The sequence below is a fragment of the Ostrea edulis genome, chromosome 7, assembly GCF_947568905.1.
Source record: "Ostrea edulis chromosome 7, xbOstEdul1.1, whole genome shotgun sequence".
Lineage (NCBI taxonomy): Eukaryota > Metazoa > Mollusca > Bivalvia > Ostreida > Ostreidae > Ostrea > Ostrea edulis.
This window is the reverse complement of record NC_079170.1, coordinates 43,116,317-43,188,405: the sequence shown is the minus strand read 5'-3', so window position 1 is coordinate 43,188,405 and position 72,089 is coordinate 43,116,317. Positions and strand designations below refer to the sequence as shown.

Genomic DNA, 72,089 nt, shown 5'->3' with positions numbered 1-72,089 from the left:
CATTCCTCCCTCATTAAATGTCTTCACACTTGAAGACATCAAGCCAGGATCTTTATCCCCTGGCAGGTATTTTCACCTGTCAGTTCCCGGGCTTGGTCTACAGCATTAAATGTAACAGGAAGGGAGAAAATGCAACAGACCAGACCAGGATTCGAACCCAGGACCTCTGAATCTCCAGTCAGGTGCTCTACCATCTGAGCTATCTTGGCCACTGGCGATCGAACTAGGCTGACCATTACATTGGAAAATTGAATGATTTCTGGCTAAGTTTTCAAATTGCATTTCTCGGCGGCATCGTTGGCAAAGGAGGAGGTTATGTCATTTCATAAAATTTATTCACATTGCAACCATCATTTCTGTTTTGAAGATGTGACAAATATATTTCTCCATTACAATAAGATTAGATAAAATATGTCTGATGAAGTTGCTATAAATAGCACGGCAACTATTGTGGAGCATCTACATGCTGATAAAAATTAGCCATAAATCATTCAATTTTCTATCGATATGAACAAAATTTTGGGAATGTATGTATATACACTCTGTAAATATGACCTAGTAACACCATGTATATGTGTTTTAATGATTATTGGTGTTTTTGGCACTTTTGGGGGGTGTTTTCAGTAATTACATTGAGATTTCGGCGTTTCTGCAAATTCCATGGACCAGGGGAGGTGGTGTGACATGTTTCCATGATAATGTTTATTAATTTTAAGTTAATTCACAATGTGTTCACTGTGTGTATTTACCAGCATTAATTGCCCAATATGAAAGTATTTTTATTCTTTAACGTGATATGACCAGCATCATATATCAGAGACATATAACGTGAGACTAGCCACTCCTTCAGCAGTGTGTTTACCTCTTAATTTCATGGGCTCATCTATAAATTATCAATTTTTATATATTAACTGGTTTGATGAACTGATGTGAAGTGAAGTTTACTTCACTGTGTAATAAATAAATTGGAATCAGTCTTGGCAAATTTTGAAATGATTTGATGATTAAACAAAAGATAATTGTCAATGAGGCAAATCAAAAAAAAAAAAAACTTTTGCAAGCTGAAATCTTGCTGATTTGGCCAACTTTCAGGACATGTGTTGCCCTCTTGAGACCACACTTTAATTTTTCTGTTATAGAAATATATTTAAATGTTTTCTTGATAGGATTTGAACGATTTGAACTTAATTAATATCTTTTATTATCAAAATGGTGAAATGGAATTTTAAATCAGAGCATTTGTGCATTTTTATCAAAGTACCACAGGCCATGAGATAATGTGAGACTTTGGACAACTGTTATTTTTTGCTATGTGTCTCTGTTCAGGTTGATATTCCTGTGTTTCACTGTCTGGTATCCATTCTGATTGACCCTCTTGTTACATTGCAGGCCCTTCTCACAGGATTAGCAGTTATGTGTCCTGGAGATCCACTTCAGTTTATCCTCGATAAACTCAGATGCCTGAAAGAAAATGGAATTGATGAGCTTAATTGGTATTTGAATCCTATCAAGTTTGAAATTGTAGTACATCTTTAATAGTATTCAATAATATGAAGTTATCAGATCTGATGTTATTTAATTGTAATATAGGAAAGGAGAAAATTTTGGGCTGTACCAGGAATCAAACCTGGGACCTCTGCCTTACTAGTCAGGTGTTCTATGCACTGAGTATCCACATAGTCCATATAGCCTTAATTAGACGTACTACATTTTACTCCCTCTTTAATTGTTTTCACTCTCACAAACACACATTAACTCAGATTCTTTTGCCTCTGGCAGGACTTTCACCTGAAGTCCAGGGGTGGTCAACTGCACCAAATGTAATATATTTAGGAAGGGAGAAAATTTATGGCTGGGCCGGGAATCGAATCTGAGACCCCTACATCACTAATAAGGTGCTCAAACCAGTCACTGAGCTACCCAGGCCAATATCCGTGGTCCATATAACCCTATATCTGTTACAGATTTATAACACACATTAAAAGCAAACTATCAGTTCATTAGAAAGTATAGGGTCTATTGTATTTTATCTTATAGACTAGTTGTCTTTCTTTAAATGACTTTGGCTATGTGGATACTCCCGTTAGTTAGAGCATTGGTTGACAGTCCTCCACTCCTTACTACAGTTCATAAATATGTAGAAAAAATGTACTACAAAATGATTCAAAAGTAGAACAAAATGATTAGAAAGTTTTTGAATTAATATGTCATTAATAATATGAACTGACTTCCACTGAATTTCATGGTGTAAATCTGTAGGCATTATTCAGTAATTAATACATGTACTTTAAATATCAGTTGAATATCAAGAAAAGTCTGTGGAAGTTAAAGATGGCCGGGGTACTACAATGAGTTCTGTCATTTTGTAGGGATATGTTTGTTGAAGAACACATGAGGCCTCCAAATAAAATCATTACAGAGAGCAACTTAGATTTCATCTTCAACCTTGACGACGAGAGTATGATTGTAAGTTATCCATACTGTGGTTATCATGCCCATATTGAGAATTTTAGATATATGCTGAAGCATTTCCTCACATATTGCAGTCATGTTGTTTAAAATTTGCCTGTGTCACAAAACATATAGCTAGACATATGCAGGGCTTGAAGCTAACCTTTTATGTGACCAGTCCAGCCAGACTGATAGGGTATAATTTCAACCAGTCTGCAGAAAAAAATACCAGTCCAACAGAGTTTTCCAGAAATAATTAAACATATTTCGTTAATGTTATTAAAATGAAATTTAACTCAATATACCTCAGACAATATTGTAACACTTAAATATGGGATTAATTAATTTACGAATCAGATTCGTCTGATATCTACAGATCGAAGCATGCCAAATGTGTGTATAAAATTTCGTAAGTATATTTTCCAAAATGATGCTTTAGAAAATTAACCAGTCCCTTCGGACTGACTAAAACAAGTGTCATTCAGTTCGTCAGACTTTTAACCAGTCACAGACTGACGGACATATGTTAATTTCGAGCCCTGCATATGCATGAGAATAAATCTTGATATCAAACTGAAAATATGGCCAGGTAATTAAACACCAAAGTAATAGTTCTTGTAGATCTATTATACTTGATTTGATTTGAACAGTAATTTATTCATGTATATATGAACAATAAATACATATATACCTATATAGGATTAGGCAGCAGGAATAGGCAGCCATTTTTCTTGGTCACAGGTCATTTATAACAGAGCATGCATATATATATAGTCAGTGAAAAATAACAACAGATAGTGAAATGATTGGACAGAATGAATCTAAAAGAGGGGGGAAAGGGGGGAGGGGATATGAAGATATTATATTTATTCTAAAAGAAAGTCAGCCCGATACATAGAACATGTTTCATTTTAATTTTTTTTATTCGATTCATTGTTTGAATGAGATGTAATTTTAGTAGTTTTTCTTTAAAATGTAAATCCATCCAGTTATAGGTTTCCATTCATGTGCAATATGAATTTTCGAAATAGCAATAGAATGGTTTCAATACTTTCTCACGACAATGTAGTACATCAGTGCTGTCTTGGATAATGGTAATAAAATCATTTCCTGTGCTGCATTGTTCATGTTTACATGCTTTCTCTTTAAAGTCAATCCATATGTTTTTAATATGAAATATAATGTAGTTTAATTCATGTGAAACAAAATGATAAAAGCACACCCTATATGGGACTGGATTGTATTTTTATTAACAGTTATTATATTGATACATGTATAGTCTAAATTCATATTACCATACCCATATTATCATGTTCACCAACCAAACCCAAAATAACAATTGATATTCACTGAAATCCGTAATACCATATTCCCTATAGGGTCTACACAACACTATTGAGACTGATAAAAATTTGTGATATATATTTAGAAGTCTACCTTATTAAAATCTGTTCACTTTTAGCTTGAAATTATGAAACGATTTCCCGACTTTCCCATTCGCCTGTATTTTGTAAGTTTAGGATACAGAATTTTTCTGGTGATTTGGTTCACTAAGATAATTTTTTTTTTATCACATACAGGTGCAGAACTATATGGAATTATCTAGTACAATATTTATAGTTTTTGTTATTTTGAATTCTTGATGGATTGAAAATTTTCTCCTTTTGGTTTTATGCAATGTGGGAATTATGGCATTTTAACCAGTATAGTTAAAACATAATACCCATTAAATCCATTGTATACTGTTTTTTTCATATTATTTATTCATTTTCTAAGTTATTTACTTACTTGTACATATTCATTTTCCAGTTGAGAGTTTAAATTAAATCCTTCAATCCTGGTTATTTTTAAAATGTATGTTTCATCAGAATTGATGTAATTATGATTTTTCATTAGTGTATTGTTTGTTGAAATTTTTGCTTTTAATTTTTCCCAATTATTTTTCGCTCCTCCCTTGGAGACGGCCATACAATGCATTGATTACGTAGAAATTATACCCATAGGGCAGATAGCGAAGGAGGGTCCCATTGAGTTTAATATTCCGGGAAATACATATAATTATGTAGATTTGAAAAATTCCAGGTTGAGTTTGAAATTAGGATTAGTGCAGGAAAATAATTCTCCCATTAAAGCGGAGCATGAAGTTGGGCTAGTGAATAACTCCCTTCATAGTATTTTCTCTCAGTGTGAACTAATTCTCCAACAGCAAGACACGACCAAAGGAGTGTGCTCTAATTACCCTTACAAGGTCTATCTAGATGTGATCACGGCTTCTGATAGTAAATTAAGGGAAGAGTGTTTATCTAGTCAGCTCTTTTTCGAGGATTCGGCAGGATATATGGATGACGCAGACCCACACGAGGGGGCTAACACAGGGTTGTTTATCAGATCGCAATATACGAAGGGAGGGAATATAGCAGATTTAAAAGGTCCGCTTTATGTGGATCTCTGTCAACAAGATAGGCTGATCATCAACGGGGTTCAAATCGGATTAAAGTTGCGTCCGCACAGAGATAAGTTTTCTATATTGACCGTTGATAAAGTAAAATACAAGGTGGAAGTCAGGGAGGCCGTGTTCAAAGTGTGTTTTGTGAAAATTCATCCCAGCTTCATCCTGAGTCATAGCAGAATCTTGGCTGACCACCCGGTGATATACCCCATTCAAAGATCTGAGATTAAATGTTTCAGTATTTCTAAAGGAGAATATAACTTTAGTGCCGATAACTTTTTTAATGCGGTTCCCGATGTTCTGTACGTAGGATTAGTCGGCTCTGAAGCTTCCAATGGTACTTATGGTAGGAGCCCGTTTAATTTCCAACATTATGATTGTAATTTTGGGGCTTTTTACGTGGATGGAAAATCGATACCCTCTAAACCCTTTCAACCTCAATTCCAGGGGGTACCTACTGAGATGTGTATTCGGCTTTTATCGAGGAGGGGTCTTGTTTAGTATCCAGAAGTGACTTTTCCAAGGGTAACTGCATTTATGTTTTCAAAAAAAATACGAATCTCAGGGCTTGCAGCCTGTCTCGGAAAAAGGTCAACTGAGATTAGACTTGAAATTTGCCACTCCCCTACCGGAAAGTGTTACGGTTATTTGTTACGGGAAATTTTCTAGTGTGTTGACCATTGACAATACGAGGAACGTCAGTGTAATATGAATACCGTGCAACTCCTCACTGCTATGTATCAGGACTTGGGGATGAGTGCTAGAGCGGGTGGGGTATGGCCGGCTGATGCTTTATTGCATCTTCAGTGGGAGAGACATTTATGATAGTAAACACTTCTGAAAGTCTAGAAATGGGGAGACATTGGGTAGCGTTATACCTACCGGAAAGCGGACCGGCCGAATTTTTTTACCCCTTAGATCACCCTCCCGAACATGATCATTTTTATTTTAAGAGGTTTCTTTTAGAATATGGATATTTTTGGAATAAGGTGGCATACCAATCCCCCGAATCGGTGTTGTGTGGGGAGTATTGTTTATATTTTGGTTACCATCGCACTAGAGATCTGAGTATGGAGCGGGTATTAAGGGCAATACGATTAAGGGATGATGATCAAATGCATCAGTTTTATTCTCAAACCCTCGGTAGAAAAGTATAAATAGATGGTCTTTCGCGGTAAATTATCAGTCATGGAGGAAACAAGGTGTGAGAGACGGGCGAGGATTTTAAAAATCGTGTGGGGATTAGTCTTGTTCACTTTCATGTCGGCTATCCTGGGACTAAATGTAAATAAAAGACACTGTAATGAATATGACGATATTAGTGGCCATGTTTATAATGTTAGTGGCTGTACCCTAACTGCATCATACGACCTACCGGATCATTACCTCATCAGAGTATGTAAAAAGAAAGAATCGGTGACCCTGGACCTGCGGAAATATATAAATAGGAATTTTACATCGGAAGGATTGACATTGACCTTTAGCCAGTGGGATTATTTGTACAGAATACGTGATATTATTTCTAACAAGTCATTGGAAAAGATTGCTCATTTACATTCGTGATGTCGAAGGAATCGGATCGTTGTTATAGAATGCTTAGACAGCAATTAAACGGCTGCTTTATCTCCAAAGACAGACGTTTAGTGTATAGGAAAGGTGGGAAGAAGATATTGGATGAGATAATTGAGAAAACGGTTCAATTATTAAATAAGGCGAAAAAATTAAATAAGAGAGCAATCAAAGAGGGGTTTCCTTTACATCAAGACTGTTGGGGGGAGAAATCAAGAGGCCATGTTTTATTGTCCGAAATGTCTGAGTCATACCCGTAAAGTAAATATGCAGAAAAAACGAGAGAAAAATAGATTAATTAACCGTGTGTAGTGCGCATGCTCGGCATGAGGTATATAAAGAGTGTTGTAAAAGAAATGGTTCATAAATATGAAGGAACCCCAGATGGTAAGTTCCCACGATCGATTGAATACGTTTGTAGATTGGAAAGGAGCAAATGTCCTTCATATGGCTGCTAGCGGATTTTTCTTTAAGGGTCCGGGGGATTTAGTGCAATGTTATGAATGTGGTTTAAAATTAAAAAACTGGAAACAATTTCATTCCCCTTACTTTGAACATGATCAATGGTCTAAATATTGTCCGTGTGTAGGACAGTATCCTGAAAACAAATCATGGCAAGAATCCGAAACGATTGATCAGGACACGAAAGTGCTCCGAGCTGTATGGGCATGAACAGGAGTAGTGAGTCATAATAAAAATAGAATCCCTTGGGAACCTTCATTTGTGATTGGCTTTCAGGAAGTAGTTGCTAACAAGTGAATTGTTTAAGAGTTAACCCACGTGTTCTTTCTTCGGGAGGGGATTGGAGTATTTATTCTAATAAAAACAAGAAGAAAAAAAACAAAACAAAACAAAAAAAACAACAACAAAAACCAGAAGGTTGGGTCAGGCCGCCTTTTGAGGGGTCCCTGGCGCGGTCGTAGAGACTCGAAAACCCCTCGGGGCATGTCTTCCAAAAATGGTCCCTGGCGCGGTCGTAAAGACCCGTAAACCATGAGTTGGTCCCTGGCGCGGTCGTGAAAAACCCGTAAACCAACTTGAGGACGTTCCCCCTCGTATCGATGATCGGGCTATGAACGCTGATCCGGTCGCTACGAGAACTAGCTTTGTGCTGCTGTGTGCCTAGGTCTGACTAATTCTTCTCGTTAACAAAAAAAGTAGTAAACCCACCTGCCTTCCGGCAGCAGGTCCAAAGTCCTGGTAAGGGGTGATGGCTACTTTAGCGGAAGTGCCGCCATCTTGGTGAAGGGCTGACCGGAAGCGGAAATGCTTACCGGAAGCGGAAGAGCCGCCATCTTGGCGGAAGGGTCGCCATCTTGGTGGAAGCGGAAGGGCCGCCATCTTGGCGGAAGCGGAAGGGCCGCCATCTTGGCGGAAGCGGAAGGGCCGCCATCTTGGCGGAAGGGCCGCCATCTTGGCGCCGGTTCAAGGGGGTCGGTTTGTGCATACTATACTACTCCCACTTTCTAGCAGTGGTACATTCTTAGTGCTATACATGGCACTCAGAGCGTGCGGGGTTGAGGAAACCACTTTGCCCTTCAATTATTTAGAATACAAAGTAAACTTTTCTGCACCCCCACCCACTTTTATAGGTTTTCAATGCATCACTGTAACTCCCTTTCTTGGAAAAATATGGCTGGATACCGCTACTGATTATCATTCTTCATCTCAGTACACCTTTGGACTATTCAATTATAATGAGAATAAAACAAAAGAAACTGTTCAACAAATGAAAAGAAATATCCAAAAATTTGTTCCAATGAAAGACAGGGCGTATAATAAAGCCAGTGTTTTATGGGGGATTTCTAAATGCACCCGTATATGTATACCTGATAATTATGTATGGATACTCTGATATAGTCCTTATAAAAGTAATGGAGAGGCACAAGGATTTCGAACTACTTATCCACCGTTTGAATTTAACTATAAGTTTCTCATTAGATTAAGGTTTTTTTCTAAAATGTAAAATTGCAATCAAACATGGTATACACAATACTTTATTTTGAGTGTGTTTTATCCAACAATTTCCATCAACTTCAGTAGATAGCTAGAGCTTATGGCTACCATGTGAAAGGCCTTTGTTTTGAATCCTGTCAATGCCTTTGGATTTTAATTGGAAATTTATTAATTTTAAAAGCTCTTTATTGACAGAGGGGTATTGGAGGGATTTTGTACATAAAAATGATAAAATTGAACTCAACAGAACATCACTAATTAATTAACTAATACTCTCCATTCCAGAAGAATAATGTGGCACTCAAACAAAATAATGGATTTGAAGTTGAATCTAATATTTTTTCTTAGATTCTTCTTTTATTCTTTCATTGTTCAAGGCCATTTCCATTTCATAATGGTGACAGATGAACTTTAGGTGTCTAATAGAAATATAAAATTTGGAATACATCAAAGGAAATTTGTTAAGGGCAAAACTGTATTCAAGTGTATAATATATCAAATACCTCTACTGTAAAAAAAAAAAAAAAAAAACGAGGACAATTTACTTTGTATTTTAGGCTGACGCTGTCCACAAACTGACTTATGACACAGGAAGTGGATGTGATCCTTGTACCATGTATTACTACAGAAATCTTTTGAATGCGAGAAGTGTAAAAGGACATGTGGATAACTCGATAGATCTTCGTCATGTTTATTTTTACAGTATCTACATTCTTTGAGATCAAGTACTTCTCTGACAATCAACCATGTCAATGAAATACTTTTCATATACACATAATAACTGTATGTTATGATGTTTATATCTCATAAAATATATCTAAAAAGTGTATAGCCTCTTTTAAATCGATATCAAAAAAATGAAAATAAGGAATTTTCTGCATGTATATTTACTACATAACATGGATGAGTACAGGGATAGCTCTTATCAATTTTATCAAAATCTTTGAGACAGTACATGAGAAAGTCACTTCCAAATTTATTGGAATCGAACTTTCCAAAATGTTTTACATCAGAATCTGACTCTAGTTCATCCCTATGTTCGGATTCAATTTTCAAAGTTTTTTCTAATGGTAACAGCGGGCAATTACCACTTTTGGATTTTTTGTAAAACAAAGAAACAACTAATCAACAATCCATTTGCTCATGAATTTTATCTAGTTCAGAGTATATCAACAATGACTTCATGATGGAAAGTACTCTGCATCTGGTATCATGAATGACACTTTTAGTTTTACATCAAAATCAATGTCGCGTACATTGTATCGAATTGTGTAGCAATAATTATATTGCACATCATGGAATGCCATCCCTTCCAAAAAGACTATTCCTTGGCGGATGTCTCTTGTCATTTGTGGAGGTCCATACAAGCGAATGAAATCCCCGAATGTCCACTACCATGCCCAGAGCACATGTATCAATAATTATCCAGACATCGCAATCTGAATTTCCCAAAGCAGATATTATGTCCATCTAAGTCTTTGGTCTTGTTTGCAGATTCTGAATGAAACATTTCCACATAATGGATAGAATCAAGACATTCTGCTACAATGTATTGATATATAACTGAAGTATAATAGAATTGTGCATGTGGTATACTTAAAACTTTGGAAATCTTCTTATAGTGTTACAAGTTCATCAACTAGCCACAATGAAGCCATCTCAACAGAATTTGAAACTTTTTCACAATAAGTCTTACGCTTAATTTATTTCAAGGGTCATCCAAATTCAAAACTTTCATGATTTTCTAAGAGTCAAGTGTTGCACTGGGATAAATTCTCCTAAATGACCCATTTGTGTGTACCAGCCTATAAATGCTTCATTCCTGTTGTCTGGATGTAAACCCTGAAAAGAAATAGCACATTGTAGGTTTTGCTAGGGTATGAGTAAACTACTTTTTCCTAGGATTATGAATATGACTTTTAGAGGCCATATACATTATACAGAAGTTTATAAAAATTCAAATAGCACATGTTACTCTCACGTTAATTGAAAAATGTAGCATGTACTACATGTAGTAAGTGATTTATTTCAAATGTAGGTAGTATAAAATTACAACATAAGACCAAAAATATATATATGTTAGTTTCCACTTTCCTAACCAACCCTTACAATTTCTGCTGACCTTAACACATTTTCCCCCCATTCTCACAGATTTTGTGAATGTCATCACTACAACAAGAGTATATTTATTGACTTATTAAGTTATTTATCATGCACATACTTCCAAAAAACAGAAACAGTTTTCGTTTACAGTAGGGTGGAATATCTGTTTTGATTCATCATATAACTTTTATTTGATTACTAGATACTCACTATATTTTATGCATAGTAGAATACTGAATCATTAAAAAATAATTCAACCTATAAAATAAAATGTTTTCTTTTAAAAAACCATTATTTACGGACCCTTAAAATTTTTGAGATGAAAGTGGAAACCAACATATATATTTTGTTTTACCTAAATCTGTTTATACTAGTTTGAGTACATTGCTATAAAAAATATGCCACTCTTTATACAATCTTAAAACTATATGTAGTCTTAAAGGGGCATGGACATGATTTGAGCTGAAAATTTTCAAATTTTACTTTGCCAGTCCTATTAATGAACTAAAGTATACCGGTATCTAATGCCTAAATGGTCAGCAAAAATGTTAATGTCAGTTGTCGAGTTACCAGAGAGATACAGAGCCCACAATTCTTAAAGCTCTGTTATGTTGATTGATTGATTGATTGATTGGTGTTTTCCGCCACACTCAACAATTTTTCAGTTATCTGGTGGCGCCCAGTTTTTATTGCTGGAAGAGAGAACCCAGATACAATGTACCTGGGAAGAGACCACCGACCTTCCGCAACTAAACCCGAAAACTTTCTCACCGGTGCGAGCGGGATTCGAACCCGCACCGACCAGAGGTGAAAGGCTGTGTGATTTTGAGCGCGATGCTCTAGCCACTCAGACACGGAGGCCCGTTCTTGTTTACGTAGGTTAAATATACGTTTTAAAAAATTGTTTTAAGTTTATAGATTTTTCAATTACAAGTTAAATTGTGAAAATAGCTAAACAGTTTCCAGTGTTTGTCACATCTCATTTTGTTTTAAACATGATATTTTTTATTAAGCAATCTATATGTAAAGAAAAACATGGCATGAGCCTTATTTGCATAACGAAGAATTGTGATTGCTGTATCTCACTTGTAACTCAACAACTGGCATTCAAATTTTGCTGTCCATAAGAGATACCAATTATTTAAGCGATGCAAATATTTAAAATGTGGAAAAGAAAACTTCAGTTCAAATTGTGGCCATGCCTCTTTAGCACTAAAACTTTTGATTGATTTTATTTTCTAATTGAGGGAGAGGGTGATTACTGATTAGGTATGAATTTCACTCTTCTTTATAGTGAGGTGTTAACAGTTTAATAATTTGTTATCATTATTATATATTTAGTGTATTCTCTTATGGTAGAATGGTTGCTATAAATACATTTCCAGAGTTTTTCACTCCAATTTTAAAAGCTATTCAATACTCTGAAAATCATCAACATTTAAAATGAATTTTAGGATGTTTGAAAACTTTAATTTTAACATTAAATATAGAATTGGATCTTAAGTATATTGAACACATGTTAAAAGATGTAAAATATGTATAATTTTGAACAATTTCATTAATCATTTGATTTGCAATTCATACAACAACATGGGAATACAAATGAAATATTCAATGTCTAGATCATTAGATCAGACTTACAATATTTGTAGAATATTTTTTAAAAATCAGACCTCACAAGTCATTACATTTCTTAAGTTAACGGAGATATATGAATATATATAATTCTCGAAAAAGATTTTATCGAGGAAATTCAGACTATAGAAAAGCGATTTCCAAATTGTGGTTTAAGGAATAAAATCATGCTATGATATCGCTAAATATATTAGATATAGGGAACTTACAGACAATAGGACTACGCTAACGTTGTTTTTTCGATATATTAACTTCAATCACTCAATCTATAAGGCATTTATTAGGAACCATTTTTGAAATCCGGAAGCAATTCTTAAGCTATGTATGAAAAAATTGATTTATGATATCCTTTTGTGAGTAATACTTTTGTAGCCATCGTATAAATAACTGACGTGGGGCAATTTTCTTCCGTCTGGTCTTTCATCAAGCCTATCTACGAGGACGTGTACCCCTTCCGACTTATTCGTTTCAGAGCTGCATAAGTCTGGAATGGCTCATGCCTGGAATGACAAGGACTTTCCAAATCCAGTTGACAAGACATCATAGCAATCCTTCCGTTGTGTAACATTACTGCTTATTTCCTTTTCTTCCAATTTTAATGTGTTTACGTCAAAATCCTGTAATACATCTTCAATAACGTTTTCGATTATGGGCGCCGCCACTTTTTTATGCTTCCCAAGCAGTAGTTTAGAACCGATGATTTGATTGGCAAAGCTAAAAGAATTTGATTGGCTGCCAATTTCCCTGCATAGTTCAATCTGAGATGACCTCTAATGGGGAGTTGTTAGATCCTTGTGTAGCGATAGTAGATAAGCGGATCATAGGATCTAATTTTAATTAGATTGCATATACAACCTGAGTGTTTGCAATTTAGCTCTATCGGTTGAAACTGACGATACGATGGTTCAAAGTGCAGACTCCATATATATGTACTAGAGAAGTGAAGCATGTCCCCTTCTTGACCATAGATGAGCTCTGTTTTACAATGTAGATTTCTGTTATTTAACTTACTTAATGTGCTTTTCATATCTACTAATTTGGCTACCTGCTTTCTCTTTTTATTATTTGTTGACATTTGTTTCTAGGAGGAGGCATTTTCTGTAGTTCATTTCATGCAGCAATGTTCCGTGCGACACTTTATCGATAGCTATAGATGAGTCCAAACTTTTAATATTCATCTCTCTCTCTCTCTCTCTCTCTCTCTCTCTCTCTCTCTCTCTCTCTCTCTCTCAGCGGATGAAAGATGACGATAACTAAAAATGAATAATCTCATAACTCCTATAAGCAATACAAAATAGAGAGTTGGGCAAACACGAACCCCTGGACAAACCAGAGATGGGATCATGTGCATAGGGGGTGTAAGCATCCCCTGTTGACCGGTCACACCTGCATTGAGCCCTTTATCTTGACTAGGTAATCAGATGTCAGGCGGCGATGTCATTGAAAGCAAGTTTTATGCCTTGTCTAGATGGTCGAGTGGTCTAGCGACAACCTTCACATATACATGTTTAAAGTATTGTGTTTTCAGAGGTGTGAATGGGCGTGTGCTTGTGTGTAGAAATGGTGCAGATATCGTAAAATGAAGGAAAACATTTATAGATTTGTTTATTCTTTTCAACTCTATTGGTACAATACCATAAATCAAATCGCTTATATGACATTCATTGACGTTTTAGACGTTTTAGAAGAAATAATGATTCAGTTAATGGTAATTAGGGATATTCGTTATGCGTGAAAGTGACTCTTTAAAACTACATAGTATTTCTAAAGAAACGGATTTTAAAGATATTTTTCTTCTTGCAATTACCAAAGATAAAGCTTAGGACAGAATTATTCAGATTTCTTGTGATGTTTCAGGCAAAGCAAAGCCTTGATGAAACACCAAACGAGTTTTTTAATGATAAAATGAGAGTAATCTATGCCGTACATCTATATATTACATTTTCTACTGTATTAGCCGCTAATTATTTCGTTGCCGTGTAGAAAAGAAAACATATATAGAAACCTTGTAGATTCCTGTAGAAAGAAATTTAAGGATATTGTGCTGTTTCTCCACATCAAATTATTTCCCAAATAATTTTCACAGACAAAACATTACCCGCTGATCTGAGAAAAACATTATAATGTTTTTATCTACCGTCGCGTCTGTGAACATTTCATTTATTACTTTGCAATTTCTGTCGTTGCTAAGCATAGTTCGGAGTCTTAACTACTGTACTACAAGGATGCCCTTTGACCCTGTTCCAGGTGAAATGTACACGGGGACTGTATACGCTGTGGTATCCAACGTAGGTATTCAGCAATGCGTCTCGGAATGTATATCCAGGAAACCCCACTGTAAAGCCGTCAATTATTCGCGAAATCGACTATCCTGTGAAATCTGTTCCTCTACTGGACATTCCCTTCTGTCGGATGAATATACCAAAGTCAATTTGGAAAAGGTAATTTGTTTTCCTCTTACACACCAGCAAACTTCAGAGGGCACAAAACACAGCTGCAAGATTAATAACACGCTCAAAAAAATCCGACCATATTACTCCTGTTCTAATAGATCTTCACTGGCTCCCAGTTGAATACAGAATTCAATATAAGATACTTCTTCATACTTTCAAATACCTCAACAACCTATCTCCAGTTTACATAAAGGATATCCTTACAGTTTACAATCCCACACGATCCCTAAGATCCGAATCTCTGCATCTTCTCCAGGTACCTCGGACACTTACGAAAACATATGGAGATCGACGTTTGGACAAGGCTGCATCGAGTCTCTGGAATTCTCTGCCTTTTAAACTCAGACAATGTACTTCATTGTCTAATTTTAAAGTGGACCTCAAAACGCATCTCTTTAGATTAGCTTTTAATTTGTGATTACTTTTATATACTTAGTGCTCTTACATACAGCTCTTACAGTGTTGTTAACAAACAAAAAACAAAAAACTAACCTGCTATTTGTTATTATACCTATGTCCTTTTTATGTATATAATTATTCCTAAGGGTTGTTTTAAATTGTTTCATATGTTATTAGGGTAATCATATCATATCGCTATATATCAATAATAATATTTATGCATTTTAATTCTGACACTATGAATATTTTATTCACATGTATGTGCACATCGATTTTATATTATCTTTTCTTTCACATTTGTAAAGCGCTTTAGAGAACTAATGTTGATAGGGCGCTATATAAATCTTTTAATTACAATTACAATTACAAATTTAAACAACGGTGTTTAAGTAATTCTGGAAGTTAGGATTACGAATTGCATTTGCCAGAGAGAAAAAATTGTGAATGATGGCAGGGTATCTTACTCCCGTAAAATTCAAAATATTAAATTCTAAAGCTGTAGAAGAAGGTGAAACCTTCCTTAACTTTCCTTTATTTCATATACAAGGTCAAGTCTAATATAAATTCACGTACTTTCTCTCTGATATTTACAGTTATATATCTCCGATATTTACAGGAATGTCTCTCTGATATTTACAGTAATGTCTCTGTAATATCTACAGTGATTCTCTCTGATTTTGACAGTGAAATTTACAGTGATTTCTAACTGATATTTCCAGTGATTCCTATCTAATATTTACATTGATTTCTATCTGATACTAGTATTTACTGTGATTTCTATCTGATATTTACATTTATTTCTATCTAATATTTACAATAGTGTCTCATTGACATTTACAGTAATCTCTCCCTAATACTTTTGGTGATGTCTCTCTGAAATGTGCAGTAATGTTTCTCTGATATTTACAGTGATTTCTCTCTGATATTTACAGTGATTTCTCTGATATTTACAGTGATGTCTCTCTGATATTTACAGTGATTCTCTCTGATATTTACAGTGATTTCTCTCTGATATTTATAGTGATTCTCTCTGATATTTACAGTGATTTCTCTCTGATATTTACAGTGATGTCTCACTGCTATTTACATTGATTTCTCTCTGATATTTACAGTGATTTCTCTCTGATATTTACAGTGATTTCTCTCTGATATTTTCAGTGATTTCTCTCTGATATTTACGGTGATTTCGATCTGATATTTACAGTGATTTCTCTCTGATATTTACAGTGATTCTCTCTGATATTTACAGTGATTTCTCTCTGATATTTACAGTGATTTCTCACTGTTATTTACATTGATTTCTCTCTGATATTTACAGTGATTTCTCTCTGATATTTACAGTGATTTCTCTCTGATATTTACAGTGATTTCTCTCTGCTATTTACAGTGATTTCTCTCTGATATTTTCAGTGATTTCTCTCTGATATTTACAGTAATTATATCTAATATCCACAACAATTTCTCTCTGATGATTAGTACAGAGTATCAATTGTGACACAATATCACCCAACATCAGTTATACTGTGCATGATTTCCTTTTAGGAAACCTGGAGAACATCTTTAGACAAACAAAAACATTAAGATCAAATATATGTACATGTGTACTAAATATGAATTCGCGGTATGAATATGGAGTTTGTACAAGCCTGCTTTAGATGTTTTCCCAAAGTGGAACTTAGTGCAATATGGTTATTCTGTGTCAAAATTCCGGAAATGGCAGCAAATCCCCATGTTTTGATGTTATAATTTCGGGTCCACGTCATCTTGACCAAACTTAGAGTAACGAGGTAGTTGCAACAGGATTCATAAACGAAATACACATAATTTTTAAAAAGGACGAATGTTGATTTTGGTGGACAAATAGAAACCTTATAATACGGTTTTATATCAGTTAATCATAGATTCATCCATATTGTTTTAATACTGAAGGTCCTAATTAGGCATTCGAGTATTACAAAAGGTAGAAGATATCTTACAGCTAACACCAGGCATAAGATAGTATCTCTTAAATATTTTGGTGTCCACTATATACAATATCATGTATAGATAATATTCGCTTCCGTGAACATAAGAATGTACACTACCGTGGTATATTTTATAAAACAACAATAATTCTTAACAATTAAGATAGGAATATATTCATAAGTAAAAAAAAAAAAAATACATTGAAATAAACCATTGCATGTAATAACCTTTTGTAATCAATTTATGCTTTATAGAACAAACATGAATTTTCATGATTTCAATTGTAATAGGCAGAAAGAGACAAAAGCTGTCCTAAATGCTCAGATGGGGAGAAATGCGTACACATATCAAAGAACACTACCAGATGCATGGATGGTAATATTTTTCGTACAATCAATATAACTGATCTTCTCGTTACCGTAATCAATTCTGTAAATGGTGCTGTTGACATGCCTTCAACACCTTTACTTATCTTGTGTGGTATACAGGATGTATTTTGTTTTTACTTCTTGTCAAAGGAAAGTTAGAGATAACGAACACTGATCAATCTCATATGGAAGGCGAAGATAACAGTGATCAATCTCATAACTTCCATATAACGATCTAATTGGCCAATACAACCTATCATTGGGTCAAATGCTGTCTGACGTGTTTCATACCGATTGTTAGGTCGTTCTTGACACACTGATTTTGACTACGGATAACTCAGTTTACCTGATCAAGATATAGGCCTTACGGCGGGTGTGACCGGTCGACAGGGGATGCTTACTCCTCCTGCGCACCTGATCCCACCTCTGGGGTGTCCAGGGGTCCGTGTTTGTCCCAACTATATGTTTTGTATTGCTTATAGAAGTTATGAGATTGATCGCTGTTCGTTATCTTCGCCTTTCATAAGCAATACAAAATAGAGAATTGGACAAACACGAACCCTGGGTATAGCAGAGATGGGATCAGGTGCATATGAGAAGTAAGCATCACCAGTCAACTTGTTACACCCACCGTGAGCAAAATCAATGTGCCAAGAACGGCCTAACAATCGGTATAAACACGTCAGATAGCATTTGACCCAATGGTGGGTTGTATTGGGAAACTACATCATTATAACGACCATGGCATTTGCAAAATGCTGACTTTAAACGAGACTGTTGAAATCCCTGTAGCATCTCTCCTGGTAGGAGGCATGATGTTTCACAGTCTTCTCAGTATTGATATTTTATTTTCTTCATTTCAACAGATGGAGATTATATCACTGACTGTACTGTGTTGCATTGGAAAATACCTTCGTTGAACAGTGGGGAATATACCATCAAACCTCTACACAAGAAAAAAATCCGAGTGTTTTCTGAGATGAAGAAGGATGGGGGCGGATGGACGGTACAAAATAATTTTCTGTGAATCAGTAAATGCTCATTATCATAAAGAAATATATGCAATAAAATCTTTGGAAAGCGGAAGCTAACGCTAATTCAAGAGCAGATGCGTTAGTGCTTTCATTTCCAATCACCATAAACTTTATTTCACGTATATCAGACGTTGTTTATAAAAAGTGGTCCTATCTCATGCATTGCTCTAAAATCAATAGAAAAATGTAAGAGATTTGTATGAATATGAAGTTTAAAATAATTCTTATAAATTTCTGAGATATTTTAGGAATAACCTGCAGTTTTGATTTCCCTCATATTCTTTAAAAAATCCAGGTTTTCCAAAGACGAATGGATGGTTCAGTAAATTTCGCCCGTACTTGGAACGATTATAGATATGGATTTGGAAATTTATCAACTGAATTTTGGCTTGGTATTTATTATAGACTTACATATCCTGATAACTGTTCACTTTTATATCTTTTTAATTGAATAAATGAGCAATGCATTATATTTTTAGTTTTTAATTATACTGCGAATTTGTAGGGAACAAATACCTGTACAATATTCTACGTCAAGGAAATTACGAGCTTAGAATGGATATGAGAGACTTTGAAGGAAATTCAACATTTGTACAATATAAGAGCGTTAGTATCGGCGACAGAAGATCTGAATATAGAATGAATATATCTGGATACTCTGGAAATACAGGTATAATATTCGAGCACAATAATGACAACACACTGTAGCTAAAGCGAATTCTGAACTGCGCATATCATAGGAAAATCCAACGATTTTACTCAATGAAAGGTGAAGATAACGAATAGTGATGGATCTCATATTTCTTTTAAACAATACAAAATAGAGAGTTGGGAAAACATGGACCCCTGGATATACCAGAGGTGGTATCAGGTGCCCAAGAGGAGTAAGCATATGTCTTAATAAGGTAAATGGAGGAATTCGTAGTCAAAAGCAGTGTCAAAAACGGGTATACAACTGGTATAAAAGACGTCAGACAGCATTTGACCCAATGATAGGTTGTATTGGCAAACTACATGTAGATCGTTATAACGATCACAAAATTTGCGAAACGCTGACTTTAAACGAGACTGTTAAAACCACTGCACCATCAACTTCTTTGTCAATAGTCTGCCTCGATTGAAAACTGATCATACGTAGAACAGGCTCTTGCGTATCGAATCAGTCGAGATATATAAACTCCATGTGCATATATATAAACATTGATACTGTAATATATATAAACACTCATATCCTGTTATCAATAAATGAAGACTCTTAGCGTTGTTGTTTCTGTATGAGGATTTTATATTGTTCATCATTACATAATGGATAGAGAAATCCATATCTTTCTGTTCCAATATTGCCATGCTCAAAGTTTTCAGCATTTTATGTCACCTTAGACACAATGTGCATCTACTCAGTAGCTAGTATATACGTCATTACTATACACTAAATGAAGTTTTCTGCATGTAGGATACATGTAATCACAATTTTAACACATTTAATGTAAAAAGTGAAAGTTTTATTTCAGCGCATTTTAGCTTTATCTTGAGTGAAAGAATTCAAAACTGATTCAATAATTTTATTTCACTTATTCTTCTAAAGTAGCCAAAAATAAGACTTTGGACAAACTTACAACAGTACTAAAATGTGTCAAACGCATCTGGATGAAAATTTGTCTCTATGCAATAATTTCTAGTGATTATGCTCTTGTATATGCAGGAGATTGCTTAACCGCGGTAAACACAATCCACGATATGATGTTCTCAACATGGGATCAGGATAATGATCATCATCACGGAAACTATGCTGTACTATATAAAGGCGGATGGCGGTACAACCAATGTCATGCTTCTAATCCAAATGGACTGTATCTTCAAGGAAAAATTTTTCAGTTTGCACAGGGGATAACTTGTAGTGCATGGAGAGGTCAATATTACTCGCTCAAAGGAATCGAAATCATGGTCAGGAGAAGGAAATGACGTTAACAAAGTGGGGAAAGGTTAACTAAAAACCCTTTTTTGCATTTTTAAACATTAAGAAACCTTAAATTTTGCATATCAAAGTTTTTAAGTTTCCCCTACAGGCATAGTTGCTGACTGAAAAACAAGAAATATTTTTTAAAGATATATCCACTTACCCCGTGTGACAATATTGAATTTGATAAACTGTATCTTCAGACTGTATGAAGTCATATTGTAAAATATGGAGTATCTACGTGTCAGCGCCAACCATGGTAATACCTTTGATCGCTTGAGATACTGAAAAGACATTTCCAAATAAACAGTCATTGGAGTCATAACCTTTGATCTTATGCCTTGAAAACCAACCTTGTGTCCAGAGGAGTTTGACCATTAATCTTGTGGCCTCAAAATCATTAGGATTTATCCACTCCTTAGGATGTACCAATGCACCAAGTTTGTTGTTTGTAAAGCCAAGGGTTCCCAAATTATTAAACGTACAATATGTAAAACTTATACGGTACCAATTTTGATGCACCAGATGCGCATTTCGACAAATAATGTCTCTTCAGTGATCCTCAACCGAAATGTTTGAAATCCGAAATAACTATGAAGTTTTAGAGCTAAATATAGCCAAAACCAGCGTGCCAAAAAAGTGGAGCCAAATTCGTCCAAGGATAAGAGCTATGCATGAGGGAGATAATCCTTAATTTTGAAATGAATTTCTAAATTTTATAACAGCAATTAAATATACATCCATATTTTCAAGCTAGTAATGAAGTACTTAGCTACTGGGCTGTAGAGACCCACGGGGACTAACAGTCCACCAGCAGAGGCCTCGACCCAGGAGTCATAATGTAAAACTTATACGGTACCAATTTTGATCTAATGACAAGATTAGTTTACCATTGACCTTATGATCTCAAGATCGAAGTGGTTAACTTCTCCTTAGGATGTACTAGGGTACCAACCTTCATGTCTGTCAAGGTAATGGGTCTAAAATATTTAATGACCAGAATAGTTTCACCATTAACCTTCTGAACCCAAACTGGATTGTGGTTATATATCTCTTAGGATGTACCAGGGTACTAATCTTGATGTCTGTCAAGCAAAGGATTCTTGAAATTTTGAGCCAGACAGTATCTTATCTACAGGGTATTTTCACCCTTGATTTTGTACTTTGTGACCTCAAAATCAATAGGGGTAAAAGCAGTGTACCATGTTTTATATCTGTGGAGATAAGGGTTCTCAAGATATTCAACACTCAGTATTTTTACATGGCCAGTGTGGCCTTGAGACACCAAACTCAATATGTGATATCTACGGTACAGCTCACGAGTATGTTCCGAAAAATAAAGGGCCCAGTCGACCGAAAGTCCACGATTTAGCGTGGGCCTAGAAGACAGTTGGCGCGTTAGAAGTTGATGTTTCTGCGCCAACCTTGAAACTTAACCCCCACCCCGGGTAACACGGGGTGTCACGGTGTATCTTCACGGTGTCAGAATTAAATTGTATTTCGTTGATATAATGTACAATACATTTATTTTTGAAAATACAATTTTGAGTATATAAACTATAAAGATACATTCCATGAGAAGTTTAAATTGTTTGAATGAGGTGCTTTTGTGTTCCAACTTTTGAGGTTTTTTTTAATTTTTAAAGCATTTGTAATTTGTGGAGTAATTTTTCTTGATATCTAGTGCTGATGGTATTTATTGTGATTGGTTTGTTTGTTTATTTGGGAGTATCATTGGTGAAGTTTTAAAACCTCCTACCTACCAGGCGCATCGGCTACGAGTCTATGTAGGATGTTTTTGTAACGATCATCCCTGTACCGCGTGAAATTCGGTGTCTTTGATAAAAAAAAAAAAAACCTTTGAGGCCTCATCGTATAGTTTGAACTATGTCGGAAGGTTGGTCTTTGATACTGTACACATTTCGCATAGCGATGAGTCTCCTCTAGCAAAAGATAAAATTCGCTAGTCCTATATTAATTCATTATAAGTAAGTTGCGTGGAAATTTCAATTCCAAAGATAGACATGTATATACCTACATTGTACGTGTCCAGAATCGGTAAAGTAATCAATCAGCGATTCTAGTGTCAATTGTTCTGTGTTGGCCTAAAATTGCAGTGATTGAAGTGAAATTATTGTGTATCGCCACATTCAATGAAATTAGAATAGCCACATTCATTATACACTTAATAATAAAACTATGAAATATTTTTGTGTGAATTCAACAATAACTTCATCTCACTTTAGTATGGAAACAAACGGAGAAAAGGTCAGTCAGCTCAAAACTTTTCCAACCTTCCAGTTGTAAATTTTGATTAAATAATGAATCCTAAATATATACTTTATTATACATTTTTAAGAAAATCGATTATAGAAAAGTTTGAACATTTTATCACCCGCTATAGAATTTCATTTGTTTTTCGTATTTTTCCGTTAGGATCTGGCAAAGTTCTCAAGCTTCAAACATCGATGGAGAACGTGGACCTCGTGTGTAACGAATGGAATCAGAAAAATGATAGTGACTAAAATGTAATGTTTAGTTTTCCTTTGCTAAATATATAGATTGAACGATTTTTGTTTTGCCTTTTATAATAGCGAAATAACTTAATAATTTTCCATAACAGGCAATTCAGAAGAAAACTTGGAATGTTGGCGTCTCCATTTTTTTGACATGAAAACAAAACCAACAAGGAGGGCATTACTCGATGTTAAAAATCCTAATTCGTAGGGGGGTGTTGGAGTTTTAAACTGCCTCAAGAAAATCCCTGCATATCATTCCTAGTTCATGGGGAAGGGGGAATAGTGTGTTAATAGTGTCATCAACTACTCTAGTATAAGTGTCTCAATAAAAAATCCTTGCATCTTAATTTTCTTTATTTGTGTTGGGAGGGGGTTGGAGTCTTACTACTGTATTAAGAGTTTCGAGCTTACATACTTCTTATTCACTACTACTGTTAAAAATATAATTGTGTTGATCAAGATGATTGATCTGAAAAAGCCTTGTCGCTGCATGGCATTAACTTAGTACATTTTAACATACAAATTGAATTATTCATATGCACTGAATAGATAAAATTATACAACCAAATTTAAAATCATTGTCTGTTTTACCCCTCCCCTTCTCCCAACCTTGGCATATGAATGGTGAAGATAACGAACAGTGATCAATCTCAAAACTCCTATCAGCAATACAAAATAGAGAGTTGGGCAAACACGGACCCCCTGGATATACCAGAGGTGGGATCAGGTGCCTAAGAGGAGTAAGCATCCCCCTGTCGACCGGTCGCACCCACCGTCAGTCCTATATCTTGATCAGGTAAACGTAGTTATCCGTAATCAAAATCAGTGTGCCAAGAACGGCCTAGATATGGGTATGAAGCAAGTAAAACAGCATTTGACCCAATGATAGGTTGTATTGACAAACTAGATTGTTATAACGACAATATGATTTGCGAAATGCTGACTTTAAACGAGACTGTTGAAACCCCTGCACCATCAACTTGTTTGTCAGTAGTCTGCCTCGATTTCAAAACTGATCATACACAGAACAAGCTCTTGTGTATCGAATCAGTTGAGAGACTGACGATGGAGAAGATGAAATCATCCCATTTATCATAAAGTTGAGTTGTTAGTTTGCCGTTAATATCTATTTTCAATATAATATCTAAGTATGAAGCAGAAGTTGACGACTCTGTGGTGTCTTTCATTTCGAGTTCACGGGGATATATCGAATCGACATATGAATGAAAATTAGCATTGTTAATAGATAAAAAAAAATCGTCGATATATCTAAATATCGCTTTGAAGGCCACAGCAGGAGATTTTTTCTTCTCACGTAGAAGTTTTTGAATAAATTCTGCTTCGTATGAACAAAGGAGCGCAATTCGTGCCCACGGGAACTCAAACAGACCGTTCGAAGACCTGATCACCAAACACTCTGAAGACACCGCCAATGAGTAACTCCAGCATATTTCCATTTCCAACCTCAGAGCACCTGCGCGCGGAACCAGAGCGGTGTCCAACAAAGCAACGATACGAACACCTTCTTTTTTCACCCCTGCCGAAGAAGCAACTGTCCATCTCAAAAAGTCCATTCTTTAACCCACCGTGAGGAATGGTCGTGCAAAGTGTTGAAAAGTCACACGTTTGATGCTGTTCATTTGAGAGAAGCTTCGCAATCTCAAGTCTACCAAAAGCTCCTCAGAACCCTTTAGAATCCACACCCAACCCACACCACCTCCGGCATATGCAGTGCCACAGTGCGTCTGAAGTCCCTCTCCCACAGCTGTCAACAACTTCGTGAGGAACCAAGATAGAGGCCCGGCAGAACACTCACTGGATCGAGCAATGCATCCCTGCTTGTAAGGGTCTTTATGAAGTCCCGGAATCCAGCACAGACAGGGCAACCCACACTCATCCGACCCATCGACCGAGATATTAAATGTTTCCAAAACCGAAGCATGGTCCTGAAGAATTTCATCCCCTGAAAGGGCAGTTGGAGTATTAGTACGACCACAAAGAGTGGAATTAACGCCAAGTTCGTTTAAAATACAGCTGTAATAATGCATCTTACAAACAAAGACAATGTTCCTACAATATAGCCGGAATCAAAACACACTCCCCATGCAACCCATATAACTCCCCCAGCACCTCCGGACTTACTAAACACAGAAGGAAAGACGGCACATACTCCTGTCTTGATGTGTCCAATGCTGGATTTTGATATTCCTCTTACACTTTTAATCCATTCCAATCTAATTAAAATTAGATGTTAGATCCGCTCGCGTACTCGCGTACGCGAGCGGATCTAACATCTAATTTTAATTAGATTGAATCCATTCTGACATCGTATCAACTTCTTTTTCATACCCAGCCCATCGTCCGGTACAATTCCCGACAGAATTCACAATAGAGATAAAGTTCCGTCGCCAATTGAAAGACCGAGGTTCTCAGCACCTAGGACCTTCCAGAATAAGCGATCTGATGTCCTCATAATATGACAAAACCGATCAGCCGCTCCCGCATTCAAAAATTATAATTTTAAAAAAAAATTGTGGTATACGTGGAATCGAAAAAAAGTTGGCCATTTATGACATTTATTGGATTATTTCGACAAGCCGCCAACTGGGCATTCGAAAGCGGGTGGTTTGGTAGCAATCAATTAACTCAGAGATAATTTCACAGTATGGTTTTGTTGATAATTATCTTAACTAAATATTCAAACGTTAGAAATAAATCAGCCACAGTCAAATCGTATCTCTGCGAAAATGTCATAAATCACCATACGACTTTCCGAAGTGAAAGTAGGGGCTATTCAAATTTTTTGGTTTCCTTATGATGGTTGGAATTGAGACCCAGAAAAAATAAAAAGTTCCTACATGAAAGCTGAATATAATGAACAGTGAACCTCCCTTGAGCATCATTTACAGAATTTAATGCCCGGATTGCCTCTATCAATCATGTGTTGTCACCGAAACAAATACATGTTGGATATTTTCCTCAAACACAATCTAATTATTAATCGAATTAATCAAGTTAATGATAGTAAAATGAATCAAACTAAATGATTTAAATAAATGAATTAAATAAAGATAAAGATAACGAACAGTGATCAATCTCATAATTCCTGTAAGTAATACAAAATAGAGTTGGGCAAAAACGGACACCTGGATATATCAGAAGTGGGATCAGGTGCCTAGGAAGAGTAAGCATTCCTTGTCGACCGATCACACCCACCGTCTGCTCTATATGTTGATCATGTAAACGTAATTATCCGTCATAAACAGTGTGCCAAGAACGGTCTAACAATTGGTATGAAACACGTCAGACAGCATTAGACCCAATGACAAGTTATATTGGCAAATTACATCGTTATAACGACCATAGAATTTGCGAAATGCTGACTTTAAACGAGGCCGTTGAGACCCCTATAATATTTTCTTTGTCAATAGCCTTCTTCGATTGAAAAACTGATCATACGCAGAGGAAGCTTAAAATTGTGTATCGAATCAGTTGAGAGACATAAACATCAATATATGATTCATATGCAGTGATTATGGAATACTGCTATATAGATATGCAAAGTTGACGATGGAGAAGCTAAAGTCGTCCATCTGATATGCTTCATATCAATTGAAGTTGTTCTTTGCACACCTATCATTGGGTGAAATGCTGTCTGATGTGATTCATACCGTTTGGTGGGCAGTTTCTGACACACTGATTTTGACTACGGATTACCCATTTTTCCTGATCAACACATATAGCTCACAGCAGGTGTAATCAGTCGACGGAGGATACTTATTCTTCTAAGGCACCTGATCCCACCTCTGGTATATCCAGGGGTACGTGTTTGCCCAACTCCTTTTTGTCTTCCTTATTGAAGTTAAGCGATTGATCACTGCTCGTTATATGTACCTTTTCATGCAGCAATACTTCGTGCAACACTTTATCAATTGTCCAAAATTCTTTAATTTCAGATGGAGTGAAATTCTCGGATGTCCTTTTCGCAGAAGCGGTTAAAATTTATAATAAAAAATCAGGTTCATTCTAGGCTTGAAACGGTCATACAATGCGCTTAGTATTCATGGTCTTGAAACGCTTTTAAATAAAAGATTAACAAGGCTGCAAGAGTTACTGCGCCTGCACCGTAATCAAAAGCATTTATTGAAGACAATTGTTGGTAAATGCCTTAATATATACATCTCAATTGATGTGAGTGGACATGTTATATTTAATCAACATTTACAGATTTAGTGGAATGGCATTCCCTCTCAAGGAAGGTTTATTTTCATACAGAATATTTTTAACCTAGATGATCCTTAATTTGTGATATTGTATACATATCGCCAGTTTTTAAATCGAAGCAGGCTACTGACAAACAAGTTGATGGTGCAGGGGTACCAACAGTCTCGTATAACGTCTGCATTTTGCAAATTCTATGTTCGTTATAACGATTTAGTTTGCCAATACAACCTATCATCGAGTCAAATGTTGTCTGACGTGTTTCATGCCGATTGCTAGGTCGTTCTTGGCACACTGATTTTGACTACGTATAACTCCGTTTACTTGATCAAGATATAGGGCTCACGGTGTGTGTGACCGGTCGACAGGGGATGCTTACTCCTCTTGGGCACCTGATCCTACCTCTGATACATCCAGGGGTTCGTGTTTGCCCAACTCTTTATTTTGTATTGATGATAGGAGTTATGAGATGGATGACGGTTCGTTATCTTCACCTTTTATGCATGAAAATTAATGCTTACGTTTTATTTCAAACACTTCATACGACGAACCTCAGGGCGATTTTATGTTGAATGTGTTAAAATTTATTCATACTCCTGAAATAGCTGGAAACGATGTTGGCGATTTCCGATGCGTCTGGGTAAAACTAACACACAACGTCCTGTGGTGTACTGTAGATCTCCGTATTTGAACAATCTTCAAGTGGGTAGACTGATACGAAGTTGGTTTCATTCAATCAAGGGGTATTTAGAATGTGTCTAAAGTTTAGATTAGTTGACAGAATGTTTAATTTGATTTTGATTTCATCTGGTCTGATAGCGTTACATGAGTGAAGATTAATATGAGGAATGGAGTTCATTCTCATTCAGATATCAATTATTAGCATCCCTCAGACGATGTATATCAATTCTCAAGCATCCACTTATGTTTCCATTAATGTGACCACTGAATCAACTAGTCTGTATTTTCATCGACTAGCTTTTGATTGCTTCATAGAGAGCGTATATATACATGTATGACGATATTACTATAACATACTGCATTTTTTCCTCGATTTGCTTTTGTGCTTTTTTCTTTAGTTTTTTTCTTGACTTGCTATTCACTTTTATTTCTACCTGTTTAGGTAGCCACTGAAAATGAATTATTTGTATTGAATATTCAATGTTGCCTAGATGTAATTCGTTCCTGCAAAGCATTCATTCGGACAAATAAACATTCCATCATCAAATATTCCTCCCTACAATTTTATGGTTGACAATACATTCACTTGGAAAATATCTGTAAACAAACAATAGAATAAACTCACTGATGATCTATGGTCTTGTTTCCTCTTAATTATAATACCCCTTCGTTCACTTGGTAATGAAAGGTTAGGATAAGGAACAGTGATTAATATCATAACTCATATAAGCAATACAACGTAGAGAGTTGGGCAAACACGGACCCCTGGAAATCTCTTTATGAGTGTAGTTGATGACAAACATCGATAACTTTAAATACAGATTTAGGCAATGACAACCTTTACATTTATATACTAGCGGTAAAAAGAAACTGTGCATTATAAAATTTAGTATAATTATTGTATTCTTATTGTTTATATTTATAAAATCTAAACAATCGAGAAAGGTGGTGTTTTTGAACAATATCGGATAGTACCCGACTCTGATGCACGGACTTTTTCATGGTTAGTGAACACATGTTGTTTATTGAAGTGTTCGTACGCACGAGTTTCACTGGCCAATACTGTTTGGAGTAAGAAGTGTAAAAGGTTTGTTTGGATACTATTCGTTAAGGAAAACACTTTAGTTTTGACAAAATTTACCCTTCTGTCTTGCCACGACTCAGCGAAAACCAACGTAAGCGTGCTGTTGGGATACTTCAAGCTGGAATGGTACAACATATCGTAGCAAGACATTTTGGAGTTCATCGGAACACCATCCAGTCATTATGGAGACGTTTCCAACAATCTGATAACACTCGGGGATTGACCACGTTCTGGGCGTCCCCGTGTGAAGTCGCGTCGACAGGACAACCATATTAGACTTGAGAAATCGTTTCCAGACAACAAGTTTGACTGCTCGTAGCATTCCTGGACTTTGACCAATCAGTCCAAGAACAGTGCGTAATCGTCTGCGCGAGCACAACATCAGACCGAGGCGTCCAGCGGTACACCCAATACTGCTTCAACGTCATCGTATCGCTAAACTAACGTGGTGCAGACGACATCTGCGATTTAGAATACAGGACTGGGCCAGTATTCTATTCACTGATGATTGCATATTTCATTTGGATAGTAGTGACGGCCGTTGTAGAGTGTATCGTCGCGTTGGGGAGCGGTACCAGGACGCTTGTGTTGTGCATCGTCGACAATTCAGTGGAGATAGTGTTATGGTATGTGGTGGAATAACAGCACGTGGAAGGACCCCTCTACAAATTGTCAATGGAAATCTCATCGGCGTACGCTATCGAGACGAAATTATTCAGCGCCATGTGATACCCTTCATACAGAGACAGCAAAATCACATCACTCTGCAGCAAGACAACGCAAGGCCACATGTTGCACGTGTAGTCAGGGACTTTTTTGTTCAACAGAATGTCGATGTCCTGCCTTGGCCAGCTGTTTCTCCCGATTTATCGCCGGTCGAGCACGTCTGGGATGAAATGGAACGACGTCTACGCCGTTTACCAAATCAGCCAGTGACATTGGCTGATTTAGGCCAGGCTTTAACCTACATCTGGAACAACATCCCTCAAGCATTTCTGAACACTTTAGTGGCATCAATGAGGCGCCGTTGTCAAGCATGCGTGAATGCAAATGGTGGTCACACGCGTTATTAACTTTGTTAATTCAAATTCGAATACCAGTGTCTTTCGAGTGTGCTGAAATTGACGTTATTCGACATTAACATTATTGGATTATGAAATGTTGTTCATTGTTATTTTTTTATTTATTTTTTCATATATTAAATAATGCACAGTTTCCTTTTTCCGTTAGTATATGTAGAAGTATTCTTTTTCAGACGTGTGGATGGACGTGTGATTGTGTGTGGAGATGGTGCAGGTGTCGTAAATTTAACGAAAATAGTTATAAATTTGTAGATTGATTTCAGTTCTGTTACCATAACAAGCAATCGAGAAACTGATCGTAAAATGTTATAAATCATTTGTTATCTTCACTTTTCATCAACACACTTCTGTGACATCCTTTGACGTTTTAGAGGAACTAATGATTCAATTAGTAGTAATTAGAGATATTCGTTATGCATGAACGTGGCATTTATAAAACTATGTATTATTTCTAAAGAATCGGATTATAAAGATATTTTTCATCAAGCAATTACCGAAGATGAAGTAAAAGCTTGGGACAGAATCGTTTAGATTTCATGTGATGTTTCAGGCATAAGAAAGCCTTGCTAAACGAGTTCGTTAATGATTAAATACGAGTAATTTACGCCCAGACAAACCCAAAGTACAATATTTCCTGTAGTAAGAGACTTGAGGATATTGTGTTTTCTCTCAAAATCAAATCATTTCCTAAATAATTTTCATAGACAAGACATTTACACATGTACTCTGAGAAAAACACTATCATGTTTTTATCTACCGTTGTGTCTGTGAACATTACATTTATTACTTTGCAATTATTGTCGTTGCTAAGCATAGTTCGGAGTCTTAACTATTGTACAAGGATGCCCTTTGACCCTGTTCCAGGTGAAATGTACACGGGGACTGTATACGCTGTGTTATCCAACGTAGGTATTCAGCAATGCGTCTCGGAATGTATATCCCGGAAACCCCACTGTAAAGGCGTCAATTATTCGCGAAATCGACTCTCCTGTGAAATCTGCTCATCTACTGGACATTCCCGCTTGTCAGATGAATATATGAAAGTTAATCTGGAAAAGGTAATTTGTTTTCCTCATACGAATTGTAGCAAAACAATGTTTAGCTAATTATGAAAGTCAAGCTTACGAATTACATTTGCCAGAGAAAACAAAGAACTGTGAATGAGGACAGCCTTTCTGGTCCCGTAAAATTCTAAATCTTAAAGCTGTAGAGGAAGGGTAAGTCTTCCTTAAGTTTTCTTTATTTCATACACGAGGTAATGTCTATTATAAATTCGCGTAATTTAACTATGATTGATTGTATATGGTTTAGCGTCGCTCTCGAGAATTTGTCATTCATATGGAGACGTCTATTTATCTATGATATTTACAGTAACACAGTAATTTCTCTCTAATATATACCGAAATTTGTCTTTGGAATTTACAATGATTTGTAATAATAATAATATTTACAGTTATTTCTATCTAATTTTTACATTGATTCTATCTAATGATTAGAATATGGGATAAAAAGTGACACAATTTCTGAATTTTTCCCAATATCAGTTATACTGAGCTCTACTTATTGTGCACAATTTCATTTCCGGAAACATGGAGACCAGCTGCAGACAAACAAAATATTACTATCAAATATATGTACTGAAAATTCAATTAATAGTATAGATATGGAGCTTGTGTTCAATGTTTTCCCAAAGAGAAAATCATTGAAATATGGCTATTCTATGTCAAAATTCCATACATGGCGGAAATCCCTCATGCGTTCATGTCATAATTTCCTTTTATCATTTTGATTAAAACTTAGAGTAACAAGGTAGATGCATTAGGGTTCTTGAACGAAATACACTTAATTTTGAAAAAAAACACGAATATCGATTGTGTTGGGCAAATAGAGTCCGTATCATGTGTATTTATATTAAATGGGCATGGACGCGATTTGAATTGAAAATTTTATTTTTCCATATTTAATGTTTAGAATACTTAACTGGAGTATCTTTAATTATCAGCAAAAATTTGAAGGTCAGTTGTCGAGGTACACATGTACATGGAAAATACAGAGCTTCCAATTCTTTGTTATGTAAACAAGGCTCGTGCAATATTTTTTGTTTACATAGATTAAATATACTAGTAAAAGTTCGTTTACAGCAGATTTTACAATTTCCAATTCTGAACACAATTGAATAGTTTCTAGTGTTCCGCACATCTCATTTTGTTTTAAACATGCTATTTTCTATTAAGCAATCTATATGTAAACAAAAACATGGTACGAGCCTTACTTACATAACAAAGAATTATGAGTGCTGTATCTCATTTGTAACTCAAACACTGATATTCAAATTTTGGTTGACATTAGAAATGATTGTCAAGCGTTGTAAACAATAAAAATGGAAAAATAAAATTTGAAAAATCCCAGCTCAAATCGTGTTCATGCCCCTTTAATATGTTCTGGATTCATCAATTTTGTTTTAATACTAAAAGTTTTAATTAGCCATTTGAGTCTTACAAAATTAGAATTATTTTAAAGTCTACACAAGGTATAAGATATTGTAGCGTTTTCGCTACTGCGAGGGTTTTTCAATTTCAACACTCAATTCAACTCCTGGTAGCGGAGTTAGATCTAAAAGATCGACAAAAGTTTAATTCTGGTGGCGAGGAAAAGTTTAGCTCTGGTAGCGAATTATAGTGACCTGGGCTCGGTCATATAAATTACCAAGAAATAAAATGAAACAACACAAGTGTAAAAGTTTTATTACTTTCATTTGATTTAAACATTGATTTTCTCATAACTTAAGATACAACAATATTTCTAAAATAGTCACACAGATTTCAGGTAAATTCCAATAAATATAAATTATAATTCCAACTATTTCCAATTAAGAATTTCTATAAATTTTACCTGGACATTTCTCTTCTCTAAAAAAAAAAAACACGTCCAAATGGTTCGAATGAAAAGCCAAAAGTGAGTCGTCTTGTTACCGTTGACCCAACGTGACGTCACCAAGACCCAATGTGAAGTTATAGACGTAACGTGCTAAAAAGGAAGTATTTGATCTACTCAAATATGTACAAATCATTGCATAAATCGCGCCACCGGAACAAGACAATGTGAAAGTACAAGTATTAAACAAGCAAGGTAAAACATAATACCACTGAAAGAAATTATCACATACGAGTACAAGCATTGGTATAATTGTCACTTCAGTTCTTGGTACCTGTAAAAAAGAGAAACTATATATATATATATATATATATATATATATATATATATATATATATATATGATATCAATTTCAATAGGCAGAAAGAGACAACAGCTGTCCTGACTGCTTAGAGGGAGAAAAATGCGTACACATATCAAAGAACACTACCAGATGCATGAATGGTAATATTTTGCGCAGTATCAATTTTAACTGATCTTTTCTTTACCACGACCATTACTGTAAATGGTCCTGGTGACAGAGCTTCAGCCAACATTCAAAGTCATTTCATAGTCATCTCAGTATTGATATTTTATTTTCTTCATTTCAACAGATGGAGATTATATCACTGATTGCACCGTCTTATATTGGAGGAAACCTTCGTTGAACAGTGGGGAATATACCATCAAAACTCTACACGAGGGAAAAGTCCGAGTGTTTTGTGAGATGAAGAAAGATGGGGGAGGATGGACGGTAGAAAACTGTACATGTAGTGTAAACACACACACATTCACTTACTTACTCACACATACACACACACACACATACAAACACACACACTTACTCATACACTCACTCACACACTTACTCACTCACAAATACACTCACATACACACACTCTCACACACACACATGAAAGTGATGTCATCTCATGCATTGATGCAATGTAAGAGATTTGTATAAATATTCAAGTTCAAATTCTTTTTTAGAACGTTCTGAGATATTTATGAAATGGCTTGCAGTTTTGATTTTCCTCGTATTCTTAAAATTCAGGTTTTCCAGAGACGAATGGATGGTTCTGTAAACTTTACCCGTACTTGGAGGGAATATAAAAACGGATTTGGGAATCTATCAACTGAATTTTGGCTTGGTATTTATTCAGAGTCTTGCATAAAGATTTACATAACATCTAATACATATCATGATAAATGTTCACTTTTACATCTTTTCTACAATACACATATCAATACTTCGCCACGAGTTACGTCCCATTACGGGGTCACCCAGAAGTCAATCGGTGAAAAGCCAAATATTCCTTCTTTATCATACCAAATTCAAGAGGTTACTATTGTGAATGATGGCTAATTATTTTAAGTTTTCATACAATGATATGAGTTGTCCTAACTTGGGAAATTATTGTGATTGACTGCTATTGATTGAAAAAGAACAAATGTCAAAGCTACACATCAAAAAAATAAAAAGGTCAACGAAGGAAAATTATTTTTACCCGCAAAACGCAACTTGCGCGAAGGGTTGATACATGTAAGTCTACAATGCATTTCAATTTTAGTTTCTCATATACAGTGTACTGCAAATTTGTAGGAAACTAATACCTGTACAATATTCTATGGCAAAACAATTACGAACTTAGAATGGATATGAGAGACTTTGAAGGAGATTCAAGATTTGTCAAATACAAGAGCGTTAGTATCGGTGACGAAAGATCTAAATATAGAATGAATATATCTGGATACTCAGGAAATACAGGTATAATATTCGAGCACAATAATGATACACTGTAGCTAAATCAAAGTCTGAACCGTGATTAAAATGCTGGACGTCTTTAGAAAGGTGAAGATAACGAACAGTGATCAATCTCATAATACAACTTCTATAAACGTTACAAAATAGAGAATGTGACAAACACGGATCCCTGGATATACCAGAGGTAGGATTAGGTACCTAGGAGGAATAGGCATCCCCTGTCGACAGGTTACACCCGCCGTGAACCCTATGTCATTTTATATATAACTGTATCAGTTAAACATTATACCTTAACTTCTGTGCTATGTGCATTTACTCAGTATCTAGAACATGAAAGGTGAAGATAACGAACAGTGATCAATCTCATAACTCCTACAAGCATTACAAAATAGATAGCTGGGCAAACACGAACCCCTGGACACACCAGAGGTGGGATGAGGTGCCTAGGAGGAGTAAGCATCCCCTGTCGACTGGTCACACCCGCCGTGAACCCTATATCCTGTTCAGGTAAACGGAGTTATCCGAAGTCAAAATCAGTGTGCCAAGAACGGCTTAACAATCGGTATGAAACACGTCAGAGAGCATTTGACCCAATGATAGGTTGCATTGACGACATACATCATTATCAAACACTAAATTAAGTTTGCTATATATAGAATGCATGGAATTACTTGAACAATGTTAACACATTTAGAGCTGCTCACACTGTATACAGTGAGAGTGTCATTTAGCACCATCCTGTGTGTGGAAAAAGATCTGTCAATAAATTCAACTCACTTATTCTTCTTCTAAAGTAGCCAAAAAATACGACTTTGAACAAATTTAAAACAGTACTAAACTATGTCAGTCAAATGCATCTGTATAAAAATTTTTATATATTCAGTAACTTCTGGTTATGATCCCATCTTGTATAATATCCAGGAGATTGCTTCACCGCAGAAAACACAATTCACGATATGATGTTCTCAACATGGGATCAGGATAATGATAGTGCTGACCATAACTGTGCTGTACGATATAAAGGCGGGTGGTGGTACAACAAATGTCATGCTTGTAATCCAAATGGACTGTATCTTCATGGAAAAAATGAACAGCGCGCACAGGGAATAACTTATAGTGCCTGGCGAGGTCAGTACTACTCACTCAAAGGAATCGAAATCATGGTCAGGAGAACGAAATGACGCTGGAAAAGTGGGGAAAGATTCAGTAAAATCCTTTTTGTACTTTTGTGATTTTAAACGTTAGATATTCGATAGTTGAGGTATGTAATGTTTAAAGAAAGAACATTGAACACTTTTGAACGATTTAAATCAAGATAATTGTTCATTGTTAGATAATGATGAAAGTGAAATAGTTCGTTAGCCATTGAATAACTTTATGAAATATGTAGATGAGGAGGACAATGTATTTGCTTGATTTTAGAATAAATGATGTGCTCTTCAGAATGTGTTTTTCGTAATCAGTCGTAAAGATCGGTATGAAAATACTAGAAGAAATACACATTCTCTTCCCAAATTGTTTTACACTCCCTCAATGTGATATAAATACATAGATTAATACCGAGTACTCAGAGATACACTATCAAGTATTCAAACGCTATGAATCCAATCTTAACGCCTTGTAAAAGCGTATCACGTCAAGAAATACACTAAAATTGTCTCTCTTCCGACTCCATGATAACTCGCAAAGTACTGTCCTTTCACCCAACTCATTTCATGAACGCTTGTAAATCATATTAGGACCATATGGTGAATGTAAATAAAAAAGTCAGTTTTGTGAACTCCTCTAAATATCACCTCCGATTTATTACTCTCAATTTTGTAATCTTTATAGGATTTGCTATTGATTATTGTTCTTTATCTTCATCTCTTTCTTGTTTGTTGTGCATTGACAAGATACACCCTTCATTATATGACAGGCGTTCATGTTGTGTTATCACACAACGAACAGACAGTTTTCTGTGCATAACTGACCAGCAGCACGTACATTAATGTGGGCGCAAGAGCCGTTTGACATCGAAAAATAAAAATTAATTCCTTGATCCGCGCACCTCCTTGTTTCTTTGTTCTATTTTGGATCCTGTCATACTCCCCCACTTCAGATGTTTTATCCCATTCCATGTGCAATAACAATTGATGTATGAACTCCTTTATGAAGTAGGGGTGCTTGAAAATTGTATACGTCGTGCATGCGCTGCTCCGTCTGGGTGCCCTTGACACATTAAATCAAAAACGAAAGTAGAGATAGTTTAGTTACTCGGAACAATCAAGCGTATTGTAAACACCATGTATCGTAACCAAACGTCCGATGATCCACTGCTAAAAAACTGCCGTCCAGAGTGGCCGGAGTGGACGTGCCTGGGAGCTAACGTGTGTGGTCTATGTAGCACCACGCTATGGTTCTTAGTTCTGCTTCCGCAAGTATGGAAGAATTTTCGCCAAAAGTCTGTAGTCGGTCTAAGTGTCCTGTGGGGGACTGCGAATTTCACGGCATCACTAATAAACCTCTGCTTCGTTTATGGATACGCTGAAATCCCTCTATATGGAAAAATTAACTCCATATATATGCCGATTTTGGAGTTCACCATTCTTGTCCAGTTTTGGATATATGGGGATCACTACAACAAAAAACACAAAATCGCGTATTTAATTACCTGTCTATGTGTGTGGACGACGCTGATTTCTCTCAATCTGGGACTGGAATTGTACCCTTACATTCAGTGGATCGCCATTAGCCTGTGGTGTATTGAGACATTTCCACAGGTAAAGATATATAATACTGCTATGCGACATTAAACGTTATAGAAATGAATTTTGATACAATATATCTGCAATTGCATTTTGCTATGATCTATATACGCATTTGTTTCTCGTAGGTTTTCCTCAACTTCAAATTAAGGTCCACTTCCGGTCAATCTACAAGGTCGGTTACCATCGCCTCCGTGGGAAAAATGACAGACTTTTTATCAACATACGGTCTCGTCATGCCAATTCAGTACGTTGTGATGACCTATTTTTCCAGTAGCGTTAATTACGTAAATGTAATTCAAGTTGTATGGTTCTATGGTCGGAAACCAAACCAAAGGAATGAGAACGTTTCGGGAAATTTACAGTACAAGGACTTTAATGACGAAGACAAAGACACAGAAAGAGAAACGCTTTGTTCAACTAAATACGTTCAACCAAATTTCAGTTATAAAACAAAGAAAACATTTCGATATTCATTGATTTTAGTTTTCGTAGGTTTTCTCTGTCTTTTTGCCTTTGGAATTGTTTGGGCTACTAAATCTTATTTTGCCTTATTTGCTCCTTTCACTCTCGTATCTGTCACTGTATTTGCTTTCACCTATTATAGACGTGCGTGGATCTCTGAATCAGTACATGTAGTGTGAAGGTTTCTTTTAAATTATTGAATGAATAAAATCGTAATCAATTCCTCGTTGTTAAATTGGTATATAGTTACAATGTAAATTAGATGTCGCCTGGTTTTGTACATGAGGTACAATAATATTTACAATTTCGATGTTTTTGCCGTTGATATCTTCACAAATTATAATACATGTATTAGCCGTTTCCTATTGAAAGCCCTGCAGTTGTAAATAATTTGCGTATGAATCGTGTTGTACATGTATATAGTACACCTCTTTTGACGTCTGGGAATTCCATTCAACATAAACGTGGAATATAAGTCTAAAGAAATAAATTGCATTTTTGAGCATGCCTGAGGGTGTGAACCGCAACGCTTCATGTCGGCGTACTTTAAAGGGCTTGCACGCTTCATGGGGTATGGCGGCGTAAACATATTTCCAAACATGAAATTTATTTCTTAAATGGCACGATTATATTCAAGAGCAGTCACTGCTTGCTTTAGAATCCCAGTTCAAACCCAGCTGGCTCGATCCTTCCACACAACGCAACTTCGTACGAATGGTTACAAGGGTCCTCAAAAATATGTTGGCTTCCCAAATATCAAACATCGTAGTAAAGAACTTTTTTATAGAATCTAACTATCTTCCCCACACTGTATCATATGCCATATTATTATACAGCTAATAAATAGTCTATTATAAAATCTGCGTAAAATCTAAAGAATGTTAAGGTTCAATATCCTGAGAATTGATTGAACGCTAACTTTGCATTGCATAAATAGTGTGCACCCGAAACATTTCGAGTATGAGCGTTCAATATTGACCTTACCGTAACGACATAAACAAGTCAAAATAGCAGACGACGGTCCTCCGAATCTGACAGAGCCGGTATTTGATATTCATTTTATTTACTTAAACAAAATGTATACTGTACATAAATTATGATGTCCCCATTCACAAAATCGATTTGCTTCATCCATCAATAACGAGTTTAATATTGAACAGTTAAGAAATACATGCTGATACTGCACACTTTCACCTTAGATGCCAATATTGATTAATTCTTATCTATTTTGGAGTATTTTGAGTGAAACGGGATATAATTTAACAACTAAATACTTTAGTTATATAATAAAAGGGTTATTAAACTTATATAGGTGAATATTGACACTAGTTGGCTGTCAAAATGCACGAGCTTGGCAACTCGTGCCAATATTCACCAATATAAGTTCAATAATCCTATAATATTACACGTTCACAGGTACCGTGAGAGAATATAATATCAACACCAAACAATTTTGATGGATCATACCACAAATGAAAGTGGATAAAATATTCGAGGATGATATCTATAAATATGATATTGTTTAAAGCTTCACTTCCGTCATCAAACATCCCCGTAAAGTAATAATTTCATAAATCTTGTGATAAACAAGATTGCAGTCATGTCAATAACATGTACATATGAAGATAGCGAACAGTGATCAATCTTTTGACTCCCATAAGCAATACAAAATTAAGAGTTTGGTAAACACAGACCTCTGGGCATACCGGAGGTGGGATCAGGTGCCTAGGAGGAATAATCATCCCCTGTCGATCGGTCACACCCGCCGTGAGCCCTATACCTTAATCGGGTAAACGTATTAATCCGTAGTCAAAATCAGTGTGGAAAGAACAGTCTCAATTGGTATGAAACATGTCAGACAGCATTTTGCCCAATTAAAGGTTAAACTGATAAATTAGACCGTTATAACGACCATAAAATTTGCGAAATATTGATCATAAACGAGACTGTTAAAATCACAGTAACATTAACTCGTTTGTCAGTAACCTGCCTCGATTGAAAAAATTATCATACGCAGAAGAACACCGTTATTTTCCAGAATATTGTTTTTATAAACCCGAATAATAATACATATACATGTAAATGATATAGAAGTATTTGGTGTCTTGTTTGGTAATTATTTTGCCTTTAACAAACACCTTTCTACATTACATTATGTATGAACGTTTTACATGTACAAGTTTGTGCCGATTCACAGGTTGGTGTACTCGTGACAAGAGTACGCGCTCATGATCAAACACAGAAGTAGATACTCGAGAAAACCATTAATCTTTGTAATTAACACAAGCATCAAAGCCTATCTGAATCAAACACACAAACACTTCACTCGTATTTATTTAAAAGTAAGTATATATACATTGATGTTGATCGTTAGTAGGATGAGTAAATACATTTATCTAACAACAAACAGTTATGATTGTAATGAAGTGGTAGGTATTCACATGAATTATGTATCTAGATGTTACGACATTACAGTCAGTTACATCCAGTATATTTGTTTGTACATGTAATAATATCTTATATTAAAATCAATCAAATTGCAACGAAAATCAGAAATACGTGTACATTAGATAAATTACTGTATCATTATCAATGCTATTGATCTTTTTGACTGAGTCAGTAGAGTACTTGTTACTAGTTCTTTTGACTGAGTCAGTAGAGTACTTGTTACTGATCTTTTTGACTGAGTCAGTAGAGTGCCTGTTACTGGTTCTTTTGACTGAGTCAGTAGAGCACCTGTTACTGATCTTTTTGACTGAGTCAGTAGAGTACCTGTTACTGGTCTTTTTGACTGAGTCAGTAGAGTACCTGTTACTGGTTCTTTTGACTGAGTCAGTAGAGTGCCTGTTACTGGTCTTTTTGACTGAGTCAGAAGAGTATGATTAACCAGAAGCGGCTGTATCAACATTTCTATCTCTGTATATGTTTTATAGATTTTGGCTGACAATGTCACTATATCATTATAAAGGTTATTTTATAAATGCGGAATTCTGTACACTCCTTTTAGACAAACATTTCGAACTCTTTTAACCAATGAATTAAAGTTGCATAAGGATTATAATTTCCGATCAATTTTAAAAACATTTAGTACACGTGACAGTGTATACGAAATCTAAGAAGTCCAAGGTTCGAGCGATGTTTTGTTTTACAATGATATACATGTACTTGAGTATGACAAATATTTGCATAAAAAAATAAATAGAAAATGTCTTATTCATTCTTTCACATGCATTATTCTATCCACTTTTGATCACTAAAGGTTTCTGTACAACAAACTGTAAGCCAACAGCAGAAAACCAATAGGTACTGCGGGTATGTTCCGTTTACTGGAATTGATTTCATCTGAAAGAAGAAAAAAGAATCAATTCTATTGTGTCCGAATATTGCCTATTATTACACTAATACACGATAAGAATATCTCAGAACTGGATGAATCCATATCAAGCAGAAAATTAAAGTTCCAAATAAAGTTAAAACTACAAATATACATGTATGTGTAATCAATCATAACTATTCACCCATTTTCGCGAGCGACAAATAACCCTCTCGAAAATTGGCAAGTAATTACAATTGGTGTTAATTACTTACTTTTGAGGACACATTTGAAATCAAATTCCAGGTATTTGTAAATTCCATAGCATGGATCCGCCCCAAACATTTCGTTTTCCACCGTCACCTCACAACTCACGCGGCCATTACACAGCTTTTGCATGACCTGAAGAGATGATGGGGCTCTACAGGTTGTGCTGTTATGAAGGCGTTCGATATCGTAGGGATGTCGACATCTCTCTTTGGATGTCCTTCCGAAATTGGCTTCTTTCACATAAATCACTCGCCCACTGGAGCAACTGATAGTATGTGTTTTCTGCTCACATATGATACCAGATTCTGCAACAAATAAATCGTAGATGACAAAAAACATTTAACTCGAATCAACAAAATTTTAACATAGACGATGACATCTTTCGCCATTTCTATAAAAAATATGGGTATTATTTCATGATGATAAAACATAAAGTACATGTAAATACAGAATGCTCCTGCACTGGCTTATCTTTTAACGCTTTTTATATTATTGTGGAATTATTCATAATGAATTACTCTTTTAAAATTCCCTTTTCAATGTATCGTTGTCCCATTGCAATGAAAAGACACAATTGCTGTACCCCAATTTGTGCAAATTGATTTCAACTGATCGTCAACTGGGCTCAACACTATCTACTTGTATATTGTAATAAGTAATATTGTTAGTAATATTTGGATGACATCAAGGCATCCTCTGGTTTTACTGATTTTCAATAGCTCTTATCAACACCTCCAAAGTTAATATATTGTGCATATGCTTAGACATATAGAGTCGTACAAATCTTGCAGAAAATTCACATCCAGTCCGTAAAATCTTTGAATTATAATAATAATAATTATTATTATTATTGTATCAATTTATAAAGCGCAAAATTACCTATAGTTTCTATGCGCTGTACAATGTTTGTGTTAATAATCATTGATAATATACTAATAAAAGACCTATAAGAGCTATAAAGAAAGTGATAAAACAATAGAAAGAATTTAAATAAAACATGGTAGTAAAATGACGAAGTGGTTGACTTAGAGTTGACAAGATACAATTGGCATACAGGTATTCGTATGCTGGATCAAAATTCAGTTTGCAAGAGCTTGTACATGGAATCCTTGATATTACACTGAATTTTACATCCACTGGGCATATTCACGCTTGAACAAGAGTGTTGTTAGGTTCTTCCGTAATGCTCCATGTGCTTCAAGCTCTCGAATCATTTACATTACATAATATTACATAATAATTACATCTACATAATCATTTACATTACATAGAATTTAGAAATTTCTATCATAAAAGGTGAAATTAACGAACAGTGATAAATCTCATAACTCTCACAAGGAATACAAAATAAAGAATTGAGCACACACGGACCCCTGGACATACGAGAAAGCCTTTCTATAATGCATACATTTTCCCAATTATCAGCTACGGTCTCATTGCTTCGGGAAAGTGCTCAATAGTTGTATGAAACGCATTTATATATGGTACAACAATAATTGCTGTACACAACTTTTTATTGTATGAACCCTGAATATTCTCAGGTTTTTTCCACATGCCCCTTGAAAAAAGGAGGCGTATGGGTTTACATCTGTCGGTCGATACTGAGTATATAGTTCGGTCAATATTACGATCAGTAGACCAAGAGTTGTTTGTTCAATATATCAAAAACCCGTTGCTTAACAGGCATCACACCTGGTACACTGGTTCTACCTAAGGCGTAGATGACCAATATTGATTTCGATGTCACATGGTCAAAGACCAAGGATCAAACTACTCTATGTGACCTATCTATCTTAAACAAACATTTCCTTGATAGACTTCGTGCATTGGTTACCCATCAAAAGCAGATGACCCTCATTGGTTTTTGGAGTTACAAGGTCAAAGGTCATGGATCAAATGGTTATCTGCTCAGTATTTTGTGAGATCAAATGTAATATGGTGGTTGCTTCTGACTAGTAAATAACTCATATTTTTCACTCTCATTACAAACATTCTACATGTAATGTTTATCCTTTTTAATATTGTCACACTAGGGCATCCTTTTATGTTTCCAAAATGTTTCTTGCTTTAGTACAGAGTTCTAATATTTACATACTAAATCAAAATTGAATGACTAGGATATTCGTTACTAAAACTGTTCACAAATACTTTTAAATATTCTTTTCACTTCAAAAATGTACACTTTTGAAATAATTTACCTTTAAATGTGATATAATCTCCATCGCTGGCAATTTTTAAACATAATATGGATAACTCATTATAAGAAACCTTCATCATCCTGGATTTCTTCCCTTTGACTTAATATAGGTCTTTTTCGTAGTCCCTAGGTTATTGTTATGTATTTTCATTAACGTTCTTCATCCCCTTCTGTACTAATATTGTATAGAATACTTTGTCCATCTATATCTTTCAATTGTTCTTTGTAAAACGTTGGATCATATGAAATATAGAAGAACCAGTGGAAGAATACTTTGATGCACGATCGGGTCACCTTCTCTCAATAAAGTATTATTATCAGAAACGAATAAAGTGTTTCCGAGGCCATAGAGCTAAATTCCTTCGTAACTTTCTATTCATCTCCATATCTGCTGAGTTTCCTGGCTACAGTTTGATACAGACGATTCGACTCTTGGTTCGGGCAGGACGTAACAAATACATAGAAAAAAAGAAAGAAAGAACGATAGAAAGATAGATAGATAGATCATAAATAGATATGAATGATCATCATTTTCATATACAAATACATAATTCCAAGTAAAATCAACTAACCCACAGCCGATTAGAAAAAATACCTAATTCGCAGTGAACTTCCTTCCCGGTATTGTCATAGAATCGAGTGACACATGCGCCGCAGTAGTCTGAAACACACAGACTATCTGGCTTGGTCGCACAAATAGTGATTGATCCATTATAAAGGCAGGGGTTGGTGCAGTTGGTGAACACGTGTTTTCCAGGTGGACATTTCGCTTTAAAACAAACATATATATATAAGATAGCGAACAGGGAACAATCTTATAAATCCTACAAAGTATACCAAATTAAGAGTTGGGCAAACACAGATCTGAGGACACACCAGAGGTGGGATCCGGTGCCTAAGAAGAGTAGGCACCACCTTTCGGCCGGTCACACCCGCCATGAGTCTTATATTTGGATCATGTGAACGGAGTAATCCGTAGTCAAAAATCAGTGTGTAAAAAAGGCCTAATGTTCTGACAATTCATCAAGTTTTTCTTTTTCATATTTAGCCCATCGTCTAACATAATCTTCTACAGAATTCATAGCAGAGATGAAATCTTGTCGCCTATGGAAAGACCGGTGGGGGGGGGGGTCTCTGAATTTGGGACTTTTTAAAATAAGTGACTTCAAGTCCTCATTTTCAACTATACAGACACCACTAGTAAGGTATAGAACCAGAAAAGTCAATCTACATTTCTTATTCCTGACTTGTTTAGGTTCATTGTTTCATTTTTGTGTGATGTGTCATTCGAGAATTTTTCACACCTATAGAGACGTCCGAGCATTTGGTAAAGTATCACGGATTTTGGACCTAAGCATGGTGCTTAGAACCTTAGAAATGACAGTTCTTTATATTTCTTAAAGTCATTTCCGAAAGAAGCGTGACTTATACTTTTATCGCCGTGTGCTTGGCTTTTGCTATCTATGAAAAAGTGAAGATAACGAACTGTGATCAATTTCTTAAATCCTGTAAAGAATACCAAACCAAGAGTATGGCAAACACGGATCCCTCGACATACAAGAGGTTGGATGAGATGCCTAGGAGGAGTAAGCATCCCTACTGACCGGTCACACCTGTCGTCTGTCCTTCATCTTGATCAGGTAAACGGGGTTATCCGTAACCAAATACGTTAAATGTTTTAGGTCGAGAATGGAAGCCTGATAGCCTGATAGAGAATAAATTTTCCTACAGTAAACACAATCTGTTTTTGTTGATTCATTGATCAATAAAGACATGTAGTTTTGCAAAAGAGACTAGAGATTGCCTTATTTCATAACTCACGTTGAGTAATCAGGTTTCCTACAGTAAACACCACAATTGATAGCAGTAACACTTGAATGCACAATGGGTGTACTACCATTGTCTGTAATAAAATGCAAGATATGAATCTAAGATCACCATCGCAAAGAAATGCACATTCAGAAAAACTTCATAGTCAAATTGGGTGACAAAACATGTACGTTTAAAATATTTAGTTAAACATAAATCAACTCATCTATTAAAGAAAATATAATTGATTTGAATTTCATCTGATATTGTATATAATGATAGCAAGCGTTCACTTACGAGCTCCCGTTTTTCTCATCAATATGAATGGCTGCAATGTTTTATATTAAATACCAATGTGTATTATCAGTCCCATAAAGCACACGATAAATGATAACATCAAAGTGTTCTGTGACATGGTGAAGATATCTACCGTTATAAAGATCTACATGCCCTGACCCATAACATGATATTCTGATACAATCCATTCGTATTAGGCCATAATATTAATATTTGGTTTGCTTATAAGCTATTAGTATCTTTCTCTTTCCGAAATAAAGATAAAAGAAGCCATTATATAAAATATCTTTGTAAATAAAAAAGTGAATATAACGAACAGTGATAAATCTCATAAATCGCATAACGCACGCAAAATTAAAAGTAGAAAACTCGGGCCCCTGGACACACCAGGTGTCGAGGATATATCTAATATAATGTTTGAAAATATAAGCCTTTATTATGCATAAAACCTGTTGTGTGTGATGCTTATGAATCATAATCAGTTAGATTAATCAGAGCGTAGACAATATGTTCAGACACATGAAATCATGAAAGGATATTCCAAAATATTCGCCCAAAATTAAATTACCAAAATTGTTTTTGATAGATACTTGTTGTTATTTAGTGTTACAAATACTACTGCATGACCGATGAATATTCAACAAGAGCACAATATTCTCAACAGCCTTAAATAAAACTATATGTACCTAGCATTGCCAGAGGTATCCAGAAATGTTTATGAAACGATAGTCTGCATTATTGTGATAGAGTAAGCCTCACAAGAACTTACCTCAATGTAGAATTGTCTGGTTAAAGCTCTAAATAATACAGAACAGTATGAGTGTATTGATTGCGTTTTAAACGTGTCGACTTATAGACCCGTTTTCAGAAAATGTTCTCATAAAAATCTGCATTGCGTTATTTTTAGTTCATTTGTTAGATTTCCTGTTACGTTTTGGTGTGAATTCCGTGCTTTAATCACTTTAGATCAATTATTCCTGGATTTGAAAGAAAAAGTGAAAGTTGCTTCCCGCTGAATTTTCCATCAGATTTCTTACGCACAATCCGTAATGTTTGCGATTATGTGAGTTTTCTGTATTTGTGCTGGAATTCTTTTTTAGTTTAACGTCACTTTGACAATAGTTTAAATATACAAGCTGTAGAAGATGCACCACCAATTTTGTTAGCCATTTGGGGTCTTATAGTTGTAGGAGTTCTTTGCCATGCAAGCACTTACCAAGGCAAGTGACCTCGGTTTCTGAGATGTCTCTCAAAGACCCGAAACCCTCACTTTCATGAGTTCTTGATCTGTCGTGATCTGGGATCGAACTCAGAGTCATTCCACATGTAAAACGAGTGGTTTACGTTCTGAACTACCGGGATGAATTATCGAAAGAATATATTGTATTCATTATGATGTTGGTTATTGAACAATAGATAAATTTTTAAGCACACAAAGCTTTCCAAAAATAAAAAAAAACTCTCTCAGAACAGAAAACTTTTTAACTTCCTATTTCTTACATCATTGGCCATGGAAATGTTATATATACGTGGGGCAAACACGCTAGAAAAGAAGTGGGAAAATGGGCCCTGGAAGGGTAAGATATGATAAGGGCAATGGGTAAAAGTAAAGGAGAAAGGATGAGGTGCAGAATAAGAATGGAAATAGGGAAGCTGGAGAGGGGGACAGAGAAAATGGAAGAAGTGATTCACCTTGTCTGCCTCCAGTGTACATTTACATGAATTCTACGCTACCCAAGGATCTTTGCATATCCATTTGACAAACTCTACCTTTGTGGCCCAAATAAACTAGAATTTAAACGCCTGCATTTGAATATAGATTTCCTTAAAATTCTAATTCAAATCATGAAATCGTTAGTTCGACTTGCTATTGTAAAGGTATGACCAAATTAAAACTTTGAAAGTGATTTACTAAAGAAAAAGAAACCTGGAATCTATGATCAAACTTTCATTTACTGTAATCGAAGGGAAGTCAATGACTGACGGACGCGACTTTAATACACTCAGTGCACATGCTGTATGACGTCATAATCACTTATCGATTTTGTAATATCTTTATTGATGAAGAAATACCACACTTGATTATTCCCTCTACTAATTAAAATTAAAGTTCCGGAAATTTTGTGCTACATATATTTTTTTTTTTCAAAGTGCGTTAAGGGTCTCCATGAAAAAGTGAAGATAACGAACAGTGATCAATCTCATGAATCCCATAAAGAATACAGAATTAAGGGTAGGGAAAATATGGACCCCTGGACACACCAGCGATGGTATCAGGAGCGTAGGAAGAGCAAGTTTCCCCTGTTGATCGGTCACACCCGCCGTGAGCCCTATAAATCTTGATCAGGTAAACGGAGTAATTCGTAGTCAAACCATTGTGTGAGAAATAGTCTAACATTTTGCAGATAAGATCATTAGGACGACAATAGAATTTGCCAAATGCTGACTTCAAACGAGACTGTTGAATCCCTGTATATGAACAAATTGCCTCTATTTCAAAATTGACTGGTGAATAGAATCATTTCGCTATACTAAATTATCAGATTAAATTCTTCTCTGTGTTTTTATAGTATTGATACGGATGGGAAAAAGATATTGTTATTCAAACTACAATGCATTTTTCGCTAAGTGACTCTTAAACATCACATTTAATAGTAACGATAAACTCTCGCTGTTAAGATGGGGAGAAGGCGGGATACGGGATAGTGAGCTTTCACATGTTTAATTGTCTCTATTTCTACAATTTGTTATCTGAAAGGTGAAGATAACGAACAGTGATCAATCTCATAACTTCATTAAGGAATACAGAGTAGAGAGTTGTGCAAACACGAACCCCTGGATCTCTGTTTCTACAAATTGTTGTAATGCATGCTACACATCAATCGATGAGAGGTAGGTGACAACATCGGGTTGTTTCAGATTAGTGACGTCTAATGTATAGTAGTACGTTATTTTGCTTTAAAATGAAAAAGTCTGGTGGTTATTACGAATAAAAAGAATGACATGATGACGTACAAAGAATGACATGATGACGTACAAAGAATGACATAATGACGTACAAAGAATGACATAATGACGTACAAAGAATGACATGATGACGTACAATTTGACATGATGACGTATAATTTAGTTGTGATATTGAGCCTACAGAATAGCATCCTTTACCTTCAGTCATTGCACTGATTCACGTCAATGCTGTCTTCGTCCACCAAATTTCTCTATACGTCCTCACTACCGACAGTAAATGTCAAACATACATATATACAAATTCTAGTATGCATCATAGCCCGGGGGTCTTTCTCAGAATAGGTACTTAGTACCTCTTGCTTGTTGTAAGAGGCGACTAAATAGGGCAGCCCTTCGGATGAGACCGCAAACACTGAGTCCCTGTGACAACAGGGTGTGGTACGATAAAGACTCCTTCCTGCTCAAAGGCTGTAAGTGCTAAGTGTCGAGCATAGGTTTAAATTTTGCAGCCCTTCGCCGTCAGTGGTGAGGTATCCACATGAGTGAGAAATTCTCGAGCACGACATTAAACAATCATACAACCAACCAACCAATTCCAGTAAAATAAACTTTGGGGTATAATCCAAGCAACTGATATGTTTAAACCAGTTTCAGATATGATAAACTTATCTGTCTTCTGTACGTTTTTACCTCGTATCTTTCTTTCCGGGGTACCATTAACATTAAAACCACTACTACAGTCTTCTGCCACTATATCTGGTCACATACATGTAGTAGCCTCATATACCTGTACATCTGGAAACACTAGTCGCCTTTCGTTTGAAAATCCTGCCTTCCCTGTTACGGACATTTTCCTGTTTTCGTAAAATGTATGCACTGGAAATTCTATTCAAAAGGTACTTACTACAAGTCTCTTTTCTCTGTCTAGGATTCGTTCTCTGTCATAATCATGCAGTGATACGTCTGGCAATATCTGAAACTACGTATCTTCTATTTGACCTCCACACTTACCAGTGAGATGCCTCGGGATTTCACGACAATTCCTGTCGTTAGAACAAATCAAAGTCCACTTTCACCAATCTGAGGGAATTCTCCCGTTTTCTTAGCATCTATCAGTTTTCTTTATACAAATTACATGGAATACCAAGTAGTCCAGGTGCAGATCTTGTGTTCGCTTTTCTTCTTCTTCTTCGTCTTCTTCTTCTTTGATCAAAGCAGTTGTAATGCATGCTCGTTCTACTCTTCCAAGGATTCTCGAGCGGAACTCCCTTGCATACTTATCCATATCGTCTCTTTAATACGTAGTCCTTTGAGAATTGTTTCTAGTTGATGCCATCAGTATTTACTTCCCTGCTGTTTGATCCCTGATATATTGTGTCCACTTCTACACTATCACTCCTGTTTGATCCCTGATATACTGTACCTACTTCTGCACTTTCACTTCTGTTTGATCCCTGATATACTGTACCCACTTCTGCACTTTCACTCCTGTTTGATCTCTGATATACTGTACCCACTTCTGCACTTTCACTCCTGTTTGATCCCTGATATACTGTACCCACTTCTGTTTGATCCTTGATATACTGTACCCACTTCTGTTTGATCCCTGATATACTGTACCCACTTCTGCACTTTCACTCCTGTTTGATCTCTGATATACTGTACCCACTTCTGCATTTTCACTCCTGTTTGATCCCTGATATACTGTACCCACTTCTGTTTGATCCCTGATATACTGTACCCACTTCTGTTTGATCCCTGATATATAGTGCGTTTTTTTATCCACCTTTCCTTCCCTCGGCAGGTGGGTTTGTAAGGGCATGCTAAAACCCTTACAATTATTAAGTGAATACATGATGTGTAATCTATAAAACCCAATACCTCCTCTTTGCTATGTTTGTATCTTTCCTGACCGTGATAGCCTTAAATCCTGATTTTTTTAGTACTATCACAATGTTCCTGTAGTCTATAGTCTTCTTGTAGGTTATCGGTTTCTCACTAGTTCTCATTCGGGTTGTCTCTCTTTCCAAGTTTCTTTATCTCTTATTCACTTATGTGGTCAGGAACCGGTTTTGCCCCCTTTTCTTTCATTTTCCTGATAAACCAATAATACAGTATATACATGTAAATAGATTACACCCTTAACTATGATTTGATATGGCAAACCTGTTGATACTTCGAAATACATTGATATACTATCAGAAAACATGCGATACTTTGTCTATAATTAACTGTTGTAAAAATTTTGATTGATATTAATTATATATGGCAATACCAAGGTTTAGTATTGAGGACCTGATACCTTGACTAACCTAGTTTAAGAAAAGGAATAGAAAAAAAAAATTACATTTGAATAGTCTGGCGATTTTTGATGATTGATTATCAATCAAATTAGATATTTCAATTATTTACTGTATACATGTAGTTCTAAAACCTTTGATACTTGATCTTTATATATACGTTGATATCAGGACTTTAAAGTATTCAATGTTTGACGATCGTATAAATTCATATCTGAGAAATGGACGGTGTGATTTTGGAAATCATGGTATCATTTTGAATCAAATAATAAATATCAACAATAAGAATTTACAAAATTTTGATTACTGTTTGGTTTATTTCACCTTGAATGACTTTAAGAAGAGCATGTTTTATCAAGATATTTTAATGAAATTGTATTTTCATGCAAATATTTTGGTAAAATATTACCTGAACCGTTTCTACAAAAATATGAAATAAAATCAATTCATAATTACCGTAGACAATTTTATAAAATTAGATTCTTTTATATTTTGATCAAGAGCTGATAGCTCTTCTACAAAGTTTCAAGCGCAAAAAGATCGGCTTCTAGTCATTTTTAAAGTCATATTTGATCAATCTCACTTTCATCATTTTTTTTTTTTATTTACAACTGATAAACATTTATCTTGATTTAAATCATTCAATCTCCTTTCATTATATCTGTACCTACATGTAAAGTCCAATATGCCTAGGAAAATTTAGAAACGGAAAAATGTACTTACTATTCTTGCCTCGCTTGTCATTTTTTAAACAGCAAAAGAGGACGGATATCAGTGAAGAAAAACCATAGACATATTATGTCTATGATAAAAACGTATGAGAGATGTCACGTCCTTAAGACGAGGGATATCATTTTTTTTTTTAAATGTGTTCTGTCTGATACATGTACTTCCTTGTCTAAATTAATTTTTAGAAAAGAACATTTTTTCTCATAGAAAATAAATCTAATTAAATTACAATGTAACGCAAGATTTCCGTCAAAGTCCAAGGCTTCATCGATGGAATGCATGTACATGTAGTATGTGCTTCTTACTTTTACACCGATTTTTAAATATTATTTAAATCTAAATATTTATTATATTGAAAATATTATCATGTTAATTATGTTATTTCATCTGGATTATTACATGTCCCATGCGATTGCGTCCCCTTTTTATATCTAGATAAAAGTAGGTTATAAAGGGAAAACAAGGGGGGGGGGGGTGGAGGAGGGGTACCCATGGGAGGAAATCGAATTGTACCACTATTGTTTCAGATTATCCGATACTACACCGTACGTGTGTATAGTTTTGCTTTCACTGTAAACTAATGTGTTTGCGATATGTGTTATGATATTAAGTCGGTCTCTAGTCAGTGTAACAGCTTTAGCTATATGTGGGTGGTCAACATAACTTCGGTTTTAAAATATGTTTACAAACATTTACTATCTCGTGTTACGTACAGCCACAGGATAAAGAGAGAAGTGTTGACCTCTCACGTGCAGCGTCTGTAACGTCTGGGCTGGGGGAGATTGGGTGGTTTAATTTTCAGTTTTGTTAAGTCTGGTCTGCGTTGCCTCAGTATAGTGGTCGCTGACGAAAATGTTAAACAGAGTAAGTACTTAATAGTATATATTGTATGTACTCCTAAATGTGTTACCATGGTGACGTACCAATTGAAGTGTTATTGAATTGAAGTTGAAGTGAAGTGAAGGATATTGTTAGGATGTTAGTGCTCTAGCGCCTGTAATGGCAGCTTGCACTGTATGCTTCCCAGGAAGCTGAGAGAGTAAGGTCTGTCGGGGTAATAATGTATTGTAAAGCGCTTTGAGCAGCATACGCTGGAAAAGCGCTATATAAAAACCAATCACCATTAATCATTATCATTATTTCAATTCACGTTGTTAAAAAACACCGTTATATATGTATCAAATTGTACATGGTTGGTACTCTGTACATATAGCGAGCATGGACTATACATGAAACAGTTAGTCCGGTAGAACTATCACATGTGCAGATATCGCTTTGTCTTCGGACTAAAAATAAACAACCGGTCTGATAATTTACAGTCCACAGACACAGAACAATATCTGTAATTCAAAAATCAGATATCGTTTTGTGTCCGTGGACTGTTGTTTTTAATTACAGATATCGCTTTGTGTCTGTGGACCGTTGTTGATTTCTAATTACATATATCACTTTGTCTCTGTGGACTGTTGATTTTTAATTACAGATATCGCTTTGTGTCCGTGGACTATTGTTTTTAATTACAGATATCGCTTTGTGTCTGTGGACCGTTGTTTTTTAATTACAGATATGGCTTTGTGTACCGTTGTTGATTTTTAATTACAGATATCGCTTTGTCTCTGTGGACTGTTGTTGCTGTCCTACTTTCGGGTAATTGGTGGGAATTGTAGAGGTGAGATCTTTATGCAAATTTTGGTGAGACATGTGGGGCTTTTACATGTATGTAACTTTCGAAATGATTAACTACAGAACTTCAACACTGTATGGATAAACTATCGGTATAGGCGATGACGACCGAACACTATACCACGGATTTTGGGAACAATAAATGTAATAAATGGGATTAAAATTTGACCGACTACGCGAAGGAGCAATGTTTGTTGAAGCTAGAGTTTCAGTTGCATTCGGACATTTACAGATACTTGACAAATAAAAGAAAAATCCACAGAAAAAAATATCGATATCATAAGATATTTTCACATTAACGTAAAGCGATCACAAAAACAAATAAAATTCATTATTTCATGAAAATTTGCGGGAGGTACAATAGAAATATGAATACCCAGCTTTGAGTCGATATTGCATGACGATAAGAATTCGTTTTGATGAGTTCTGGGGAGAAAATTACCATGGAGATACGTCTTAGCAATATTCACACAAACAATTTTACCTTTCACTAATATCCTATGCCTTTAGAAAAGACCTGTAAACTTTTTCTTTAAAAATTGTGATTGAAATTATAAAACATTATAATTCTTTCATATTTCTTTACTCATATATATTTCTGAATGTATATATGTATATATCTAGGATTCTTTCTTATAACACTTAGTTGAGAATGAGGCAAAGATTTTTTTTTTATCCACGATATAAGATTTTTTTTTTTTTTTTTTTTTATTTGGTGAAAAGGGCGACATAATCATGTGCATACAAAGTTGCGCTGTTAAATAAGGTATTATCAAAACCTCATACTAGAAATGAATACATCGATATTAAAGGGACTGGTTCACGATTTTTGAACAAATTAGTTTTTATTTTTCATGTTTAATATTAAAAGTATAACTCATTTAATGTTGACAACCAAAATTTTAACCTTCTGAATGCAAGAATAAAAGCTATATTTTAGCCTTGAATATGCGTTATGTAAACAAAGACTCGAGTCTTTTTATGTATACAAACAAACAAGTAAAATATCAATGTTGTAATAAAAAGCATCTTAATTTTGCATAGTCGCACATTTTAACTTAAGATGAAACATTTTATCCGAAGAATGCTTGAAATGTGAAAGTTACAATAAACTTAGATCGATATCCATTTCTTTTGAAAATTTCGTAAATAATAACATACCGCAATCTTTGTTTACAAAACAAATAATAAACTCTCTAAAATGAGCTTCTGTGATAATGTACAACCTTAATTTTTATGTGAAATCTTTTAAACATATTTGATCATTAAAAGTGAAAAATAGAATTTTGGAGAAAATCATGAATCAGTCCCTTTAATATTTTATCTTTCATTAGAGAGGAGCCCCGGGAAATATCCGTACTTCTTCGGAAGAACAAACGTTGATTGCATTGGCCGAATGAAAAGGAACTATGCGCCTCAGAGATTCTCCTTCAAAGAGCCTGAACACGTCTGGATAGTGTACAAAGGATATTATTTTGAATATGGAGTTGGGATATCACGTGCTGTTCACGTCAGTAGAACATTGTACGGGAATGGAAAATGTACCAACCAAATTGAATCTCGTCCTGCCGGGTACAGCCGTCTCAGCGTCCACTGCCTGAAGACGTGTGCCAGGAACTTCGCCAAGCGCTTCGGTCCGTACAGACCCATGTACACCATTGTCCATCCCTTCGTTAACATGATGTCCAGAATCTTGTGCTGGTCACACTGCCCACCCTGGTGTCAAACATATCACTGATATTCAAAATTCAGAGTAATTATATGAATGGGAACTGGTATGTACATGTTTACTATGGAAATAAAACTATCTTCCTTTTACTCCCTCTGAATGGAGTTATTCTATCGCCACTCTGTGCGTCGGTAACAATAGTGCTACACAGGGGCGTATTTAGCCATAAGACCTACTTCAAAGTGTCCACGTCCAATTGCAATAAATATACAAAATATATTTTAAAAATATATATTAATAAAGCTGAATTTTCCATTGAGTTGGATGAAGTCATTACATATTTCATTTCGAGGAAAAAACATCGTTTATCCTTTCTCTTCTCATTATCAGTGTTCACCAAAAATATCAAGAAAATTAAACAAATACAGAAATTTTCTTCAATTTTGAAATTTCTATTACAATTCTTATTTTTACTGTATAAAAATGCATGGAATTATCTGAGCAAAATAATGAAGTTCATGTCCTCTGGAAGGTGCTAAGCTCCTGTCAAGATGCCAAAGAATCCACCGGCTTCCTGGGGCTGCATCCCTCCCCCTTCAGGGTTTGCCATGGACCCATAAACCCCTGCCTAGTACACACCAAAACCCCTTTAGCTATGTCCTGGGTGCTATAACCAATATGAAATGTACGTAATTGTATATTTGAATTTCTTGGGTTATATAGCACTGGATTGCGTTCAAGATCATAGCAGCTAGCCTAGATAGACATCTAGGTCTGTAGAATGGACTGTATGAATTGACGCTCGTTATCCCTACGTAGGTATAGCAGGGTGTCAAGCCACTTTTGGTCTAAAAAATATAGGATTATAGGATTTTTTTTTTGCAGTTTATAGGGTAAATATAGGGATTTTTACAGTAGATTCATAGGAATAAATAGGGGTTTTATTAAAAAAAATTGGTATAAAAGTTTATTGTTTCTGCTTAAAAATCTAGCAAGCATAGCATCTTACTGGAGAAGAAATAACATTAAACATATAAACAAAAGAAAAAATCCTTTCAGATGTGGACAGTTTTCCATCCAATAGACAGTTCTTATACAATCATCATGATAGTTATTCTCTTCATAACTCAGTATTAAGTCTTCCCCGGAAGACATGTGTCGCCTGCTAGTTCATTCTATATGTAATATATCACGTATAATGTTGAAAAAGTAATTCTAAGTCCCGGCAAACAGGAAGTTGATAAGCGACAGATTCGAAAATGTCTTACACAATACAGTTGGCCACACTGATGCTCTGTGCCAAATATCAGGGAGTTGCCCCATGTGGTTCTTGAGAAAACTGTGACAGAAATTTTTTGTGACGATGACGACGCCAGACGACGACGCAGGACGACGGATAGTGATCCCTATATGTCGCCACTGCGTGTAACGCAGGCGACACAACAATGTAATTAAATATCAATCTAGCATCAGCTCCTGGATTTTTTTTTTTGGGGGGGGGGGGGGGGTCTTGTTTTATCATTTTTAAAAATAGGACTGTCAATTTTTGGATAGGAAAATATAGGAATAAATAGGGACTTGATACCCTAGGATAGCCTAGATGTTTGTTCAATTTCATAGCACTATCTAGCATTACAAAGCCGCTATGATCCTGCTATATGGTTTTACAATGCTAAGTATAGTAAATGTATTGGTAATAAACATAATTCACTGTCCAGGTAGAAGATATAGAAACTCTACATCACGTTTTATCTACTTCGGTAAATACTGAGGTTCTATCCCTCTTGTGTTTGGAAAACTGTTCACATGTCAAATTTTCTTAGTGTACAAGAAAAAGTATTGAATGAAATCCAGCATTTGAAAAGTTTTAAATCGTTTATTATCTACAGATACAACAGTGTGTCAGAACAAGTATGAATGAGCTTCACAGTCACTGAGTTTGTAATTTATTTCACAGTCACTGAGTTTGTAATTTCTGTTGTGTAAAACATACTGCCAGTCCAAAATCAGTGTTACTGTCAATATCACTCGTTTTTATATTGTTGATATCTGGAAATGATTACCCCACTTTAACGCTAGCAGTCAGTCGCTACAGACGGAAATTTCAATCTTGTCACGCTGGCTGGTATTTACAAATTTTAAATACGGAGGACATACAATATCACTTGATCCAGAAAGGCAGTACTGAAATTTCATGCTCCTTGCTGACAACAAACAGATTGTACAATATAACATATACACCCAAGATGCATTTCAACATGAAATAAGAAACTGAATATTAAACATGTAATAAATATTCATACAATCAAAATGTTTGTAACAACTAAATTGAAAATCACAGAAAACATGATGATTAGAAAGCTTGCACACAAACACACACAGATGTTTCCAATTTCCACACACGTGATGAGATCTACCTCCCCCCCCCCCCCCCCCCCCCCCCCCACAAGATCACTCTAATTTATCGTCACTGTCCTCCAGTGACATGTCACATGATGCTTCGGTGATCTCCTCCTGAATGTTCTCCGACGCTTCTTGTTTTGTTATTGTCATTGGAGCCATGGCGACTTGGAGTCCGGATTGTGTTTGTAGGGCATCAAAAGTTGTCACAGAAACGACGGCTGAATGAGGGAGGGTGTAGGAGACGGGGATCACAATTCCTGTAAAATGTCATAGAATTAGGTCAAATTAGAAAAATCTCATAGAATTAGGTCAAATCAAAGTTCCAATTTTTTACTAGATGTTTTAAGGCATTTGAGCTACGTAATTGATTCTGATCACAAACTTTCACATGACAAACATAAACGGAGATTATATCTTATCGTTTTAAGTTTATAACTTATTATGTCTGGACATAAACAATTGACCTCTGCTTTTATAAATCATGTTGCTTTAGAGAATTATGCATCCTGTGATCAAGTGGCTCAAAGTATCACACAGATAAGGACATGTAACCTTTTGAAAAAATTCAATTCATTGAAATCTTTTAACATCCTACCAAAAGTCAATGTAAAATTGATCATTATAATACTTCAAGTACCAAGATATTGAGGTGTCTCATTACATTCAATAAAATTCTCAATTCCAAAAAGTGTGCAATGCGGTGTTACTATCAGATTATCTTGATGGAAATTTCATTTTATTTAGAAGTTTCACTAGTCAGCTTATCGTAATGATGCCTAACTTATGAACATATTAAATGAAAATTGAAGACCCCCCAAATAATTACAAAACTGTGGAACTATAAAACAAACAAATATTCTAAATATAATTAAAATTGCAATCTGTGGATCTCTAGTCTTGTGACATAACCTCTGAGTTACAGACCTGCACACACAATCCAGCCGAGATACACCAGTTATTTAAAGTATCAATTACGTATATCTGCCATATACAGGTATGCTTAATTACAAGTCGGCAACCGAGTCCTACCTTGTGATCCTCCGAGGTCATCCCCCGACAGAACAATGTGGCCGTCCTCATTTATATGAGCGATGCGATGTCCAATAGTGTCCGAATTTATCTCGACGCTGACTGGGGTCATCTGCATGCCGGACATCGTGACTACTTCCTGCTGATTGACCGCTACGTCGGCTAATGTCTGGACGGCATGCGTTGCTTCCTGCTGTGGTACATCTTGATTGACCTACAATTACAAACACCTTCCCGCATCACATGAAATTTATCATGGAAAATTTGACTAATATCTCAAATAATTAATGATATTACCATATAATATATAAAAAACAAATGTGAAACATTTGAGCTTAGCAAAAAGCAAACAGAAAACCCCAGAAATGTGTTTTGATAATTTTATAGCTAAATTGTTCATTTTTATCTCAACAACTTCGGATTCTTTTGCTATAAAAGAAATTTTAAAACATAAAATGCTTTGCTAGCCTTTTTTTTTCTTTGTAGATTTTTACAATTAATAGTATACATCACTGCACATCAAATTACAAAGCAAACACTGGGACAACAGCATAATCAGGTGATTCCTCACTGATCTAGATATTTCGCTTTTAATACTTTTGCAACATACTATCAAACACAGTTAAATTAATTTTCTGATACCACAATGCTGAAACTGTAAAAAAAAAATAAAAAAAAATTCCATAAAAACATTTTAAAAATGTGAAAATTTAATTCTTGCACGTCACTAATTTGTTGACCATTAACAACACTACCAGCCTATAAAAGTTAAATATGAGACTCAATCTAAGGGAGATAACTCACAGTATGCACCACTGTGGCCTGGGTACCATCCTGCAATGTTACCACCTGATTGGGAGTGGTGTCTATTTGTATCACAGAGATCGTCCCGTCAGGGTTATTTATAGTTTGTAACATTGTCTTTTGTTCCGAGCTCTCGAAAACATGTAACAGATCTTCTCTTCCATGGTGCTTGTAACAGTTGTTAACTATGGTTCGAAGGGCTTCTGTCCAAGACACCTAGAACACACAAGACTCAGTTTCAAACAAAATATCAAAAAAGCATACTATAACAGTCTTAAAGTTTTATTTCAGTAATTGGCTTGTATGTTGCAAATCAAATGTTATCTTTCGAATAAATATGTAATGGGAACAGAGGAAATGTGACGGACCAGACCAGGATTGAAACCCAGGCCCCCTGAATCTCTAGTCAGGAGCTCCACCAACTGAGCTATCTGGCCACTGGCGATTAAACCTGTCTGACTGCCACATATATAAACTTGTACAAGCTAGTACTTATCAAACTCTAACAGCATTAACACTCCAATCAAATGCATAACCCATAACTTCAGTTTACTCGAAGTTTAAGTGACCTTGATAAAACTTTAAGAGATTGAGGATTTGAGAGATCGAAGGTTGAATTAAATCCAGAAATTTAAAACGTTATGATTCAGATTTTATAGTAACTAGAAGTGTATATTTACAACATCCTGGGGGTCATTTTGTCACACTTTTTTATTGGCATGTCTCTACATAAATTTATCAAAATGACGTCAAAACAAACTTTTCAAAATTACACCGCATCCTTCAGAATCCAGTTATCATTAAAATTGTACTTGTAATTAAACAATTATCTATCTCAAGATGAAGCATTCATAGTTATTCAGGTACATGTAAGTACAAGTGTTAATAATTATTCACTTGACTGATGGCATCTACATTATGTACACTACCACCACATCCTCATATGAAGAGTGAAAAACAATAAAACCAAAATCAAGAACTCTGAGAGATTAGATGTTTGCGAGATCAAGAGTAAACATGTTTCATTACATTGAGAGAAAAACTGTGATCGTGATTTCACTTGGAGAAATCAAGAACTTTGAGAGATCAAAGTTCAAACCCTCGACAGTCAACTGTAGACTAAAAATGTCAAGCTTCAGAAGCTACATTAAAGAGAAGGGAACAAAACTCCATTTCTTGACACATGGGGAAGTGATCTTTTTCAAAACTCATAAGTGACAACTTTAAAATGAGTAGCCCCCCCCCCCCCCCCCCCCCCAGGCAAGTGCATTTTATACACACATCTACATAGACTTTGTTGGGTTTCTCTAACTTTGTTGGGATTTTATATCTTTTCGATGATAATCTGACCTTTTTCTTCTGCTCTGTGGTTCTGACATCACTGCGTACATTAGCCCAGGGGACATCATTGGGCCACCACACGGGACGACACTCGGTCTTGCCCCACCCTGGTTTACTACGTCCAGTACTAAACTTCAACATCTCTGGGATAAAGGTTCGCAGCTGCGCCTACAAAAGAACATATAACAAATAAGAAACAAAAGAAGACATTTTTTTGTCACTCTCCAACTATCTGGACAGGAGTTGTCACCTCATGTACGATGTACCTCATTTAATTTAGTAAACACTTTACACTGACATTGTGATATTGATCGACAATCTCATAAAATTTCATGGAATTGTTCAAAGGGACTATGACATTTTTTTGTCTCTTTTAAAATATCAGACTGAAAGTGAGAGACAAAACATTACAGGTCAGGCTAGTTGTAAATGTGTTCATTCAATGTTGAGAAAACATCTAATAACAGAATTGTTAATGGAAAAGGCTGTATATTTTGAAATTGCATATATTGCCGATTAAAAAATGTTAGGGCTGGCGGAAAATTGTTTGGGGGAATGAAAACATATGTATTTTTTTAGTTGGCCTAATTACTCATGAAAGTATGACATTGACCTTAAAAAAATAACGGCCATAATCACCTCACCATGGGGAACATGTGATCAGGTTTAATAATCCTAGCCTTCTTAGCACTCTTTTTATCTTCCCAAAAGGTGCTGATGGATGAGCAGACAAATGACAAACACAAGATGAACAGATACTCTCTCATACCATAAATATGACCCATCTATGACAGGCATAAAGCAATAGGTTTCTTCCTCTGATCAGGGGGGAAATGTGTACCAAGTTTGATGATACTAAACTTGTAATCATATAAGTTTAACCTCAGCCTTTGACTTTAAAGGGACTGATTCATGATTTTCCCCAAAATTTTGTTTATCAATTTTAATGATCAAAATCTACTGTCTAATGTGTTTAAAAGATTTCACATAAAAATTAAGGTTATACAATATCACAGAAGCTCATTTATAGAGTTTATTATTTGTCTTGTAAACAAAGATTGCAGTATGTTATTGTTTACGAAATGTTCAAAAGAAATGGATATCGATCCAAGTTTATCATATCTTTTACATTTCAAGCATTCTTTGGGCAAAATGTGTCATCTAAAAGTTAAAATTCTTTACTATGCAAAATTAAGATGCTTTATATTGCAAAATTATGGTGTCCGGATAGGGACATTTGCAAAAGCGTGACTGTGTGTTAGTCACAACACGCCGTCACGCCAACAAGCAACGCGCCTTTGTGCAGACAAGCAATGCACCTTCGCGCTCTCACGCCAACAAGCAATGCACCTTCGCACAGACAAGCGACGCGCCAACAAGCAACATGGCACGAAGACGTGTTGCTTGTTGGCGTGACGGCACGTTGCTTGTTGGCGTGACAGCGCAAAGGTGTGTTGCTTGTTGTCGTGAAAGCGCAAAGGCGCGTTGCTCGTTGGCGCTTAGTCGTGTTGTGACTAACGCGCAGTTACGCTTTGCAAATGGCCCTATCCGGACACCATACAAAATTTATTTTTCACTGGGTTGTTTCTATACATAAAAAGACTCAAGTCTTTGTTTACATAACACGGATTTAAGGCTAAAATATTGCTTTTATTCTAGCATTCAGAAGGTAAAAATTTTGGCTGTCAACAATAAATGAGTTATATTTTCAATGTTTAACATCAAAATTGAAAAAATATTTTATTTCAAAAATTGTGAACCAGTCCCTTTCAATGATTGGCTTTTCCCTCTAATCATTGAGAACATGTTTATCAAGTTTGATGATCTTTGATCGTATAAGTTTTAATATTCCTGACCCACAACATGCTGATTGGCTTTTTCCTCTAATCATTGAGAACATGTTTATCAAGTTTGATGATCTTTGATCGTTTAAGTTTTAATATTCCTGACCCACAACATGCTGACAGATGGACAGACAAACACACTGTGTCATACCATAATTCTATGATGAACATAAAAAAACCAATTAGGCCTAGATCACATGTTGTAGGTACACGGCACAATGCAAGTGTTTCCTGTTACCAGAGCATGTGTGTGACAGTTACCCAGGATGTGCTTTTGTATATCAAAAGTTAACAAATCAGTGCATCTTTTACACATATTCTTAGACAATAAAGTTGTTTTCACATCATTTCACAATTTTTCTTATGTATGCTGACTGAACCTGAGTCATTTTGTCAACTGAAGTTGGAATTCCGTCGATGGACAAGGGTGGTAACTCCTGCATGCCTGTGACATCTTGAGACTGTGGGACTTGTTCTGCTAAGGTAGATTCTAAATCCTGTAGCACCACTGATTTACAATTCCTTATCTGGGAAAAGAAAACAGGATCATTCAGAGCCGTAACATCTTAGAACTCATATGCAACTCTAGACAAGTAGATATCATAGAGGTTTGTCACTCAATAAGTAACTACTGCAATGTCTTTCGTGAGTGCCATTTTATTCTGTTCTCCATTGAAACCATTCAAAGTTTGTGGTAACAGGAACAGTCACTCCTATACTTTGCACATCTATGCTTGCCTTCATGTAAAGATAATAGCTATTCTTTCTTGTATAAGTCTCGGGTACAAACTGAACATTGTTTACATCTAAGTGGTGGAAACTTGACATATAATTTGTGCATCATATCCTATAACTTGATAAATGAAAATTTGGTAGTGCCAAGAAATTTTACAGGACCAAATAAAAATCCACCGGAGATCCCTAACCTGCAAGTTATGAAAGTTCCTACTTACCAGTCTCTAATGGCTGGAGTTCTTAACCTACTTACCACAGTCTCTCATGGCTGGAGTTATTAACCTACTTACCACAGTCTCTAATGGCTGGAGTTCCTAACCTACTTACCAGTCTCTAATGGCTGGAGTTCTTAACTTACTTACCACAGTCTCTAATGGCTGGAGTTCCTAACCTACTTACCACAGTCTCTAATGGCTGGAGTTCCTAACCTACTTACCACAGTCTCTAATGGCTGGAGTTCCTAACCTACTTACCAGTTTCTAATGGCTGAAGTACCTACTTACCACATTTTCTAATGGCTGGGAACCAAAGACTTTGTAGTTGTTAGAGTTTTGAGACTTCCCTGGTGTACAACACAGCACCACTGCCTGTTGTCCTACTCGGGTTGTGTACTCCTCTATACAGGACTTCAACTTCCTACAAGGGACCACACATTACAAATATTAGAGATAGAGCACAGATGTTTAAAACTGTAGAGTGACTAGTCCTTCTGCCAAAGGCAGACGACTAAATCGCAAAGCGACGAGGGGGGGAAAGTGCAGGAGGGGGCTTGTCCTCTCCTGATTTTCAAAGTCTAAATGCGAAATTTTGAAACAAATAAATGAAAATTTGAAGACCGAATTAAGCCTCTATTTTTTCTGAGTCTCACATTAAACCACCATCTGCTTGAATCACGGTATGATGTATTATGAATATAGTTCTAAGCTCGGTAGTGACACTGTAACATTCAATTTAGTCAGCTCCATCAAAGATAAGTTCATTGTATTCATACCGATTTACAATAGAAATGAAAGCAGAAAGGAAGTTTGCAAGAAAGTACAGAGTTCGAATTTTTTAGTAGTCCACCGGACTACTTATAAATGATATTCAGATAGTCTGGGACAAAATTTACTAGCCTCAGGCTACCGGACTAGCGTTGTCCGTACAGAATTTCCTAACCTCGTCACATCTGAATCAAATGTGATTCAACTGTGAGTGAGGTTTGAACAGTATGCAAATGAGGTAAAAATCATGAGAACTCATGAGAGTATGTTTGACTAGCGTTTATATATTTTCTAGTGTTGTACACTGTGTATGTATTAATAGAACTTTTTCTGTCTATGACAGCTGTACATTGTTTGCTTTCAATAATCTACAACTTTTAATTTGATAATAACCTACCTGAATCATTTTAAAAAAAAAAGATTAAGTCTATGTCGAAGTATACTGAATTACATCCCCGCTTACCTTAGAAGTCTGGTCTGTTGTCGTTTTCGTATCGATGGATTGGTCTCAAATGTATGAGGTCTCTTGTGTTTTCTGCCACTGGCAATTGCTGCAGCGGCAGCCATTCCTATTGTACCTAAAAATCAGTAATAAAATCAGTGATAATCACCATAACAGGCCCTGTCTTAGTTTGCATCAAATTTTAATACTTTTCATACTATTCAAATAATAATATACACTAATTGTGCCATTTTACTTGATTTTCTGAAGTTGTAGAATGTTAGGAGTGCACAATGTTTTCTTATTTTTTCATCAAGAACAAGTTTCGCACTTGTCTTTAAATACAAAATATCCCCATAATCCTTGTTTGTCTGCGATTATCATAACATCGTATTCTCAGTCGTCAAATCTGTCGTACCTGAACTGGCTAACTGTGCTGTGACCTCGTCATTAATGCTGTTTGATCCCAGCAAGTCGGAGGCATCAAACGAGCTCTCTGGTGAACTCGGCTCACTGAGATCATCGCTGATCATCCCCGAGTTCATGGAGGTCGTCATGGTGAAGTTACCCTGAATGGCACCCCCACTGGAGACCAGATTATTCATCATCGGAGCGAAGAATTTAGCTCTGCCCACCTGGGTCCAATAGGAGGCGATGCCGTTTAGTGGGAGTTTCACAACCTGAAAGATGAAGTCCAAAGAATGTTTGTGGACATAGGCGTAGTGAATGCAACTGGGCATGTATTGTCACTGTTGATGATCATCAAGCTTCAAGATTATTCTAAGTTTGAAATATCAATAAATTACAGGGGCAGATCATATTTCAATCTATAAAAGAATGGAATTTTCCCCCCATATAAAACAAAAACACATTCTGAAAATTTTTAGAGATCTTTAGTTTCTACAAATTTGTTTGCAATTCACCTCATGCAAATTTAGTAGGACAAGAGAGATTTATAAAAGATTCACTTAAACATATCTGTTTAATTTTAAAGTTCAAGTTTCAAAATATTCATCATTTGAAATGCGACATTTAAATCTTTATGTCACAATTGACATGTAATTCTTGACTTCAAAATCTTTACTGACAGTTCATACCAGGGCTTGAAGCTAACTTTTTATGTCACCAGTCCAGCCGGACTGATGGGGTATAATTTCAACCAGTCCGCTGAAAAATTTACCAGTCCAACAGAGCTTTCAAGAAATAATGAAACATATTTCGTTAATGCTAATAAAATGAAATTTAACTTATTGCCTCTGACATCTACAGATCGAAGCATGCCAAATGTGCAGCGTGTATAAGATTTCATAAGTATATTTACCAAAATGATGCTTTAGAAAATTAACCAGTCCCATCGGACTGACTAAAACAAATGTATGTCAGCCCGCCAGATTTTTAACCAGTCAGACTGACGGGCATATGTTAATTTCGAGCCCTGCATACACAATAATAATTGTGCAAAACTACATTTAATTACAATGTAATCAGGTACAGTGTAATGGAGGTATAATCTTCATGACATTTGAACCAGTAATGAATTTAAGGTTAAATTTTGGGTGAAAACATACCGTTTTATTCCAAAGGACATGCATTACATTGTTAATTTATATGCAATATATACAATATGATCAAAAGCTGCACAATCAAATTTGTAATGTCGAATTTGGACATTCATGGAGAGAGTGAAAATTTTTTCCTGCTATGTCCTCATCCTTCAGATATTGTATGTTTTGGCATTCTAACAATATGGGGCACTGATCCGTGAAGATGCAAGCTAGATGGGTGCAATATGGGATGACCATACCGTATGCATGTTAATTGCAACAACTAAAGCAAAGTAAAACTACCCAGGCTCATTTTTTTTATTGATATCAAATGAATTACAACTCGCGTAAAGTTCTTGCGTTTTTTTTGTCTCATTGAGTTAACACCAGTAAATATTGATATATCTATATGGAGGGTAACATGCTAAAGGGAGATAATTATATTTGTGAAAACGGCCATATTGATTAGCTTAATACATCCATACATGTACATTTCTTTCTTTTCTCCCATTTTCTCCTCTTACGTGCTTCGTTTGTAAACATTGTTAGCAAATTTAACACTGCGTGCGCAGGGACACGGGCAGGTGATGAGATTTTGTGGTGCGACTGCGCCACACTCGAGCTTGCGCGAACAAGGGATAGTACAGACAGGTGCAACGAAAACTTGGTCTGACCAGTCAATCGGTTGCAAGATCTGTTGTATATAGAAGGAATGAAATCAAATTTCCAGGGCTTAGACACGTAATGTTGGTCGTAATTTCTACATATTTATGAAGGAAAATAAAAGTGGGCACCGCTATCTCGATGGGACAAGCATTGAAGCAATGCTATCTGCGTCTGCGCGGATTGAGACTTTGTTATGACAGGTTATTTATCAATAACGAAGGCTCTATTTCAAGTAAATAGATTGGGGAAAACGTTCATTTAACAAAAATTGATGAAAATCTCACCGAAATAGCTTATTTTCTCGCCAGCGTTTCAAGGGGATTTTGTTGTTTTCGGTACAGGAAGTCGACTTGTCTCATCTTTGGAAACGCCATCTATCTCATGTGGCGGGAAAATATTGAATTTCAAATGAATGTCTTTCACGTCATTAAAAATGGTTCATCTTTATCCTACTTACCATAGGGTAAGTGGGATGAGGGGAGAAAGAAATAATGAGATATGTGTGGGTGATAGTGATCCTAGGTGGGTGCTTCCGGTTTTTTAATTGCCCAACATGTATTCTGAAATCACCCCTTTAATTACTACTCAAGTAACTGTAAGTTAAATCACCTTTGAATTTAATTATTTTAAAGCTTGGTAAAAATTAAGGAAGGAAGATTTTTTCTCTTTTAAAAATTAATCAATATTTTGTGTTCAGGAAAACAACGAAAAGCTATTCTTATACATTTTATTGTCAATATATTAATTAAGCTCCAGTGGCGTAGCTTCCATTGAGGCAACCGAGGCAGCTGCCTCGGTAAAAAAAAAAAACCCACCTTTTACGTTGTTAAAATGTCGATAGCAGCCCCCCAGACCCCCTGCCTCGGTAATATTCGAACCCAAGCTACGCCTATGAGCTCCTAAACAAAATGCAGAAATAAATGATCAATATATTTATAGACATATATAATATTCTATGCATGTATACGAATAATGGCATCATTGGTCATTTCTTGCATGAAGAAGTTATACATAAAAGATGTTATAAATATGTGTGCAAATATAATGTAATGCTTAAACTTATTGAAGTACTCTATAGGCTAGTCTACAGTGCGATAGGCAATTTTGTCGCTTAGAAAATTTGCCTTAATTGTCTTTAATATTTTATACTTATGGATTTGTCTTCCCATAGTAGTACATGATTACCCACTATGAGTAAATTTTTCATTCTAAAAATAACATTAAATAAGCCATTCCTAAGAATGGAATATTTTAAATTATTAGAGAAAAAGAAATGGTAGGTGTCTCCTGTTTTTCCACAGGAGCAAGTTATGGACTGTCAATGATCTATTTAATTACATCTACTATTCATAAATCTTTTCAAATGCCTCAGTTCATTTTCTCACCAGAGGGCGCGTTACGCAAGCTTCGTAGTGCGAGTAGGGCACCATTGTGTACACACAGGTCACGTGCTACTCACATCATTAGTGTTAGCTTGATGACGTGACCTCTACAGAATGAGTAGCGCACGGATCTCTGGGGAGAGAATGTAGTGCGAGTAGCACACGGAACTCTGGGTAAAGAATGGCCTCGGTCTAGTGTGTATATATTACGTTCCATTAGCATTAAAATTCTCCATGAGAGAAATATGGAGGAGGCGTGGTTTTGACATTCGTAGACAGTTTTTAAACGAATGTAACAGATTGTCTTAAACTTCCAAAGATGTAGAATTCCACTCGTCTATCACTACTGGAACAAAAGACGATACAGTGTACGTAATCAATATACACTTGGAAATGCTAAAATTTTGTGACTGTCTGGTAATATAATTTGACTCGTATCAACGTGTATTTGGTAATATATGCTTTTGAGATAGTCAGGAACCATATTGTATTAAACTTTATACAAAATTGATCTTGATTTGGTGCTTTGTCTATCAATAAGCGGTTCACATCGTTTTCTAAAGAGAGAGAGAGAGAGAGAGATGCAGGTTACTACTCGTACAGCTGCTCGCTGTAGTTTTTCAGAATCTCGTTTTGAACACACAACCCTTACTTCGGATGCATATTCCGGATGGGGTTTTACGAAAGTAGTGTACATGTATAAAAAACGATAACGTTTTAGAACTGACTTTTGACTTAAATTTCGTTTTTTAAGCAATCCCAGGTTCTTGTAAGCGTTGGCTAGTAATGAATCAGTGTATGTTGATCAGCTGAGATCATGCGAGGATATGACACCTTTAGAAGTGTTTAAAATGTGTGTTGACTCAAATCTAAGTAACAATTCTGAATCTCTAAACATCTTAAATACCTGGTAAGCATTTTTTTTTTTCTGCTAAAAACCATAGCCTCGGTTTTTAAAGGATTAAAATTCATCAACTGTCGTTTAGACCACAAGTCTATAATTTGTGCAAGTCATGAATTATTCAATTGTTGGATATCATATATTGGAAGAACAATGTAGAGAGTTATCATCGACATACAACCTACATAAGCTTGACATATTTTCAGGTATAGTTTACCATTGATATACATGTATATATATATAAAAAATAATAATAATGGACTTGGTGCAGAACCTTGCGTAACTCCAGCATCTAAAGATTTACAGGTAGACATATTGTATTTTTATGTAAAACTCTTGAATCATTGCATGAGGTAAATTATTGCCAACGCCATATGGTTGTAACTTGAGAGGAAGTCCCTTATGCCACACCAGATCAAAAACTTGACAAATCGCAGAAAATCATACACCAGTCGTGAGTTCGAGCCCCGCTCGTGTCATTGCCATGTCATTGCTCCTTCTCCAAACGTTCGACATTTTGATTGATTGATTGTATATTGTTTAACGCACTCTCGAGAATTTTTCAGTCATATAGATACGTCAACAATACCGGTGAAATCTTCAAATTTAGGCCTATATACCCGGAGCTTACGACCATTGAGCAGTGAGGGTTCTTTAGTGTGCCACACCTACTGTGACACGGGACATCCGTTCGGGAACCCGTGACATTCACACCTGATGCCAAGCGATTGGCGATGGAACTGTCACTTCCTCTTCTAACAATTTACGCATGTCACGGCCGGGATTTGAAACCCGACCTTCCGCATGCGGGGTGTACGCTCTACATCTTGACCACCGCGGCGGTCTTGGTATTTAGAAGTGAGAACTACGGGTCTTTCGGATATGACCTTAATTAAAACCTGAGGTCGTGGCTGGCGTTGGCATATTATAGAACCCTCACTGCTACAGCTCTGAGAGGAAAACATAGGTCTAAATTTGTGGTACTTCACCCACAGCTGGTGATACCTCAGTATGAGAGAAACATTCTCTGCGGGACGTAAAACAAACAATCGATCATTCATACAACAATTGTTTTCCTTCACCTAAATCATAAGTCTCAAGAAACCGATACACAGATAAATGGCCCGGTAAAAAATCGGCTTGATATTTTTTTTTAAAGACCATTTGAAAGAAAGTATTGTGCACATATTTAAAGAGATTACACGTTTCATAATTTTTTCCACCACAGCTCTCCAGTTTTATCTGAACTTGGTAGAGTTCCATTGTACTACATCAAGTTATACGAGCTAAGTTGAAATATTGTTTTCGACTTGAAACGTTACATCCAAAGGGGATAAGCCCGTTTTGATCTGACACTCATTGTAACCATAAATCTATATTTATAATTTATCTATATTTAAGTTACGAAACAACCACTGTAACCATAAATCTATATTTATGGTTATAGTGAGTTTCGACAAGGTTCCTTACAATCGTCTTCTGTATAAGTTAGAACACTATGGGGTTAGACACAGTCATCTACAATGGATCAAAGACTTCCTTGTAGGCCAGACCCAACAAGTGTTACTGGAGGGTGTTACATCATCTACAGCCCAAGTACAATCAGGAGTCCCCCAGGGTAGTGTGCTTGACCATTTGTTGTTCCTGTTTATTTTAAATGACCTACCAGATTGTGTCTCACAGGGATCTACAGCAAGATTATTTGCAGATGACAGTGCCCTCTATAGGAATATCAGATAGGAGGAGGACGCCATCAAGCTTCAAGAAGACCTAGAAGCTCTATGTATAGCATGCGCAGTATAGCAATTGGTTGATGGAGTTCCACTCCAAGAAATTTCAAGTACTGCATGTCACCAACAAAGGGAAGTGTGTAGAATACCCCTACAACATCCATGCACACACTCTTGAAGTAGTTGATTTTGCCATTCAAGTACCTTAGGGTGAATATCCACAAGAGTTTGAAATGGACTCAGCACCTCAGCCAGATCACTAAGCAGGGCCGTAAATTAACCTTCAATTTGGAGGAGGCAGGAAATTAGGCGGTGGTCTGGGGGCCGCCCAGGCCCCCAGACGTTGAGCACATTTTGTGAACACTGAACACGTTTCGTACAAAATCCTTGATTCTGGGGCCTTCTAAGATGTTACTTGACTAACTCATTCTAAAAGAAAGATTTGGAATGCTTTTTAAGGGAAGTATCATGTTCTTAGTTATTGGAAACAACATAAATTTTAATGAACTTTAAATTTTAATTATTTTTGGCTCAAAAGTTGGAGGAGGCAACTGCCTCCTCCGCCTCCATGTAATTTACGGCCCTGCTAAGAATGCTTTTCTGCGGCGTAACATCCATCAATGCCTACGTGAGATCAAAGCCCTATGCTATAAGACAGTAGTCCGTCTCTTGCTGGAATATGCAAGTGTTATCTGGGACCCGAATACGACAGAAAATATCAACAAACTGGAGATGGTACAGAGGAGAGTTGCCAGAATGATAATGAACGATTTTAGGACAACCAGCAGTGTCTCCAATATGACCCAGTAACTCAACTGGCCCTTACTACAGGAGCGTAGAGCCCATGCCAGGAGTATTATGATGTACCAGATTGTGTATCAGCTGACTACTCTCCTGATTCTGTTTATGTACGTCTCATATCTTAAAAAGTGTGATGACCTGTGTATTTTATATGATAATTTGTTAGTTTTAACTCTAATGAATGGAAAGAAATACACATTTTAAACTTGTATCAGATAAAACTGTGAGTATCGAGTTAACTTAAAAGCTTGTTCAAAGCGTTGCTGTTCATACCCTATAATGTATTTTCAAGACTGAAATTCATTTTTTTTTTTTATATACATGTATATACATTCTCTTTTCATTTATGTCGGAGAATTCCCAGTCGTTATGGAATAGTCGTTCTATATTTAACAAGATTCATATGCACATCGTTCACATGAATTCATGAGGAA

General features: G+C 35.9%; 7 protein-coding genes and 1 long non-coding RNA gene across 12 annotated transcripts in view; 6 read left to right on the top strand and 2 right to left on the bottom strand.

The window, feature by feature from the left end:
* LOC125655679 (dynein regulatory complex subunit 6-like) overlaps positions 1–9,251 on the top strand; it is a 10,254-nt gene extending 1,003 nt beyond the window's left edge. Inside the window, exons 2-4 of the mRNA XM_048886119.2 lie at positions 1,390–1,493; positions 2,370–2,466; positions 8,983–9,251. Of these exons, the coding sequence (XP_048742076.1) occupies positions 1,390–1,493; positions 2,370–2,466; positions 8,983–9,144 (363 nt within the window). The 3' untranslated portion in view covers positions 9,145–9,251. The remainder of the gene's footprint in view (positions 1–1,389; positions 1,494–2,369; positions 2,467–8,982) is intronic.
* A 7,890-nt stretch (positions 9,252–17,141) lies between these two features.
* Positions 17,142–18,765, top strand: LOC125655682 (uncharacterized). The gene is made up of 3 exons (XR_007362828.2): positions 17,142–17,355; positions 18,215–18,354; positions 18,678–18,765. It is a non-coding gene; the product is annotated as an uncharacterized LOC125655682 (long non-coding RNA).
* A 127-nt stretch (positions 18,766–18,892) lies between these two features.
* LOC125655680 (fibrinogen-like protein 1) lies at positions 18,893–21,034 on the top strand. Its single transcript, XM_048886120.2, has 2 exons — positions 18,893–19,052; positions 20,085–21,034. Exons 1-2 carry the CDS (start codon positions 18,938–18,940, stop codon positions 20,342–20,344), a joined length of 375 nt encoding a protein of 124 aa, XP_048742077.2. The 5' UTR covers positions 18,893–18,937; the 3' UTR covers positions 20,345–21,034.
* A 12,189-nt stretch (positions 21,035–33,223) lies between these two features.
* On the top strand, positions 33,224–36,063 carry LOC125655678 (ryncolin-4-like). The gene is made up of 4 exons (XM_048886118.2): positions 33,224–33,304; positions 33,454–33,593; positions 33,894–34,200; positions 35,526–36,063. The coding sequence occupies exons 1-4, from the start codon at positions 33,298–33,300 to the stop codon at positions 35,783–35,785; spliced, it is 714 nt and encodes a 237-aa protein (XP_048742075.2). The 5' UTR covers positions 33,224–33,297; the 3' UTR covers positions 35,786–36,063.
* Positions 36,064–36,569: 506 nt separating this feature from the next.
* Positions 36,570–38,038, top strand: LOC125655670 (uncharacterized). Its single transcript, XM_048886060.2, has 2 exons — positions 36,570–37,366; positions 37,480–38,038. The coding sequence occupies exons 1-2, from the start codon at positions 36,890–36,892 to the stop codon at positions 37,993–37,995; spliced, it is 993 nt and encodes a 330-aa protein (XP_048742017.1). The 5' UTR covers positions 36,570–36,889; the 3' UTR covers positions 37,996–38,038.
* Positions 38,039–40,134: 2,096 nt separating this feature from the next.
* LOC125655671 (L-rhamnose-binding lectin CSL1-like) lies at positions 40,135–52,277 on the bottom strand. Of its 3 annotated transcripts, XM_056144509.1 has the most exons (7): positions 51,689–52,277; positions 46,472–50,764; positions 45,703–45,733; positions 45,418–45,499; positions 44,192–44,365; positions 41,405–41,704; positions 40,135–41,158 (listed from the first exon to the last, which is right to left on the bottom strand). In XM_056144509.1, the coding sequence occupies exons 4-7, from the start codon at positions 45,494–45,496 to the stop codon at positions 41,070–41,072; spliced, it is 642 nt and encodes a 213-aa protein (XP_056000484.1). In that variant the 5' UTR covers positions 45,497–45,499; positions 45,703–45,733; positions 46,472–50,764; positions 51,689–52,277; the 3' UTR covers positions 40,135–41,069. The 3 variants fall into 3 exon arrangements, with proteins under 3 accessions (XP_056000484.1, XP_048742021.1, XP_048742071.1); XM_048886064.2 differs by lacking the exons at positions 45,703–45,733; positions 46,472–50,764; positions 51,689–52,277 and adding an exon at positions 46,389–46,407; XM_048886114.2 differs by lacking the exons at positions 45,418–45,499; positions 45,703–45,733; positions 46,472–50,764; positions 51,689–52,277 and adding an exon at positions 45,116–45,301.
* A 46-nt stretch (positions 52,278–52,323) lies between these two features.
* On the top strand, positions 52,324–55,199 carry LOC125655677 (uncharacterized). The gene is made up of 3 exons (XM_048886117.2): positions 52,324–52,562; positions 53,301–53,367; positions 54,716–55,199. Exons 1-3 carry the CDS (start codon positions 52,551–52,553, stop codon positions 55,117–55,119), a joined length of 483 nt encoding a protein of 160 aa, XP_048742074.1. The 5' UTR covers positions 52,324–52,550; the 3' UTR covers positions 55,120–55,199.
* Positions 55,200–57,495: 2,296 nt separating this feature from the next.
* LOC125655669 (DNA-binding protein P3A2-like) lies at positions 57,496–67,237 on the bottom strand. 3 transcript variants are annotated; one of them, XM_048886056.2, is made up of 9 exons: positions 67,126–67,237; positions 65,050–65,311; positions 64,653–64,767; positions 63,710–63,842; positions 62,852–62,998; positions 60,637–60,795; positions 59,287–59,502; positions 58,483–58,696; positions 57,496–57,710 (listed from the first exon to the last, which is right to left on the bottom strand). In XM_048886056.2, the coding sequence occupies exons 2-9, from the start codon at positions 65,237–65,239 to the stop codon at positions 57,502–57,504; spliced, it is 1,383 nt and encodes a 460-aa protein (XP_048742013.1). In that variant the 5' UTR covers positions 65,240–65,311; positions 67,126–67,237; the 3' UTR covers positions 57,496–57,501. The 3 variants fall into 3 exon arrangements, with proteins under 3 accessions (XP_048742013.1, XP_048742014.1, XP_048742015.1); XM_048886057.2 differs by lacking the exon at positions 67,126–67,237 and adding an exon at positions 66,661–66,905; XM_048886058.2 differs by lacking the exon at positions 67,126–67,237 and adding an exon at positions 66,667–66,905.
* Positions 67,238–72,089: the final 4,852 nt, after the last annotated feature.

What these genes read in the sequence shown, in the direction of transcription:
- LOC125655677 (XM_048886117.2), top strand. An exon ending in AATTGGTGGGAATTGTAGAG is followed by an intron (nt 53,368 to 54,715) that starts GTGAGATCTTTA and finishes ATCTTTCATTAG; the next exon opens with AGAGGAGCCCCGGGAAATAT.
- LOC125655669 (XM_048886056.2), bottom strand. Translation starts at nt 65,239, where the DNA reads ATGATGAATAATCTGGTCTCCAGTGGGGGTGCCATTCAGGGTAACTTC. An exon ending in CAACAGACCAGACTTCTAAG is followed by an intron (nt 63,843 to 64,652) that starts GTAAGCGGGGAT and finishes GGTCCCTTGTAG; the next exon opens with GAAGTTGAAGTCCTGTATAG. An exon ending in CAGTTGACAAAATGACTCAG is followed by an intron (nt 60,796 to 62,851) that starts GTTCAGTCAGCA and finishes GTTCTTTTGTAG; the next exon opens with GCGCAGCTGCGAACCTTTAT.
- LOC125655671 (XM_056144509.1), bottom strand. Translation starts at nt 45,496, where the DNA reads ATGGTAGTACACCCATTGTGCATTCAAGTGTTACTGCTATCAATTGTG. An exon ending in AGGAAACCTGATTACTCAAC is followed by an intron (nt 44,366 to 45,417) that starts GTGAGTTATGAA and finishes TTTGTTTTAAAG; the next exon opens with CGAAATGTCCACCTGGAAAA. An exon ending in GGAAGTTCACTGCGAATTAG is followed by an intron (nt 41,705 to 44,191) that starts GTATTTTTTCTA and finishes TATTTGTTGCAG; the next exon opens with AATCTGGTATCATATGTGAG.
- LOC125655680 (XM_048886120.2), top strand. Translation starts at nt 18,938, where the DNA reads ATGGATATGAGAGACTTTGAAGGAAATTCAACATTTGTACAATATAAG. An exon ending in TGGATACTCTGGAAATACAG is followed by an intron (nt 19,053 to 20,084) that starts GTATAATATTCG and finishes TTGTATATGCAG; the next exon opens with GAGATTGCTTAACCGCGGTA.
- LOC125655678 (XM_048886118.2), top strand. An exon ending in AAGATGGGGGAGGATGGACG is followed by an intron (nt 33,594 to 33,893) that starts GTAGAAAACTGT and finishes CTTAAAATTCAG; the next exon opens with GTTTTCCAGAGACGAATGGA. An exon ending in GGTTACTATTGTGAATGATG is followed by an intron (nt 34,201 to 35,525) that starts GCTAATTATTTT and finishes TATAATATCCAG; the next exon opens with GAGATTGCTTCACCGCAGAA.
- LOC125655670 (XM_048886060.2), top strand. Translation starts at nt 36,890, where the DNA reads ATGTATCGTAACCAAACGTCCGATGATCCACTGCTAAAAAACTGCCGT. An exon ending in GTATTGAGACATTTCCACAG is followed by an intron (nt 37,367 to 37,479) that starts GTAAAGATATAT and finishes TGTTTCTCGTAG; the next exon opens with GTTTTCCTCAACTTCAAATT.